The sequence below is a fragment of the Cupressus sempervirens genome, chromosome 5 (assembly GCF_028749045.1).
Source record: "Cupressus sempervirens isolate cs-2001-9-10 chromosome 5, ASM2874904v1, whole genome shotgun sequence".
In the NCBI taxonomy this organism is placed as follows: domain Eukaryota; kingdom Viridiplantae; phylum Streptophyta; class Pinopsida; order Cupressales; family Cupressaceae; genus Cupressus; species Cupressus sempervirens.
The window spans coordinates 632571100-632643188 of NC_143122.1; positions in this window are offsets into that span (position 1 = coordinate 632571100).

Sequence of the window (72089 nt, forward strand, 5' to 3'; positions counted from 1 at the left end):
GGAAGACCTAGGGCTCCTAGGATATTTTGGCTTGTATTGGTGCTAGCCACACCACTAGGAGAATAATAGGGCTAACTTAGTTCTAAGGTGAGATAGGTTAAGTGTGGAAAGCCTTATGTGGCCTTAGTTGCTCATAGTTGCATGCCTAGGTCAAATATAGCATTTTTGTGTTTTAGAGGATAGAATGGGAAAATAAATTTTTTAAGGTTTTTTTAAAATGTATTAAGTCAATTTAAAACTTTTGGTGAATTTTGGTAACCTTTGGAGTAAGTTTGATGCCCAAACTCTAAAAGATGCAAAAGTTGCTCAAACATTGTCAATGTTGTCATTGACAACATTGACAACTTTTTGTTGCATTCAAGAAACTTTGTAGTTGAGGCTTGGTAACTATCTGGAACATTTAGGATGGGATTGCGGATGTGTATTTTAGGCCACCCTCAACCTTTTGAAATGGTTGGAAGATTTTGGTTTTTTGTTTTTGGTGTGTACAGACTAAACAACAAGGAATTAGTTATAGTTTTATGTTTTCTAATTATTTTGACACTTTCATGGATTGAACTTGGGTTTCTAGTGCTTAGAAGTATTAGAGGAGTTCATTTTAAGATTATTTATTATTTTCCTTCATGTGTGTCTATTTTTCTAAATCAGGCAATTGAAAAAAAATGGAGTCATAGCTCCTCTTCCCATCGTGAAACTTGCACGGGTCTTTGGGATTAGAAAGATGAATCCTTTTACATATTCTACAATGAAGGAGGGACCCTAGGAAGAAAGGGAATTTTTTTTGTGGTGATTCCCTAGGTGAGCTAGAGATGCATGGCTAGGGATTATAGTTGAAAGCAATGGTGTTAGGAGGGATTGAATGCTTGGAATACTTCAATAAAAGCTTGGAATGTGATAGAGGGATGTGTTTTGAATCCCCAAATGTAAGGGGAGGCATTGGTGAAGTCTCTATGGAGGGTAACACTCAATTCTTGTCAGATTGGTTTAAATCCTATGCAAACCCTAATTTTTAGGCACTATTATAGATTGTACTATATGGATGTTTTGGGAGACTGAGACCTCATGAATCCTTGAGTTATCTAAAAAGGGTGTCTAAATAAGTGATTAGGTTACCCCTTTGTTAAATAATTTTCCAAGTTATTCCATTTTTTCATCATTAAGAGGGCTAATTGCTTGTAGTCCTATTTAGCAATTTTGGGAGCAAATGTTGTGTTTTTGTGAACTTGATTAGGTTTCCAATCTCAAAAGTGGTTTTGGATCTTGGAAGGGATCCAAAAGACCTCCAAAAAGACCTATGCATGTTTGTGGAGTTGTTTTTAATCACAAGAAGGTATTATTTTGGAGTTGTTGTCAAGAAAGCAAGAAGGCCTAACAAGCCTAGGAAGTAGTGGAAGAACTATTGTTCTACTGAATTGATGTCCACTAGTTGAATAGACTAGGACCTCATAGATAGGATTATAAGGAGAGTAGAGTAACTATCAACCCTATTAAGTCAAGATAAATACCTAATTAGAGCCTAGAAGGAGTTAGGGTAGGAGAAAAACTAGTTCTTACATCAAGAACACTTTTTGCATCTACTCATATGTAGTGAAAGAAAAAACTATAACATATCTACCCACATGCACATTTCTTTTAAGTAAAGAATATCCGCACATATGCAAAATGGAAGTAAGATTAGTCACACACATATGCTACATGTCAAAAATAGTATACTTAAATGCAATATAAAAATGGCTTGGCCAAGTACTAAATTCATCAAGAATATGGAGATGGAGACAAAAGGTAATAAGTCCTTTTCTCCAAATTTTGATAGGGTAAGAGAAGAAAACACATACTGCATCCATCCCTACCCTCCCTTATGCCATATTACACCCTTCTATAGGAGACAAAAATAACACCCACACTCATAAGGAATATATAGTCAAATTTTTAATTTAAAAACACCATATTAACCTCTATACAAATTTGGTTTCAATTTGGTCTCAAGTTTTTAGGTGTCTAGTCAGGAATTACACAATTTTTTTACTATTGTTACAGCATCATTAAGTCATCTTTCTTAAAAACTATAGAATGACTACATGTAAAAACACTTATTGGATAGGATTAACAAGGTTCTAAATCAATCATATAATGGTGAAGCACTAGTTCGGTTGTCAACATCCACGTAGTTTCAGCATATGTTAAGATTCAGTGTTTATGATACATTATTAAACTCAAAGTAAGATGTTTCATTATATCTTATGGGTTAGTGGAAGATTATTCATGAACAAGGATCTGGGATTCAATGATTTCACTAATATAGAAGACTACTAAGCATAAAATCTCATTCTATGATTATCTACCTATGAATATCGTGAGAACTATTATTCAACTATTAATTTATTTAATACCAAGTTTGTACCAACAACATCACTAATCTAGCAGTATGAAAAATCAAAGATTACATCTTCAGTATTATTTAATGCAAAGGTTACATGGAGAACTCAAATGATTACTGTATTTACTTTTTCAAGAAGCCAATAGAATCTTTATGACTTCTTATAGCTCAAGGTGATTTAAATCAATGCCTAATGCCTCTAGTTTAAACATGTTGCTCAAAATTTGTAAAAATCTTTTGATAATGTAAGAGTTTAATTAACTTAATTGGAGCTCAACACAAACCTATTATAACTAATCCAAAGATTATTTTTTGCATTTGGATTTTAGAGTAAGATTTGAATAGGTTTAGAAGGCTTGAGAAATCTTACCTAAATGATTGACAATAGAGAAGATGCACTTATGTTTTGGGTTTCTTCTTAAAATATATATTTGTTTTTCATCCCTTATTGAAAAGTTCTCCTAACTTTAATGTGGAGAAACATCTAGTTTTAGGCCAGTCTATGCTATTAGTCTCCTACTTCACTGAGTGTGAGTTTCAATTGCTAAAGGTCTAGGTATGTTTTAGGATCTCTATAGATAGTGTTAAGAGAAAGTTGAATAGGTGAGTTGTTGTTGAAGTTTGTGGTTCCAATTGACCTAGTTCATACCTTTAGTACATAGAAGAAGACATACAAAAAACACAAACCCCAAGTTGGGGATGTCACACCCATCTCCTAAAGATTGCTGGCTAATTCAAAGATTTTTATCTACCACTATTTTGTACATTTGGATGTTTTTGGTTACCATTTAGGGAGGGAATCAAGAACACATTTTACAAACCAAGTAAACAATAATAATTATGCATTTCTTAACCAATTTTTCACTGCATGAGTTATCCTACACATCATAAATGAGACTTAATAACAAAAGATGAATGAAAACCTGATAATTAGAAGGTTGTAGAATAAATTTTCCAAATATGTCTCTCCTCTTTCCACGCACACCACTCTCCACTCCTTCCATCTACCATTACTACTATCTTTTAACTAATTCTTTCTTTTTTTTAATAAGGCAAGGTGTAGTAATTAACACCATCATTTGTTTACCTAGCCTAGGTAAGCATAGTTGTTGCTAATTGTTCTATAAGAATTATGTATTTTAAAAGCAATCAAATGTAAATTCTTTTACTTCAATTGTTTTTGCACTACTATCATTTTAAGTTTGTGATTATTGTACTAACAAATTAACTTTTCATGAGACAATGTTTTCTCATTACATTATCTCAACTCGTTTGTACTTACAAGAATGAGTTTAAAATAAAACTCAACATCTATTAAGCATCTTAGTAAGTTTTAGGCTAAAAGAAACCTAAATTAAACATCTAAATCCTAATATATGTGCTTATTAATGTTTTAATTATAGGATTAGAATAGAAATAAAAGAATAAGGTGTGCATATTATAATTCAATATATTATATTTCTAGGTGGTTTGTATGTGTGGCTAGACAATGTGATCTGTCCATCCCCTTCCAAAAGGATAATCATCTCTACCTTAGCCACACCCTCATCTTTGTCAACTCTTGCATTACTTAGACACGCATACCAAGAAAGGAGTCAATAATCATCCAATTAATAATTGAATCGACATCATGAACATTCTATCATCAATGAAATAACACATGCATCGATATCCAAAAACACATTAGCATCATGTAACATAACTCATTACATCATTGTCTTAAAATGAAATCCATTTTATCATCATTAAATATCTTATAAACATAGTCATGTTTAACAATAAAAAATATAATCAAGACTTTTTAAAGTATTAATTATCCATTTAATCACACTAATTAACACATCATAATGTAGTAGTTATTTTAGCCATTAATTAATTCATGTTCAAATCAAGGGTTGATCAAATCAAAATCAATAAGGTTGCCACATAACCTAAGAAAAAGAAAGTCACAAGATAGGATGTGACATCCCTCCCCTCTTGGAAGAGACATTGTATCGATGTCAAATCACAACAAAATAAGCATACACACATTCAAAACTAATATCTAACTAAAATAAAACAACTATACAAAAAGATGGGAAAAGGATTTCTATAAATCCTTTACATCCTTGCAAGTGGCACTATCCACACCAAATTGGTTCCATTGGACCTTATACTAAGGACATCCATGCCTCATAGCCTAATGGTATGATACTCAATGAATTGTGTGGGCTCAACTGGCATCACCCCTGGATTATATACCCACAACACATGAAAGTTAAGTAGATGAGATATCTTAGGATGATATGGCTTAAGCATGGAAACATGGACAAATTTATGAATGTGGGATAATGCAAGCTATAGAAAAAGTTGATAAGCAACTAGATTGATAACTTCTAAGACCTCAAAAGAGCCAACAAAGCTTAGGGAAATCTTTGATCTCTTTCCAAATGAGATTGAACTCTTTTGTTGTCTAACCCTTAGAAACACATTATCCTCAATCTGAAACTATGGGAAAGTATGTTTCTTTTTAGCGTAACTCTTCTAGTGATCAACTACCTCTTTCAACTAACTACAGATTAAGATCACCTGATCCTCCATCTCTTTTAACATCTCAAGACCCACAATAATGTTGTCCTCAACCCTATCCCAACTAATAAGAGTTTGACACTTCAATTTGTAAAGAACCTCAAATAGAGCCATACCCAAGGAATAATGATAGGAGTTGTTATAGGAAAACTCCACCAATGCAGGATACTTGATGAGGATTCATGGGGTATTCATAGAATATATTATATTCTTAGTATTATTTTTATTAGTTTTATCCCTCTTATGTAAAAATTCCAAAGTCAAAAGTAAATGTGAGTTTCCTAGTTGTTAGGAGGTTAGAATAAATTAGTATATGATTTTATTGTTATTCTTTTCCATCTCACGTTGAGTTTTGGAAAAGCTTATAATAGTTTTTATTTTTCATCTCACATGGAGATTTGGAAAATATTTCCAAATCCTTTATTTTAGGCATAGTAGTGCTTATATATATTTGTAGCCTTCCCTTTATGGAGGTAGATTGGGAATAATAAAATCATGAGCTTATTTGTAGAGAATTTTATCTTCTCCTAGAATTTATTCTCTAACTATAGAGGTTTTTGTCTTATTGATAGAATTAAATCTCTATTTTGGTTGCTCATTCTTTTCTCTTGTTTATTCCATAGTTGGTATTAGAGAAATTCTATGATCCTTGTGATTGGTGTGCATATTAAAATTCAATTATCAAATATAATTCTAGTTCTTGAGCTCTCAAAAAAAGGAGAAAATCTTTGAGATGAGTATATTTATTTTTGGAGAATTCTTCATTAAAAACCAATTGGAGGTGATTTCTTGCAAAAGTGATTATCTTCTTCAATTTTTGTATGATTTCATTGGAAACCCATGTTTTTTTCTAAACCTCTCTCTCTCTCTCTCTCTCTCTCTCTCTCTCTCTCTCTCTCTCTCTCTCTCTCTCTCTCTCTCTCTATATATATATATATATATATATATATATATATATATATATATATATATATATATATATATATATATATATATATATATATATATATATATATATATATATATATATATATATATATATATATATATATATATATATATATATATATATATATATATATAAAATGGTTTATAGGGAAAGAAGCATCTTTAGAGATCTTTCTATAACATTTTATAGTTCTAAATTTCAAGATGTTTTGAGAAAGTTACAATCATTTCAAAATTATTGTTGTAGATGCTAATTTTCAACACCCAGTGAGATTTCTAAGTGGTTTTAGACCCAAAAAACATGGCATTTGGGTTTAAAATGTGGTTTCTCTAATAAAATAAAAAATAAATATTCTTTATATACAAGAATATGTTTATAATTCTTGAGAATGTTTAGAAACAAAAAAAAAATGTAATTATGTTCATTGGGAGAGCATTGTTTCCATGTAATCAATTTTTTCTAAGAATTGTAGAGTGTTAGTCCATCTTGTTGGCTCATTTTTATTGTTGGGAGGTGTAAAATATTTCACTGGCTTTAACAAGCACTAATATGGTTGTCAGTTTAGGTAAGTGAGTTGTGGAACTTGCAGGTGTGATAAACACATTGACTAATAAAGTTAATGATATAGCCATTCAACAACTACCTGGTCCTAAAAGCCACTACCCTTCAACCAAATGTGAAGTAAAGATTTATGATGGATCTTGTGATCCTAATGTATTCTATACATAAATTCTTGACATGGATACATGGCTTTCATACAGTGAGATCACCAATGATCATAAGGTTACTTTTGCAAAATTAAAGCTCTCTGGTGTTGCTAAGGTTTTGATCACGAAATTGGAATATGCTCAAGATCCCATCACCACATGAAATTATCTTGTCATATCTTTAAAGGATACATTCTATCCTTCCAACTATGAGCAAGATTTTCACATAAAGTGGCTTCGATTATGACAAGGATGACATATGTCAGTGTAAGATTATATATATATCAATTCAATTGCTCGAGAATACTTCTCAAAGTGCAAGAACCAACTATTTCTTTAATCCTCAAGTTCAAGAGTGGCCTACAAGAACATTTATTTTAGGAGTTGAAATATACAACCATGGAGACACTTGATCCTACATTAATCAATCCCAACTAGTAGAAGAAAAGATTGTCTCTCAATCTCGTGCTCCTCAACATTCATTTTCTATAGGTATCCCCAAAGCTTCAAGTTCTCAACCACAAAAAAATATTTCCAAAGATAAAAATTCTTCTCCTTCCTCTTCTTTTCAATCTCCTTCTTCTAATACTAAGAAATCCAAATTTTGTACTTATTGTAAAAATAAGGGACATGAAAAATCAAAGTGTGAAAATAAAAATCTTCCCATTGAGACTTCTAGGGGTGATAAGAGTTATGATGAGTTGAATTGTAGGCTTAATAAGGTCAGCGTAATGAATCAAAATTTTAGCTCAGGGGGGTGTGAAAATTTTTTTGTCACTCAAGCTCATTTGATACATGATTTTTCTATTGATTGTATCATCGATAATGGCTCATAAAAAAATTTAATTGTGAATTCCATTATTGACAAACTTCATTTTCCAATGGATCCACATCCTCATCTATATTCACTTGGATGGAAGGATAATGGTTCATCTTCACAAATCATACACATTTGCACTATGTCTTTTTCATTTGGTCCCAAATTTATTGATAAGGTCACATGTGATGTGACTACCATGGATTTTTTTGGTTTGTTACTTGGAAAACCCTATCAATATGTTAAGAAATCTCACTTTGATTCTTTTAATAACACATATACACTGCAACAAGATAGTAAGACATATCTCATAAAATGGTCTAAGAGCACTACCAATCTAGTACTTAGTTGAAAAAAAGCAAGAAAAGTTATTAATTAGGAAAAAGACCTTGCCTTAATCTTTATAAGGCTACAATTTGATAATTCTAAGGAAAATTCTTTGATGTCCAAGCCACATGCTTCATTGGAAAAGTTATTGCATGAATATTCACATGTATTTCAAGAGCCTCAATCACTTCCCCCAAAATGAGCAATTAATCACTCCATTGATATTATTCCTATTGCACCTCTACCTAATGCTCCATTATATCAGCAATCAATTCTTCAAAGTGATGAGATAAAAAGAAAAATTCAAGATTTATTATCTAAAGGTTCCATAAGATCAAGTACATCTCTGTGTGTATCACCAATATTACTTGTGCTAAAGAAATATGGAACCTAGCATCTTTGTATTGATTTTAGAGCATTAAATAAGATCACCATAAAAAATAGATATCCACTTCCACTCATTGATAATCTCTTACATTAGCTTCAAGGTGCCAAAATATTTTCTAATATTGATCTAAAAAGTGGATATCATAAAGTTAGAGTTCAGGTAGAGGATAGATGGAAAATTGCTTTCAAGTTGAAGACAGGTCTTTTTGAGTGGCTTGTCATGCCATTTGGTCTCACTAATGCTCCTGCCACATTTATGTAGTTAATGAATGAGGTGTTTCATGATTGTTCAAATAAATTTTTAATCATTTATTTTGATGATATTCTCATATTTTCTAACAGATGGAAAGTTCATATTCAACATTTGGAGCATGTACTTCATACCCTTGAGCAAAACAATTTGTATGCCAACCTTTCTAAGTGTTCCTTTGGTCAAACATCGATCTCCTATTTGGGATATATCATTCATGCATGTGGTGTTCAAGTAGATCCTGCCAAATTGGATGTTCTTCACAACTAGCCTCCTCCTTTAAATATTACTAAATTAAGGAGTTTTCTTCATCTTTCCAACTTCTACTACAAGTTCATTCTACACTTCTGAGACATTGCTTCACCTTTGCATCAATTAACAAAGACCACTATTACATTCAAGTGGACAAGCATTCATTTTCATGCTTTCAATACACTTAAGGAGAAGTTTTTTCAACATCTATTCTTATTCTATAGATCTCTCACAACCTTTTTAGATTGAGATAGATGCTTCAAAGTATGCACTTGGAGCTATTCTAAAGAAAAATGGCCACCCTGTGGCTTATCATTTAGAAACCTTCTCTATCGCGAAGAGGAATTACTCCATGTATGATAAGGAATTATATGCCTTAGTTCAATCCATCAAATATTGGATACATTATATTTTTGGAAAAGAAATAGTGGTTCACACTTATCACTTGCCTCTCCAATTTCTTCAATCTCAAAATAAAATTGAAGAGGCAAGACATTTGAAGTGGGCTACATACTTATAAAAATTACACTTGGTCATCAAGTATAAGAAGGGGATCACCAATAATGTTGTAGATTATTTGAGTCATCCTCTTACACCTCATTCTTTAACAATTATGTCCACTTCTCATTTTGGATTTTAGAAATGGTTGTCTCAGTATGCTCAGGATCTTGATTTTGGTGTCACATACACAAGTCTTCAAAATCCTTCAAATTCCAATTTGAGACCTTATCAATATTTCCATCTCAAGGAATGGTTACTCTATAAGTTGGATAAAACTTGTGTCCCTCAAGATCATCGAGTTTCACTTCTCAAAGAGGCATATTCTACTCTTTATGGTGGTCATTTTGGTAAATAGAAAACACTTCACCATTTGCAGAGATTCTTTTATTGGCCACATATGCAACATGATGTTATTCATTTCCTCAAAAAATTTGTAGTTTTTTTTTTCATTCTAAACCAACCAACAAAAAAGTGGGCTTGAGTGTTCCTTTCCCTATTCCTTCTCGTCCATGGGAAAGCATCTCTATGGATTTAGTTAGTGGTTTTCCTTTGACTATTTGCCACCATGATTGTGTTTTTGTGGTTGTTGATTGTAGCAAGATGACTAAGTTCCTTCCATGCCACAAGACAAGTTCTAAACATGACTTAGCCCAACTCTTCTTTGACATCATGTGGAGATCCTTTGGTTTATTGACCAGCATTGTTTTTTATTATGACTCATGTTTTGTGAGACATTTTTGGTTATCTTTGTGGAAGATTTTGGGAGTCTCCCTTAACCTTTCCATTACTTTCCATCCTTAGTCAAATGGTCAAACTAAAGTTGTGAACCACACTCTTATACAAAGTTTGAGGATTTATCACCATAATTCTCCTACCAAGTGGGATTTGAGCCTAAACCATATAGAGCATACTTGAAACCAAGTAGTTCACTCATCTATAGGTCACTCACCTTTTGAGGTATGCCTTTGATTTCATCCTTTGGCTCCATATGAATTTACCTTATCTTTTCCATCTCTAGCCACTCTACATATTCAGAAAGAGCAAGATAAGGCCCAAGGCTTCATTCAACATTTGTAGAATCTTTAGTCTAGAGTTGTTGAAATTCTTCAAAAGACTCAAGAAAAGTAGAAACAACTTATGGATAATCATCATGTCCCTCGTATTTTTCAAGTTGGGGATAAAGTTTGGTTATACTTGGACAAACATCATTTTCATGAGAAAGCAGATAGTAAGGTCAAGCCACTTCCCTATGGGCCTTACACTATTCTTCACCAAGTCTCTACTAATGCTTTTTCCTTGATCTTCTAGCTTATTTGGGAATCCATGATGTTGTTAATGTTGATCTTCTCAAACACTACCATGATTCAACACTAGAATTTGAGACTTTTGTTAGCATCTTGTCAATGTTGTTCCTAATTGTCAACTTCCTCTTGATTCTAACAAAGTTTTTGATACAAAGACTTTTCAAATACAACATGGTTCCACCACTTCCTACCTCATTGCAAAGCAAGGTCAGTTTCCTCATCAGGCTTGTTGGATCTCTCACCATCAATTATCTTAGGATTTTCCTTCCCTCTTCTGTGCATTGGAGTCCAATGCTAATATTGTTGGGAGGAATAATGAGGATTCACAGGGTATTCATAGGATATATTATATTCTTAGTATTTTTTAAATTATTTTTATCCTTCTTATGTAAAAAGTTAAAAGTCAAAAGTAAATGTCAGTTTCCTAGTTGTTAGGAGGTTATAATAAATTAGTATATAATTTTATTGTTATTCTTTTCCATCTCATGTTGAGTTTTGGAAAAGCTTATAATAGTTTTTACTTTCCATCTCACATGGAGATTTGGAAAATATTTTCCATATCCTTTATTTTAGGCATATTAGTGCCTATATATTTGTAGCCTTCCCTTTATAGAGGTAGATTGGGAATAATAAAATTGTGAACTTATTTGTAGAGAATTTTATCTTCTCTCAAAATTTATTCTCTGACTATAGAGGTTTTTTTCTTATTTATAGAATTAAATCTCTATTTTGGTTTCTCATTCTTTTTTCTTATTTATTCCACATCAATACTCCTCCCATTTTTACTATTGATCCATGTAGTACATGCACAACAAATATTTGAGCACCTGGTTCACCCTCTTAGTCTTCCTGTCAGTCTTAGGGTGGTAAGTTGTGTTGAAGTTCAAGCATGTATCCTTTTCAAAGATGATGGTTTTTAGAATACCATTCAGTCAAAATATCTCTTGGAAAAACTTTCTTACCAAAACTAGAGATCTATCCTTCAGATTGCCAAGAATGAATTGGCCAACTTTTATTAACTTGTCAACTATGACCAAGATGACATCATGCTTGCATCTTGTTATGGGTAAGCCCTATATAAAGTCCATGCTAATAACCTTCCATTTATAATGCATAATCTCATGTGGGTACAAAAATCCTTCTAAATGGACATGCTTGCCTTACCACGCTAACATTCCAAACACTAGGCAACATATTCTATCATATCTCGATTGAGCCCCAACCAAAAGTATAAAGGTCTCAAATTAGTCATCATCTTGTTTACCCTAGGGTTCCTTGAAAATTGAGTGCAATGCATCTCCTTAACAACCACTTTCTATAACCATTCATGGTCAGAACATCTATCCTATTGTGGTATTTAAGCACACCATCATAATTGAAAGAGTAATCATCGAATCATGAATTAGAGGTATCAGTGTCTAAAACTAACTTCACCCATTCACAATGGGCATCTCCAAGAATATACTAAACAATATACTCTCTCATATGATTTCAAGATGTAAAGATAGTGGTGATATGCCTTATGTGACTAAGTGCATCCGTTACCTTGTTCTCCTTGCCTTTAGGGTTTGTTTGGTTTGTGGAATTTAAAAAATGCAGATTTCTACAAACCTTGGTTTAGCCAAATCAAGGCTTTGCATATCTTCATTCCAATTTTTGGGATTTTACTGAAACTGTTTGTTTCACTTGGAAGATGCGTGTGAAGTGCATAAGCTTGGAGTTGAAAGAAAATTTCAAAAAGTAGTCCACTTTATTATTTTTACACTCCTTAAAAAACAAATCCAAGTTTTGATTTTTAATTCTTACTTGCTAGTAGGATGTTGGAAAATCTAGTTTTGAGGCAAAATTGGAAGTCCTGTATGCTAATTCCATTTTTCAATTTTTGAAACAAATGCACAAATTTTCAAATCTGAGTTTTGAAAAAGCCAATTCTTGTCATCTTCCAAGAACCAAACGGACCCTTAATGTACTCAATTCCAAATTCATATTCACTAATGAATTCAAGCCACCACCTTTGCCTAGCATTCATATTAGGTTAACTGAAAAAATATCTCAAGTCCATATGGTTAGTTTTAAGTTCAAATGGATTTCCCAATAAGTAATGCCACTACATCTACAAAGTGCAACCAATTCTAAATCAGGTCAAGCATAATTTACTTCATGCAATTTGAGCTTCCTAGACTTATAGACAACAACCTTTCCATCATGCATTAATACAGCCCCAAGCCCATCTCTTCAAGCATCCGTTGTGACAACAAAGTGTCCATTAGGATCTGGTATAACTAAAATAGGAGTGGTAGTAATCCTTTTCTTAAGAAATTGAAAAGCCTTCTCACATGCTTATGTCCACTCAAATCTTTTACCCTTTTGCTAAAGAGGTGTGATTGGTGTTACTATGTTGGAAAATCCCTCCATGAATTTCTTGTAATACCTAGCAACATGCATAAAACTCCTAAGTTCACTCACATTCTATGGATTTAGCCATTCAAAGATGGCTTTTATCTTTGTGGGATCCATGACTACCCCATCAGCTGATAAAATATGCCCCAAGTAGTAGATGTCTTTATGATAAAATGAACACTTGGAGAGTTTTCCATACAATTGTCTCTCTCTTAGGCATTGCAAGACTATGCCTAAGTGCTCTTCATGCTCTTCTAAATTCTTGCAATATATTAATATATCATCTATAAATATCTCCACAAGTTTGTCAAGGTAGTCTCTAAAGATGTTGTTCATCAATTTCATGAAACTAGTAGGTGTGTTTGTAAGTCTAAAAGGTAAGACCACAAACTCATAATGCCCATACCTTGTTCTAAATGTTGTCTTAGATATGACTTCATCCTAAATTTGATGTTGGTGATATTTGGATCTCAAATCAATTTTAGAGGATATGGTTGCTCCTATCATTTGATCAAACAATTCATCAATTTTCATGATGGGATACTAATTCTGAATGGTCACCTTATTCAGCATAAAGTAGACAATGCACAACCTTAAGGTACCATCCTTCTTCTTGATGAAGATTCTAGGAGCCCCCCACTATGATACACTAGATTGAATGAAACCTTTATCCAAGAATCCTTGTAGTTGAGTGTTCAACTCATACATCTCTATGGAAGTCATGTGATAGGGAACCTTTGATTGAGATTATGCTCTTAGCACAAGATCAATGGAGAAATCTAACTCATTCTTGTGGGGCAGTTTGGGAAAATCATCTGGAAACACATCTCTAAATTTGAAAGAATTTTTCTTACGAAAAAATCACCCAAGACCAAGAAGCTCAAAAACTAGCACAAAATAGGCCAATAGAGTATGATCAGAATAACAATATGAAATTTAATTGATGTAATTGACTGATGTAAAAGTACAGTAGAAGTGCCTATATATAAAGGCCTCTAGAATGACTAGGAGTTAGCAATATGATAAGCCTCACAACTAAGTCTACCAGGAGTGGATTATCCTCCATTAAGCATAGGAGTTAGTGTGATGAGGAGAAGATAAGCCTATAATGGCGTGTCATGTAAAATTATGTTGTAGACACCATGTGCTTAATTAAGATTGTGAACAACTATGTTGTCAACATCACAACTTAGTTGATTATGCAAACTCCAGTGTTGTAGACACCATGTGCTAAAATAGAGTTGCTTACTCCTGTGTTGTCAACAAGACAACTAATATGAGTATGCAAACTTCTAGGTGTCTAACCTAATAAATAATAAAATAATGCATTTATCCTAAGTAAACTTCAGTAAATTGTAAATAATAATTATTTACACTAACACCCCCTTAAGTGTAACTTAGGAGAATGCACTTATGCTCACAAAAGCTATGATGAAATGCATAATGGGTCTTGGTTACTAGGCCATGTTAGGTACCCAAGTAAAAATGCAATGATGAAATGTAATGAAATCTCTCTACAAATGAAGAAAGAGGGAAAACCTCATGGGAAAAGCCTTCCCCCAAAAACAGAGAATGTAATAGAGAATCCCTCGATGAAATCCCCCCTTAGTGAAGGATCTCATGATGATGAGTGCTTGAAGAAAAAAGTAAATCCAATGTTTACAAACAACATTTCTCCCTTTAGGAAGAAGATACACCAAGTATAGGTGCAAGTATGCTTCCCACTATGGATAGTAAGATGGAAGAGGGATCCATATGTAGTATGGTGTGGATGTTGCCTCTAAAGTCTTCTCATATGTCAACAAGTCCTTGATGAGTGTAGATGCCATGAACCAATCTAGTGGATGCCCAAAATAAGGTGGCAAACAAGGTAACATGTACATGGGTGAAACTGAATCAACCTCCAAAGACAATGAAGCATCCTAATAGGAAGATGTAGTAAGAGAAGCAATGTAGCCACCCCTCAATGATGTAGGCACACCCATATAGAAACTTTTTGATGACTAAAGAAGCTACACCACAAAAGCTGAATGATGGTCCTCCTTGAAGGAAGAAATGGTGCCATAGGTGTAGTAGAGAATGCTCCCCAACTAGTAGGAAGAATCCTCAGAAAATATGATGTTTGAGGAAACTGGAATACAATATCCAAAGACTAAAATGTCTCCTTTGAAGTAAAAGAATCCTTCTCCATCTATTGTAAAGAAATGTCTACAATCAAATCCTTCTCGAAAGAAAGCTCAAGTGGTTGAGGGTTAAAGTGTTCCCTTGCAATGAGTGAAGAAGTCTCCTCAACAAAGAGAAGATTGATGTCATCAATGCTGTCTCCCAACATATGTAATGTGAGACTCCAAAAATAGGCCTACAATGTCTGGAAGGAAGTCATCCCACAAAGGTGAAGTAGGAAGACATGGTAATTCCTACTGTATTGAATCATGAGCATCTATGGCTAGAACTAGATCAATAGAATCAATAGGAGTATCAGGATTTGTGATCTCATCTGGAGTTGAAGGTACTATAATAGGAGCGAATGAAGATAGAATGCCTTCTACAAATGGAGGAACTATAGGATCTCCATATGCTTTCCAAAGACCTGTCCAAAAGTCATAAGGATGATTGAACTTGTCAATGATTTTAGAGCAATATCTATTGACACTAAAATAAATGATATCCAAAATTATTTTAATAGGTGGCAGATCAAAGGAAGAGGGTAGTTCTTTGGAACATAGATAAGGAAATACTTCCTTATGCTCTCTTCTTAAATGATTAGTTATCAAGGCACTCCATTTTTTATAGTTCCTCTTTTTCAAACTTGGTCTAACACCAAACTGACATGTGAGAGAAAACTCCATGAGATCAATGAATGTATGCACCCCCCCAAAATGTAGAAAATAATCAATGAACCCCTCAAATTCATGATTTGGCACTTTATACGTAATGTGATTACAATAGCCACTTGCCAATTTTGGCCTTAGTGGTCTTCTAATTTTGAAGTTTACAACCTCCTCTTATAATTCAAATCTAGAACTTTACAATGTAGCTCAGAAATACAATAATTTTGAAGCAAAGAGAGGACCTATTTTTGAAAGTAGTATTTCTATCCACATAAGCCTAGATTATGATTGTAGATTTGGAAAGTAGACAAAAAATTAAGCACTTTCAAAAAAATGGAACCTGATTATGTGTCTAGATGGGCTAGTACTAAGCATTTGAAGTTGTAAAATTTTGTAGAAATAATCAGGAACATAGATGTCAAACATCTTCCACCAATGTGTACATCACAAAATTCTACCACAAAATAAACAAACAAAATTTCTCAAAAAAAGGAGTCTATATGAGGGAGATATCGTTGTTTGAAAATCACCTCTGTAATTATTTTTCCTAAATCGCCATCGTTGCACCTCCAGAAATCAAATGACTCTTGATTTCACCTTAGATGTCTAATTTTGGTGAAACAAAAGTCAATATAGGGGTTCTTTGACCTTCTAAATGTTATGTCAATATTTGATTAGCACCAGCAAGCTCCAATCTTATCCTACAAAAAATCTCTCCTCTATAGGCCTAAAGGCCAAAAAAAATTCAAACAAAATACATAGATCTAAGAAATAATGAAGAGAAATTGAAGAGACTGAAATAATAAAATATGCAGATCTAAAAATTAAATTCAAAGATCTATAATGATCATACCAAATTTGCAAATCAGGCCTTCATGTGCCAATTTGTAAAAAAAAAAATTCTTCAATTTTCACTATTGCCCAATATATGCAAATTTATAGTCAAAATTCATCGAATTGATGCTTTGAATGCAATGGTGAGGTCCACTTTGGTTCTAGACACTCCCAATAGCTACGAATACTCTGGATCTACATTGAGGTGTCCTTAGAGAGGTGAAGCAAGAATGCTCTCCACTGGCTATGAAATGACACCTCTATGGCTCTGATACCATGTAAGAATTTTCCTTAGGGAAAAATCACCCAAGACCAAGAAGCTCAACAACTAGCACAAAATAGACCAATAGAGTATGATTAGAATAACAATATGAAATTCAATTGATGTAATTGATTGATGTACAAGTAAAATAGAAGTTCCTATATATAAAGGCCTCTAGAATGTTTTTAGAATGACTAGGAATTAGTAATATGATAAGCCTCACAACTAAGCACATGTCCACCAGGTGTGGATTATCCTCCATTAAGCATAGGAGTTAGCATGATGATGAGAGGATAAACCTAAAAAGGTGTGTCACATAAAATTATGTTGTAGACACCATGTTCTTAATTAAGAGTTTGAACAACTATATTGTCAACATGACAACTTAGTTGATTATTCAAACTCTAGTGTTGTAGACACCATGTGCTAAAATAGAGTTTCTTACTCATGTGTTGTCAACAAGATAACTCATATGAGAACACAAAATCCTAGGTGTCTAACCTAATAAATAATAAAATAATGTATTTATCCTAAGTAAACTTAAGTAAAGTGTAAATAATAATTATAGACACTAACAAAATTCCTACAAAATAGGGTGATCCTCTAATTGAGATGGATTCTCTTCCAGATTCTTGACATGGGCAACATATAACTAGTAGCCCTTTCTCTTGGCTTTCTTCAATTGCATAGCTAGAATTTGTCTCAATTCAAAGGGTTTTTTGACACCATTCAGTATCATTTAGTGGGCTATATCATCAAGGCATTCAATCACCTTATCCTGATAGTTTACTAGGGCTTTATGTTCATTTAACCAATTGATGCCTAGGATGACATCGTATGAGCCCGAAGGTGCTACGTATAGGTTGACCTATATTTGAAAGCTAGGGAGTTCCAACTCACTATAGAATAATAATTACTCTACCCTATGCTCATCCCTATTACCATATTCTATAGTCCAAGGTTCAACCATAAAACCAACCCTAACATGTATCTTAGCTTCTATCTTAGGGTCTACAAAAAATTCAATAGCACTAGTATCTATAAGAATAGAAAAAGAAAATCCAAAAATGTATTGGTTGCCTATATAGGGGTTGCCTAATAATCTTCCTATCTATGAACAACTATAGCATGAATATGGTTCTATGGTGGAAAGTCCCTCTTGCCATATCATTGTAGACACTTAGAAGAAAAATGGTTATCACCAAATACAAAATATCTTGTCCTAGGGCCTCTCCTGTCATCATTCTTATTCTACTCACCCTTGTTATTTCCATTCCTTCCATTTTCATTTTTATTGTTTCTATTGTTCCGGTTCTTGTTGTTGTTCTAGTTTTACTTATTCATGTTCATGTTAGAATTTCCCTATCCTTTATCCTTCATGTTTCTAATTTGTTGTTTCTTTCCATTTCCATTTTGCATGTCATCCTACTAACCCTTGTTATCCTTATAAGACTTGATATCCTGGAACTTCCTTTAATAATTCTAGATGGAAGATTTAGATGAAGAAACATCCTACAGTCTCTGTTCTTGTTTAAAGGCCTTATAGGGTGCACAATCCATGGTCTCGGGCTCCTACATTTTGACCTCATTGTAAATCTCTAAATTCAAAGAAATAATGAATGGGGTTAATGAGATAGAATTCAATATGAATATGATATGAGGTGGAATATATGATCTATCCTTAACCCAAATTCCTAAAAGGAATGATCCAATTTGATTAACCATAAGGAAGTGATCAATGCACAGATGAATCAAACAATGGAGAATATGAAGAATAGAGAAAATTCTATAATCTACTATAGAAAGTATGTACTTGAAATATTGAATGAAATAGAAGACAAATACTAACTTCAAAGTAGTATGAATCTGGAAAATGTTGATTTTTGAAGTATGTGTACAGTTTTGGGAAATTCTACAACTTTCTTTGGATATGAAATGTTGAGATGGAGAAAACCCAAAAAACTTATGTCCTTCCGAGGGTAGGTCGACCTCGACCCAGATAGTGGGGCACAATATTACCCTAGGGCATAATTGTACCCCAAAAAGTTGACCTTGACTTGTACTACTCTAAAAAAAAATTTGTTCGTGGATCCTAGAAGTTCAATGAAAAGTGTATCCAAATCTAAACTCCAATTCATTGTCCTATACTTGTACCTACAAGAAAAATGGTTATTTTGTTTTGATGGGGGTTTTGTCTTGGTCAAACCCTAGTTTGGAATCAACCTTGCAATATAATTGAAATTGTAATATATCTAAACAAAAAACAAACTAAATGGAACTATTCACATTGCTTATATTGAAATCACTATGGAGGATTTGAACCCTTTAATCTACAAGTACGAATGCTCCAAATGAATGTAGAATTATGTAGGACATCTCAAATAAATGGCATTATATCTTCAACACCAATCTTATATGGATCTTTGCATAGGAAAAGCCTTGAATTAATGTGGATGGAAAAATCTTCAAGAAGAGGACTCCATAGAGATTGAATCCTTCAATGGCTAACAATGGATCTCCTTGATGGATTGGATCTTGAATACTTGAATGTTTGAATGCTTGATAATGGATCATCTAATATATCTTTTCTTATTTCCTTAGATAGTAGATCTTCACTTCATAGAATAATAGATGCATGAGATAATGGTTCATAAAAAGTTTATGTCAAAACGAGGGAAGAATGCTTCCTTATATAGAGATCTAGGGTACAAACTTCTAGAGAAGGCTAACATTGGAGAATTAAATACCAATTGACCTTAACCCCTAGAAATGGACATAGATTAAATACAATTTAATATCTTACCATTCTAAAACCTAAAATAGTTAACCTAGAAGTGGAAAATGAAACTTTTCAAAGCTCAATATCCCAAAACTCTCAAAACTTAAAAATTGGACTTGGGGTCAGGAGCCAAGTCAACCCTGCCCTAGGTTAGGGTCAAGGTCATCCTTGAACTAGTTCAATTTTGAGGTTGACCTTGAACCTTAAGGTTTTCCTTAACCCATAAATTCAAAGTCCTCAGTTTTAGAGATAATTTTTTTAGAAAGAGGCTTGAAATAGAGAGAGAGAGAAAGAAGCAAAAGAGGGGGAAAATAGCCAGATCCATGCGAAGACTTATTCAAGGCACTTGACATGACCCCAAACCATGTAAGGAGACTTTTAGAAAGGAATATAACCATTTCCACATAACCCATAATAGATATGAAATAAACATGCAATTGAAATCCACATGTAAGAGAATAGAAAACATAACCACAATTGTAACACAAGATATACCTTGGGAAACTATCATTGAGGGAAAAAACTAGCCTCTAAAAGCATACATCACCATGTATTATTCAACAAAAAACACCTTTACAATACAACCATGAGATCCTTCAAAGTAATAGTGATAACCAAGCAATCTATGTGAACAAGTATGAATCCACACATCCCATGTCATGCTTCCAAACATCACAAATTCTCCCTTGGCTAACCTATCAAGCCTTGTTCCTCTCGACTCTTTCCCTTTTTGCCTTCTTTTTTGTCACTACAACTACCCTTGTTGCAACTTATATAGTAGAAAGTCCCACAAAACCACCAAGTGGTATTACATAAACCATGTGCTCTAGTCATGTGTTACCTAACCCATTGACACCACATTTAATATTGGAAATTTAATTATTTTCCCCAATATTAAATAATTACATGAAATATTATCACAATGTTACGATACAACTCATTATGTATATCACATGGGAATCTTTACATTTTGTGTGTCCATCTAGGTGCAACATTAAATAATACAATTTAAAAATATTATGCAATGTGTCTAACAACCATTATTTGAAAAATCTCCCACTTGTTGTATACATTACATAGGGTCAATTTCAAGCTACATAAATGAACAAGTGAACAATCCCTCCTAGCACGTCCACCCTCATGGATCAAACCACATCATGTGCTTCATCCTAATACCTATTACAAAATTAAAGTATCTAGCCTTTCAAACATGAATAAACTCACCTCCTATTATGCTAGTACTACTAAACATACATAGTAGCCATCCAAAGAGAAAGCCACCCAACTTGTTGCATTAGAAGATCATAAAATCCTCTACCAACTAAAATTCCAAGCACAAAAACTTGATCCAAAAGTAATCATATGTATTTGTAGTTGTCAAATATTCATAGCTGAAACAACACCCATAGCAAGTGCCAAACTATCCAACTATCCATACGTCCAAAGCTATACCAAGTGAATCTCACAACATCAACATATCCAATTTATAACCTGCAATCACAAGCCTCAAGAACAATACCTACCACATATATACCAAGAAGCTCCTATTACAAAAGATAATGTCAAATCTATAACCAATCCACTCACAACATCTCAAAGAAGTGAATCCATGTAGTCTCAAGGACATCCACAACACATAAACCAATAACTTGCAAGAACAACTCTAATAAATAATTTCCAACAGTCTCCCAAGATCTCCAAAACCAACATAGGAAAGAGATAAAGGAATAAGACATCTCTCACATGACATACATGAACACAAACTAGTAATCATAATCTCTAACCAATCTCAAATCCAATGTAAGAAAAACTAAACATCCAGGAAGATAACCAAGACCAAAGAGAAACCATGCAAATCATAACCTATATCATGTCCTTCCACACACACCTCTAGATGTAAACTTTGCAAGTATGATCTCCTCCATAAAAAACCAACCAAGATGCCTCAACAACACCAAAACCATACCATATAACTAATCATGAATGTAAGCCTCTCACAAGAAGATTGAATTCATAAACCATCCCTAACTCAAGGAATAACAATTCCTAAACCAAGGAATATACCTGAATATAAAACCATCTCCCAAACTTAACCAATGTAACAACATATGCAAATGGAGATAACCAATGCTAAACCATCTATCAAATGAACCCTCCAAAAGTAAGTCATGTATCATAGCTCAAGATCCATATCCATGAAAGAAAAGCATAAACATAATGCACCTAAGAGAAACAATGGTGTTACCACAATCATATTTTTCTTGTGTCATAAGGAATTTTAGTTGTGAGTCATTTCTTAATCATGAAGTTGAACTTGAAGTTTCAATTAACTACAAGTTCAAGTTCATGCTCCCAATTTTCTTTCATGTGTCAAAGCCCACATTCACTACCCGAGTCAGTCTTGATGAAGTTGAAGTTGAAGTTGAAGTTGAAGCCCAATCTTCTCAAACTTCAACTTCAACTTCAATATCACTTTTGTATACTACCATTATGTTTTCATGCAGGCATTCAATCTTTGAAATAAAAAGGTGAACTAGGCCCCAATGAAGACATTTTTGAAGGCATGTGAGATAATAAATGAGAATGTTGAGGTGGCACGTGTCTTGATACGACAAGATTTGGAAAAAAGGTAAAGTTGTCATTTCATGATGACATGGGGCATTAATAGGCATGCAAATTTGATGGGCATTAATAAAAAATCACTCAGAGGGTCTTTTCTGATGTGCAACACATGAATAGTAATTATTATATTTACTTCCCATATATGTACTATGATTTCCTTCATAAGTTATCCCTTAAATGCATTTACTTAGCCATTTCACTGCTCATTATTCCATTTGTAAAAATAAATTTTGGCAACATCTGGTAGGGAGAACAAGTCGCAGGTTATAGCTCTGTGAAACTATAAGTGCACTGCCATTACTCTCTGCAATTTTTGTTGTGCTTGCTTTTGTTTTGAAATATTTCCATTTGTGTCTTTTAGACCTTGTCATCCCATAGTAAGCCATGACATTATTTCACCCCAAGATGCCCAAATTTGAAAAGCCATGTCTCCTTAGCACTTTACCTAAAATTTGTGACACATTTTTGGTTAATAGAAATTAGATTGATGTCATTGAAAGAGCCAAAAATATCGAGTCAAGTTCTATATACCAAAGACTAGTTAATAATGGGTTGCTTGAAGCTGCCTCATTTCTTGTAGTGATTACATGCCTAGAGCTTGTCATTGAATGCACAAACCATTATGACCCTAGCACAAGGTGTGTCAAGAAAATTTTAGGGGAAGTGATAGTTAAGATCAATAGAACCAGTAGTTGTTTAGCCTTTAGGATCCCTCACAAAGAACCCTATGAACTATGGACATTTGAGGACATAGAACACCTATATGCTGAAATGAAAAGCAATTATGACAATAAAGTAGCCCAGTCTTGGCTCCTAAAACTAGAAGAGGGTGGTTCAAGGTTTCCCAAGACATCAACCATTGAACATTTCATCAAGGAAATTGTAGACATTGTGCTTCTATTGAACATAATCAAGGGAAATGAGCATGCATTTCATTGGGAGACATGTATGTATATATTCATCTAAAAGATTGTTGAAGGGGATAAGTTCATTGACTAGGCTGACCTAATTGGCAAGAATTTACACAAGGGTTTTGTGGTCATCAACAATTTTGGTCCACTTTTCCTATCTTCCTTTTTTCTTTATGTCTTAGCAGTGTCTAAAGAATGGGAAATCCTTCCACATTCACCATGGATAGATAAGACACCCATTTACCAATATTACAGTGATCTTCAAGAAGTTGCTTTGTGTAAAGAGTTCAGAAGAGTGAATGATGTCTTTCTAGGAAGGCTAGGCTTTGAAATTCAACTTCATGAAAATAATAGACTACCTTAGGAAGTAATGCAAGCTATACAAGTCTATGGCTGCTTTTACATTTAGTTCCCTACGTTCACATATCTCAAGATGGGTGGTTTTTTAGGTGAACCATTGAAGTTGCCTCATTACTGCTTAGACTCTATTGTTTTATCTGAAATATGTAGACAATTTGTCTCTATGATACAGTCTTTTGATATTTTTAAGAGGCCTTCTTCTATTTTCTTTCCTATTGAGATCATCCACTATAGATGTCCTAGTCTAAAGTAGGCCATGTTAACAAAAGAATCATTGACCTATTTGTGCTTTAAGCCTTTCTCTTCTTGGGAATATTTTGATTACACTAGATTCATCAGGAACAATGTTAAAAATGTAGGCTCTCTTGTTCAGTTTCCATAGTTAGAAGACTACTAGGCAAATTGTCTTGATGAGTTTGAAGTAAGGAAAATGTTGTGGTTGAGGTTAATAGTTAAGAAAATCAATATGTTTAATGTTGATCTTGACACATGTAGGCTACAAGAAGAAGATTCAAAAGAAGTTCTTGACCCATTTTACATCGACCAAATTGAATGCATGCCTATTCTTGAAATTGATTGGGGAAGAAGAGAAGAGGATGATGTATTCTCTCGCACTAAGGATGTGTTGGCTAGGACGAAAATTGGATAAAATCAAAATAAGTTGAAGCTAAAGCATTTCCACAACCACTTCAACTTCAAGTTCAAGTAGGGACCCCTAAAGCTAAAAGGGTGACCTGTTCAAGCACAAAGAAGACATCAACAACCAAAGGCAAGAGTACAATAATAGTTGATCTTGAGGTTGCAGAAGAAACACCTATGGTAGATAGTGTACCTATAACCCCAAAAGTCACCAGTGAATACTAAGAGCAAGGAGAGTAATCTTTCCTTGGCTAAGTTCTCCCCTACCACAAATAAGGAACTAGTCACACCGAAGTGGTTGGAGACTTCTGTTGAAAGGAAGTGAAGCATGGTGCCCCTTTCAATGCCAATTGATGATTTAGTTATTAGATGCTTGGGAAAACCACCTAAGGTGAAGTAAGCCAAGATAGAATCAAGGATCATATTTGATAAAAACTCAAGGCATTAGTAAGCTAAAATAGCCATGTCACAAAATGGAGGCTCATGTGAATCCCTGGCCCCTCAGGACTACAAAATAACAAAGGTTGATTTCGGAAAAGGAAATCATGAAGTGGATATGGAATTCTTTAAAGCCTCTAATAAGAAAATTTCACACAAGGTATGGAAGGATGGATATGATAAACAAGAGATGAAGGATACAATAAAGAATATGGCATAGTATATCAGTGCCATCCTTCATCCTAAAGCAAAACCTATCAACGAGATGTTAGAAATTGTTGATGTGTCCTCTGCAACCAACCAACAATCCCTTGATAACCTACAAAAGTGCAAAGCAGTCGCAAAGATAGTAGGGGAATGGGTGCAAGGCATCATAGATGATATTGTGAAACACATAGGTCTCCTAGATAAGGCTTCCATAGAAATCTCCACCATCACTAAAAAGGTAGAACTGAGCAATGAAGGATATGAGAAAGAAAGAAACAATTGCGCAAAGGTATTGATATGGCTAGAAGATATACAAGAGTTTGGACTTTAGAAATTTCAAGCTGAATGTCCTATGGCAAGTTTAGATGAAAAAGCCTTGTATTTAATTAAAGATTGTATTGAATGGAGGAATGAAGCATTAATACAAGGCATAACTAAAATCAGAGAAACCCTACAAGAAATTAAGGTCATGCACCAAATAATTCAGGGAGACTTCAAATGGTTTGTCAAGCATTTCACAAGTAAAGAAGAAGACTCCATTGCCCAAGCTGAGGAAGTGATTAAAGAGGTTTAGAAGAAATTCTAGGAACTCCAAGACAAGAAGACACCAACTAAGTAAGAATTTTTGAACATAGCCCAAATTGAAGCCATGCTGATAATCAACCTAAAACACTTGGAAATGCATGAAGAAAAGATAGTGGAATTGAAAAAAGAAAAAGAAATCTGGAAGTAGCAGCTCGCCTACATTGGTCTGCCTCTTCAATCCATTATTTCATAATTTTCAACTACCTATGAAGTGTGGAAAGTGGTGAGAAATTCAGCCGGCGTGGATGGTGCTACCTGATCAAAATATATAGTTATAGATAGTCGCTTAGCTGATCTTTTTGTTGTTTTACTTTTCTTGCATTTCAGTTAACACAATTGTGTTAACTAAAAGACTATTTTACTCCTGGCAGGGTAGTTTTGGAAACTGTCTAGCTCCATGCCTTATAAATATGTAATAATTAGTATGGCATAGGGTTAATCTCCAATCGACCAATACACAAAACTATTTTTATTTTAGGTTTAATCTTAAGTTTTTAGAAGATAGCATTTCATATTTTTAACAAACATAAAGAGAACTCTGTAGTTTTATTTTGTTAAAAGCTTTGAAGGTAGATATTACTATCTACTTCTTTGAATTAGTGTTTCTGAAGATACTATTTATATAAAGCTTTTGCTATGTTTTTCGTTCATTTTGAGATTGCCTATTCAAAAATTTTGAAGCTATGAGAAGTGATTTTTATTGGATCTATCTGCTTGTTTACTTAACTTTCAATTATGTGGATAATATTGATAGTTAAGATCAAGTGGTTCTTTAGAATTAAAATCTATTTTATATTGATGAAGTAGAATAAGTTGATTCAACATTATCGGTGGACTATATTTTGAAAAGATCTTTCTATTGAGTTAAAGATCAAAAATCATTATTTGCAATAAAGGTAGCTGCGCCTATTTTATTGAAGAAACTTTAAGTAGAGAATTCCTTAGCACTTTATAGGAATTCATTTGTTGGTATACATTTTTCTCTATTTTGAATACAAAACCATTTGAGAAAAATTGTTTACTAACAGTTTTTGGTGACTCTGCTTGGGAAAAGACTAGAAATGGTTTTACCTCATGATGAAATTTTCCCAGTACTTCAACCAAGCTTAGGGTTTGAAAATACTCAAGAGGACATTATTTTAGATCTAAGTGGACCATCTTGGAAACTCAAAATAAGCCTAGAACAATTTACACAAGTTAATCAAGTATTTGAGAGAGAAGAACAAAGTGCTAAACTCATTAGAGGTGTACTGATTGCTAATGAAGAAGCAGCAATTGATAGTCTAGTTCCAAGACCATTTTGACTATTGAATGTTTGTTCTATTATGATAAACTGGCTAGTAAGAAGTATACTCAAAGTGAAGAAAGGAAGGCATTTATTGATCAGTCTTACAAATTTGTAAAGAGTCTTAATTTTTCTCCTGATGTCTCTAAAAAAAACAAAAAATTTGTTAAAAGCTAAAGTAGACCAACATCTCCTCAAAAACCTACCCCTATAACTCTAAGCCTCCAAGCCCTAATCTTACCAAGGACACTAGTACCTTCTCATTTTAATGCTCAACCTTTGAGTTTCATCCCACCACGAATGGCTACTAACCATGGTGTGTACAAGTATGTCCCCTTGCCCTTGGAGCTAACCTAAATCCTCTCCCTAAAGGTGCTAGAGAAGTATTACCTAAATTTAATGGAGATGGGAAGAGATCTACTAATGAACATCTCAATGCCTTCAACACTATGTGTGCAGTTCTTGTTCTCACTCATGAAGATGTAGCTGTAAGGCTATTTGTACAAACCTTGATTAATGATGTTGCCAATTGGTTTCATCATCTCCCACAATGGTCCATCACCACCTAGGGTGAGATGTGAAATGCTTTTGAAAATAGGTTTAAATCTATTAATGATGAACATACCTGACTGCTCCAATTGACCCAATTAAAGAAAGAAGTACATAAGTCCATGAGAGATTTTGTAACAAAATTTAATAAAATACTTCATAAAATCCCTGCTACTAAGAGACCTAATGCAGAAAACTAGAAAGGTTTCTTTGTTAATGCAATGCCTCCAGATATTAGTTTTTATTTAAGGAGAGATAGGGTAGCAAATGTTGATGTTGCTCAAAGGCTAGTTGTTGAATTAGAAGATGATCTTTTAGTTGCAGGGAAGTGGAAATAGGAAATGTAGACTTCAAAGTCACAACCATCTACCTCCAAAAAATCAGACCCATTAGTTTAGAAACTCATGAATGATGTGATGACTATTAAGAAGCAAATTCCTAAGATGAATACTCATTACCAAGATATTCCAAGAAAATATCTAGGTCAGAGCAGTTTTCAAGGAAAACAAGTTACTTTACCCCCAAACCAACAAATATTTTAGATTGAAGCTTCACCTAATAAAAATAACTTGTGTGTTTTTCATCTTACAAATGATCATGAAGGAATTTCTTGTCCTGAGAATATAAGATATCAGCAACTTGAAGTAGAGAAAGTGGCCTCAGCTAATGTAAAAATAGAGGAAGAACCTTCTGAAGAACTTGGTGACTCTGTAAGCTATTATCTTGAATATGAATCTAATTCTAATAGAATTGATGATATCCTTTTAACATTAGAAGAAGCTACATGTTCAATCTTAACCCATGGATAGAGGGTCACTAAAGCTATAAATTCTAAAAATAATGCAACCCCTACTCAGGAAAAGGAATTAACGACAAAGGGGGAAAATGAAAATAAGTCATCACCAATATAGTCAAAGACACCCCAAATCTTGAAAAGGTCTGATCTTGATTTTTCATTTGACATTGTTGAGTTCTATAAAGCATCTAAAATACAAATTTCCCTTGCTAAATATTTAAGGATGAACCCTAGAGAGCTCAATAAACTGATTGAATATGTCCATCAATCTTCCCCTAATTTAAAAACTAAACAAATAAATGAAATCAAGGTCTCAGAGAAAAATGAGATGTCTGCTAAGCAAATTACAAGTGAAATTCCTCAGGCAAAGAAACTTGTGACCCAAGCATCTGATAACTAGGAAGGGATACTTCAACTAGAAAAATTTAGTTGTAAAGCTCCTTTTTCTCAAAAACCTAATCCATTTTATGTATCCCTCTTCCTTCATGGCTTCAAGCTAAATAATTGTATCATAAATACTTTTTCTTGTGACAACATAATGCCAGCTGCAATAGCAAAGGCTCTTGATCTTCCTTTAACTAAAACCTTTGGTAAGTGTTATTCCATGGATTCCAAGTAGGTCCCTTTAATAGGTTAGATTAAAGATGCCCAAGTTTATTTAGCAGCTTATCCTCAGAAAAGAATTAAGATTACTACTTTAGTGGCAGACATTCCTACTAGTTATGGTATGCTTCTTAGTCAAACTTTCTACTAAGACCTAGGAGGGGAAGTTAAGATGGATTGGTCTCGAGCTATTATACCTATCAAGAAAGAAAAAGTAACCTTGTTACCTAAAGCCAAATCCAAATACACAATCTTTCCATCCGATGATCCCACATCTCAAATTATTTATCATGAGACTAATTTTGCTAATTATTTGATTTTGTCTAAAAATGAGAAAATAGGTGAAAAATCAGAAGTTGAAGACTCACTATGGACTTTAGAGTTTGATGGGAGTTACTGCTCTAATGGATCTGGGGCTAGCATAGTGTTGATATCTCTTGATGGTTAGAATTTTCCTTCCTCTTACAAGCTTGCTTTTGAAAACACCAATAATATAGCAGAATATGAAGCCTTACTTCTAGGTATAGAAGAAGCTAAGAGAAGAAATATTAAGTTGCTAAAGGCAAGAGGAGATCCTGAATTAATAGTAAAGCAAGTTAAAAGCATGTTCTCAGTAAAGAACCCAAGACTAAAACATTATAGGAATCATGTATGGGATGAGATCAAATATTTTGAAGCCTTTGCAATTGAAGCGATTCCTAGAGAACTAAATGATAAAGCAGACTCTCTGTAGACACCTAAAAATCCTTTAAAAAATAAATTATTTTTATTTTCTAAAAAGTCCCTAATGACATCATCATTAATTAATTAATTAATTATTTTATTTATTTATTTATTTTTATGCCATTAAATCCCTTTATCTTAATTTAAAATATTTAATTAAGGAATCCCTCCCAAAAATATTTAAATCTTATTTAAACATTATTTTCCTTATTTATTAATTATCTAATTAATAAATTGACCAAAAATCCCAAAATAAATATTTATTTCATATTTTGCCTAAAACTTGGCCAATTTTTTAAAGATCACTAACCTCTTCCAAATCTTCTAATCCTTCTTTAATTTTGATTAAAGGCTAATCCTATCATTTTCTACCCTTAATCCCAACTCAAAATATTTAATTAAGGTTAAATATTAATCCTCGTGTTTATTAAAAATATTTTAATGAATATCTCCTCAACCCAAACCCATGAAATAAATAAAACTTTATTTATTTCCTAAAAAAACCTTTTATCCTCATCCTAGGAAATTCTAGACTCTTCTAGAAGGTCTTCATCCTCACCCTAAGCCTATCTCTAAACCTCCATTTTAGCCTAATCCACCCCATCCACCCATACTAACCAAGCTTAGCTACTAACTCACCCACCCTCATTGAATGCCATGCACTTGCATATCTCTAACATCCCTAATCTAAATCCTAAATCACCTCTAATCCCCCCCTAATCTTGTCACATTCCCTGAGTAAGCTTAAGACTTTCCTAAGCCAAGAAAAGTCAACAATCTCAAATCTCTCCAAAATATCCCAACCACCAAACAATGAATGCTCTTACAAGGCCATCAAGGCTCTTACAAACCCATTCATTGCTCTTACAAGCCATTTATGATGGTCTTTAAGGCCTTGAGCCTCCTTTGTTGAATCATCCTTGCCTTTTCCTCCATCCACTCACCCTGTGACATGTGTCACTCCCTGATTGGCTATAAGAAAGCACAATCCATGTGCTCTTCTCTCATGTAATCTGAGCCCTCCATGAGCTTTTCCCCACCCTTGCATCTTAGCCCTCAAACCCTCAAGCCCTTAGCCTATAAATTGAATCCCCACACCATTTCAACACAATCCTTGAGCTAAAGTTATAATGCCCTTTTGAGAAGCCTAAATTCATACTTTTCCATACACCCACACCCAAATACCAAGAATCCATTGAAGCTAGTTTGAGAACCTTGAGCACACATCCTAAATCCATATCCAAATTAGACTCATCCCCAAATCAAGAAAAAAACTCATTGAGAGAGCCCTTTAATGGCTCACATTCTCATTTGAGTGGCTTCTCTTTGTCTATCTTATATGTTATGTTGATTTAGTTAATGTTAATACTTTTTTTTTCATTAAATTAGTGTTTCTAGCATACTAAAGTAGCATATACACTCTCTAGCAGTAATAGCCTCTTTGTTGATTCATCATCCTGACTTCATAAACACCAAATATTCAGTTGAGATCATTCATAGGCCAAGTGTTCTAGACAATAAAAATTTATGGAAAGTATTTAAGGATGATGCTCACATTAATGCTTTTTAACAAAGTATTGAAATATTCTCTACTAATTATTTTGAAGGTTTAGGTTTTGAATGTAAAGAGTGTTGTCATGATCTCATTGATGAAAAATCTAGTGATGCATTACAATTAAAAGGAAATGTGATACCTAAAGGCCTAGTTTAATGGCGAGATGCTTTCCTGGCCCAAAATTTATCACCTAAAGAAAATCAAAATGTTGATTATGAAAAGGTCAATTTGGGAGATAAACATGATCCCAAAATTATCAACTTGGGAACCTATTGCGGAGAAGATGAAAAAGAAAGATTCATTTAACTTCTTATAGAATATACTGATGTGTTTTCTTGGTCTTATGAAGATTTAAAAACTTTTCATAGTGGATAGTTCAAACATCATATCACTCTAAAACCAAGCACTACCCCTTTTAGGAAAAAGTTGAGAACATATAATCCAAAAGTTTCTAATGCAATATTCAAAGAAATAGACAAAATGCTCAAAGCTTGCATCATCTTTCCAATTCATCATTCCATGTGGGTGGCAAATATAGTGCTAGTCAGAAAGAAAAATGGAGATAAGGATCTATGTTGACTCTAGAAACCTTAATCAAGCAAGCTTGAAAGATAATTTTACTTTACCAATAATGGACCAAATTCTTCAAACGGTTGTTGGTTCAGAGATGATGTCCTTTTTAGATGGTTTCTTAGGTTATAATTAGATAGCAGTTGTAGAAGAAGATCAACATAAAACAACATTGATGCATGTGGTGTTCAAGTAGATCCTGCCAAATTGGATGTTCTTTGTAACTAGCCTCCTCCTTTAAATATTACTAAATTAAGGAGTTTTCTTCATCTTGCCAACTTCTACTGCAAGTTTACTCTAAACTATTTAGACATTGCTTCACCTTTGAACCAATTAACAAAGACCGCTATTACATTCAAGTGAACAAACATTCATTTTCATGCTTTCAATACACTTAAGGAGAAGTTGTGTTCAACACCTATTCTTATTCTACAGATCTCTTGCAACCTTATTAGATTCAGATAGATGCTTCAAAGTATGCACTTGGAGCTATTCTAAAGAAAAATGGCCACCCTGTGGCTTATCATTTAGAAAACTTCTCCACCACCAAGAGGAATTACTCCATGAATGATAAGGAATTATGTGCCTTAGTTCAAGCCATCAAATATTGGAGACATTATATTTTTGGAAAAGAAATAGTGGTTCACACTAATCACTTGCCTCTCCAATTTCTTCAATCTCAAAATAAAATTGAAAAGGCAAGACATTTGAAGTGGGCTATATACTTACAAAAATTTCACTTGGTCATCAAGTATAAGAAGGGGATCACCAATAATGTTATAGATTGTTTGAGTCATCATCCTACACCTCATGCTTTAATGATTATGTCCACTTCTCATTTGGGATTTTAGACATGGTTGTCTCAGTATGCTCAGGATCTTGATTTTGGTGTCACATACACAAGTCTTCAAAATCCTTCAACTTCCAATTTGAGACCTTATCAAGATTTCCATCTCAAGGAATGGTTACTCTATAAGTTGGATAAAATTTGTGTCCCTCGAGATCATTGAGTTTCACTTCTCAAAGAGGCATATTCTACTCTTTATGGTGGTCATTTTGGTAAATAGAAAACACTTCACCATCTGCAGAGATTCTTTTATTTGCCACATATGCAACATGATGTTCTTTGTTTCCTCAAAAAATGTGTAGTTTTTTGTCATTCTAAACCAACCAACAAAAAAGAGGGCTTGAGTGTTCCTTTGCCTATTCCTTCCTATCCATGGGAAAGCATCTCTATGGATTTAGTTAGTGGTTTTCCTATGACTATTCACCACCATGATTTTATTTTTGTGGTTGTTGATTGGTTTAGCAAGATGGCTAAGTTCATTCCATGCCACAAGACAAGTTCTAAACATGACTTAGCCCAAATCTTCTTTGACATCATGTGGAGATCCTTTGGTTTATCTACCAAAATTGTTATTTATTATGACTCACATTTTGTGAGACATTTTTGGTTATCTTTGTGGAAGATTTTGGGAGTCTCCCTTAACCTTTCCACTACTTTCCATCCTCAGTCAAATGGTCAAACTAAAGTTGTGAACCACACTCTTATACAAAGTTTGAGGATTTATTACCATAATTCTCCTACCAAGTGGGATTTGAGCCTAAACCATATAGAGCATACTTTCAAACAAGTAGTTCACTCATCTATAGGTCACTCACCTTTTGAGGTATGCCTTTGATTTCAGCCTTTGGCTCCATATGAATTTCCCTTATCTTTGCCATCTCTAGCTACTCTACATGTTCAAAAAGAGCAAGATAAGGCCCACATCTTCATTCAATATTTGTAGAATCTTTAGTCCAGAGTTGTTCAAATTCTTCAAAAGACTCAAGAAAAGTAGAAACAACTTATGGATAATCATCATGTCCCTCATAGTTTTCAAGTTGGGGGTAAAGTTTGGTTATACTTGGACAAACATCATTTTCATGAGAAAGCAGACAGTAAGGTCAAGCCACTTCGCTATGGGCATACACACTCAAGTGTAGGACATACACATATCCTCACTGCCACTGATTACTTTACTAAATGTGTCAAAGCCATTCCTATTAAAGCCACACATCACAGGTAGTGTGTAAATTCTTAATGGAATTTTTTTGACCTATTTTGGTACACTGAACAAAATAGTGATTGACAATTCACAAAATTTTTCTTCTTAGGAAATTCAATTGTATTGCTATGATCATGGTATCCAATTGTTTCATGCTTTAGATTATTTTCCTCAAGGCAATGGACTGGTAGAGTCCACAAATAAAAATCTAGTGAATGTTATGAAAAATTTAGTAGGTGAAAAGGGAAAAGATTGGCATAAGAAGTTATATGAAGCACTTTCGGCTAATAGAACTTCTCCCAAAAGAGTCATTGGCATGACTCCTTTTGAGCTAGTATATGGAGTTAAAGCACAATTGTCCTTACCTTTAGAACTGGCTAACTTAAAATTACAAAAAGCAATTGAAGATGAAATGTTTCATTCTTCCATTGACAAGAGAATGTTGTATCTCCAAAAAATAGAAGAAGAAAGAAGGGAGTGGGCAGATCATATCACCAACCATCAAGCAAGGCTCAAAAGAATTTTTGATCAAAAAGAAAGGTCACAAAGATTCATGAAAGGAGATCAAGTACTATTGTGGGACAAGAGGAAGGAACCTAAAGTGGCTCACACCAATTTGAGAGCTTATGGAAAGGCCATTTTTAATATCTAAGGAATTGTGTTCAAACGCCTTCAAACTACAATATCTTAATGGAGATGATTTTCCCCTATCCTATAACTGGTAGGATGTCAAGCTCTACCAATTTTAAGTCTAGTCTTTGTCTCATTATAAATACTATCCTTTGCATTTTGTTCTTTCCTTGTTCTATTTTTTTGTTTTTGTCTTTTTGAGTTGGTCTACAAAGAAAAAGATCTCAAGTTCATCTATGATCCTTCTAGTCTCATTCCCCAGCTAGAGCCAATTGTTACCACACTCATATTTTTCTCATGTCCTAAGGCATTTTAGTTGTCAGTCATTTCTTAATTGTGAATTTAAACTTGAAGTTTCAATTAACTTCAAGTTCAAGTTCATGCTCCCTACTATCTTTCATGTGTAAAAGCCCACATTCACTACCCAAGTCAGTCTTGATGAAGTCAAAACTAAAATTAAAGCTCGATCTTCCCAAACTTCAACTTCAACTTTGATATCACTTTTGTATACTAATGTTATGTTTTCGTGTAGGTATTCAATCTTTGAAATAAAAAAGGCAAATTGGGCCCCAATGAAGATATTTTCCAAGGCATGCAAGATAATAAATGACAATATTGAGGTGGCACATGTCTTGATATAGGAAGATTTGGTAAAAAGGAAAATTTGTCATATCATGATGACATGGAGCATTAATAGGTGTGCAAATTTGATGGGCATTAATAACAAGTCACTCAAAGGGTCTTTTCTAATGTCTGGCACACGAATAGTAATTATTATATTTACTTTCCATATCTATACTACAATTTCCTTCATAAGTTATCCCTTAAATGCATTTAATTAGCCATTTCATTGCTCATTCTACCATTTGCAAAAAGAAATTTCAGCATCATCCGGTAGGGAGAATGAGTCGCAAAATATAGCTTTGTCAAAGTGTAAGTGCACCATCATTACACTCTGCAATTTTTATTGTGCTTGCTTTTGTTTTGAAATATTTTCATTTGTGTCTTTTAGACCTTGTCATCCCATAGTAAGCCATGACATTATTTCACCCCAAAATGCAAAAATTTGAAAAGCCATGTCTCCTTAGCTCTTTACCTAAAATTCATAACACAATTTTGGTTGATAAAAATGACTGATGTCATTGAAAGAGCCAGAAATACCCAGTCATGTACTATATACCAGAGACTGGTTAATAGTGGGTTGCTTGAAGTCATCGCATTTCTTGCAGTGATTACATGCCTAGAGATTTTCATTGAATGTGCAAACCATTATGACCCTAGCACAAGGTGTGTCAAGAAAATTTTAGGGGAAGTGATAGTTAAGATCAATAGAACCAGTGTTTGTTCAACCTTTAGGATCCCTCACAAAGAACCCTATGAACTGTGGACATTTGAGGAGGTGGAAAGCCTATATCCTGAAAGGAAAAGCAATTATGACAATAAAGTAGCCCAATCTTGGCTCCTAAAACTAGTAGAGGGTGGTTCAAGCCTAGCCAAGCCATTAACCATTGAACATTTCATCAAGGAAATTGCAAACATTGTACTTCTGTTGACCAAAATCAAGGGAAATAAACATGCATTTTATTGGGAGACGTTGATTTATTTCTTCATCCAAAAGATTGTAGAAGGGGATAAGTTCATTGACTGGGCTAACCTAATTGGCAAGAATTTACACAAGGGTTTAGTGGTCGTCAACAATTTTGGTCCATTTTTCCTATCTTCCTTTTTTATTTATGTCTTAGCAGCGTCTAAAGAATAGGAAAGCCTTAAAATTCATCATGAATATATGAGATGCCCATTTACCAATATTATAGTGATCTTTAAGAAGTTTCTTTGTGTAAAGAGTTCAGAAGCGTGAATGATGTCTTTCTGGGAAGGCTAGTCTTTGAAATTCAAGGTCATGAAAATAATAGACTGTCTGAGGAAGCAATAAAAGCTATACAAGTCTATGGCTACTTTTACATTCAATTTCCTCTATTTACATATCTCAAGATGGGTGGTTTTTCAAGTGAACCATTGAAGTTGCCTCATTACTGCTTAGACTCTATTGTTTTATCTAAAATGTGTAGACAATTCATCTCTGTGATAGATTCTTTTGAGATTTCTAAGAGGTCTTCTTCTATTTTATTTCCTATTGAGATCAGCCACTATAGATGTCCTAGTCTAATGCAGGCCATGTTAACAAAAGCATCATTGACCCATCTATGCAGTTTAAGTCCATCTCCTCTCTAGAAGATTTTGATTACATAGGATTCATTAGGAACAATGTTAAAAATGCAATCTCTCTTGTTCACATTCCATAGTTAGAAGACTACTAGGAAAATTGTCCTGATGAGTTTGAAGTAAGGAAAAGGTTGTAGTCAAGGTTAGCAGTTAAGCAAATCAATATGTTTAATGTTGATCTTGAAACAAGTGGACTAAAAGAAGAAGATTCAGAAGAAGTGCTTGACCCATTTTACATTGACCAAATTGAATGCATGCCTATTCTCAAAATTGATTGGGGAAGAAGAGAAGAGGATGATTTTTTCTCTTGCACTAAGGATGTGCTAGCTAAGATTGAAAATTAGATAAAATGTGAAGAAAGCCAAGAAAAAATTGAGGATCAAATTTGATAAAATCTTAGGGCATTGGTTAGCTGAAATAGCCATGCCACTAGATGGAAGCTCATGCAAATCCCTAGCCCCTTAGGACTACCAGATAAAAAAGGTTGATTTAGGAAAAGGAAACTGTGAAGTGGATATGGAATTCTTTAAAGCCTCTAATAAGAAAATTACACATAGGGTGTGGAAGGATGGACAAGATAAACAAGAGATGAAGGAGACAATAAAGAGTATGGCATAGGATATCAATGCCATCCTTCATCTTGAAGTAAAACTTATCAATGATATGTCAGTGATTGTTGATGTGTCCTCTACAACCAACAAACAATCCCTTGATAACCTGTAAAAGTGCAAAGTAGTCGCAAAGATAGCAGGGGAATGGGCACAAGGCATCATAGATGACACTGTGAAACACATAGGTCTTCTAGAAAAGGCTTTGAAAGAAATCTCCACCATCACTGAAAAGGTAGAACTAAGCAATGAAGGATATAAGAAAGAAAGAAGCAATTGGGCAAAGGTACTGATGTGGCTAGAAGATATCCAAGAGTTTGGACTTCAAAAATTTCAAGCTGAATGTCCTATGCCAAGTTTAGATGAGAAAGTCTTCTATGTAATTAAGGATTCTATTGAATGGAGGAATGAAGCATTAATACAAGGCATAACTAAAATTAGAGAAACCCAGCAAGAACTTAAGGTCACGCACTAGATAATTTAGGGAGACCTTAAATGCTTTGTCAAGCATTTCATAGGTAAAGAAGAAGACTCCATTGCCCATTCTAAGGAAGTGATTAAAGAGGTTCAGAAGAAATTCTAGGAACTCCATGACAAGAAGACACCAACTAAGCAAGACTTTTTGAACGTAGCCCACACTGAAGCCATGCTGATAATCAACCTAAAACACTTGGAAATGCATGAACAAAAGATAGAGGAATTGAAAAAGGAAAAAGAAATATGGAAGCAGTAGCTCACCTACAGTGGTCCACCTCATCCATCCATTATTTTAGCATTTTCAATTTCCTATGAAGCATGGAAAGTGGTGATAAATGCAGCTAGCGTGGATGGTGCTACCTGATAGGAATATATAGTTATACATAGTCGTTTAGTGTATCTTTTTATTATTTTACTTTTCTTTCATTTTAGTTAACACAGTTGTGTTAACTAAAAGACTATTTTACTCCTAGCAAGGTAATTTTGGAAACTATGTAGCCCCATACCTTATAAATATGTAATAATTAGTATGGCATAGGGTTAAACTACAGTAGACTGATACACAAAACTATTTTTGTTTTAGGTTTAATCTTAAGTTTTTAGAAGATAGCATTTCAAATTTTCAACAAACATAAAGAGACCTCTATAGTTTGATTTTGTTAAAAGCTTTGAAGGTAGATATTATTAATTGCTTCTTTGAATCAATGTTTCTAAAGATACTATTTATATAAAGCTTTTGTTGTGTTTTTTGTTTATTCTAAGATTGCCTATTCAAAATTTGAGAAGCTATGAGAAGTGAGTTTTATTGGATATGCCTACTTGTTTACTTAACTTTCAATTATGTGGATAATATTGATAGTTAAGATCAAGTGGTTCTTTAGCATTAAAATCTATTTTATATTGATGAAGTAGAATAAGTTGATTCAACATTGTCAGCGGACTGTATTTTGAAAAGATCTTTCTGTTGAGTTAAAGATCAAAAATCATTATTTGCAATAAAGGTAGTTGCGCTTGTTTTATTGAAGAAATTTTAAGTAGAGAATTCATTAGCACTTTATAGGAATTCATTTGTTTGTATACATTTTTCTCTATTTTAAATACAAAACCATTTGAGAAAAATTGTTTACCAACAAATGGGATATACCTCTCAAGTAGCAAACCACCGAGTAGACAAAGAGTGGGAAATGAGAGTGCTTATCAAGATATCCAAGTCTCCAACCAAGACTCATCTAAGAACAATCTTCTCTCAAGTCCATATCAGGTGAATGCTCGTCACACTTTGTGCTGAAACCATCAATTATCCTAACAAACATATCTCTAATCCAAGAAAAATCAACATCACCACCATCTATAAGTATGCATGAGCACCTATAGCCAATCAATCCATGCCAACTCCAAATGCAACATAGCAATAACATGAAGTATCCAGCTTATGGTCAATGTACTTGTTGGTCATTTTTGCATTCCTACCAAATTTTTCATATTTAAATTCAAACCCAGTTAACATTTATATATTTCAAAATTTAAATATTAGGGCATGCAGAAATACTTTGGTTATATGAGCTATATCCTAAGTCCCAAGGTTAGTTCATGTTTAATAATTATGTGGGGCCACAACTTTTCCAACCATTAGATCTTCCTAGATCTACAACTATCACCTTATTGCCTTATGGAGTTACAAAGGTTTTATAAAAAGTGATAAAGTGACAAGTGGACACGTAGTAGGGTGGACCCTCTTCCTCAATTCTAATAGGGTGCATCGTACATCTTCCTAGCCATTGATCTTCTCAAGATCAATGGTCCTCGCTATGTCCTTATAAAAATTTGTGAGTATTTTAATTCATGCAACATTGTGACATTGTGACACATGTATCTAGTGACATCACTACCTTAGCAAGTTGCAAAAGTAAAAATGTTGTCAGATAGGTTGGCATACAAATGGGTTCTAATTGGTTCAAATCTTAGCATGTTCAGTGATTGGTTGCATGTTCTTGGGTTGTCAAATGAAAGTAGATCTATGGTTGTTGTTATGTCACTATGTAGAGATGCAAGGGAGTTATTCTATTTGACATGGCAAGGTCATGACACATATCCTCAGTGGGCTCATTTCCTTTACATCGTAGAGGTGAAAGGTCAGGGTTATGAATATACGACTAGGTTCCCATGTTACAATCTTATGATCCATTGTAAAATCATGAAGCTAATACTTGAAGTTGCTAATGTTACAATATTTTGTTATTGTAAAACCATAACCATGTATGGTGGCAAGAAATATTAAAGAGGGTTGTGATCTTTTGGTATATGGTTATTGTTAGATCATAGGTGTAGCTATAGAGGTCTTCTGAGGGCATGAAGGCTAGATTTATCATATCACCATGGTGATCATAAGATTGTAAAGAAGCTTTAAAAGGAGACCAATGTCACAATAAATTGATGATCATAAGATTGTAGAGATTATTAAGATTGCTTCCAACCATAAGATACATTAAATCGTGGGATCGTAAGACTTGGGTTAACCTAATAAAGATGTTTCACTTGTTCGAGCTAGAAAAGAAAAGGGTTTTTGACCAATAAAATTGCAAGAAAGGTATAGGGTGAGCATTGAATATAATTGACTTGTTGATACATTTGACTTGGTGTGCTAGTAGTAAAGATGAAACAACTCTTTAATGGTAGATCAAATTTTGTATCATTTGTAGATTGCTTTCAGCATTCCCATGCTTAGTAAATGCAAAAAGAATGTGTACTCATCACCTGTTTATCCATCTACCCAACTATGCATTGATTGGTGTCATTTCTATCACTTTAGGATTTACTTTGGTCATGGTTTTTTATGCCTTGACAAGTGTACCAAATCAAATATATTGTTGGGGTCATCTTAACTATTCTTTGAGCACTTAATGGTAGTGGTTTTAGAGTAACTTTAGTTAGAAATATCTCAGTTATGCTTGAACTATAAAAGAAAAGTTGTAATTATTTCTTAAGTTTCACTCTTCTCTATTTTCTTTGATCTTGCTCTACAAGTACACTATAAATTCCATTTATCTTTGTACCTAATGACATTATTCATTATCTCCTTTAGCCATTGATGTATTGTGTAGGACCTATTTTCCTATCATTAGTGTATTATGGATATCTAAAATTTTGCATGAGTGTATCTCTTTGACTTATGAATGATATGTAAGTGAATCTCATCTTCCTTGTGTCATTTATTTAGGTTCTCCAATCTAGATGTGATTTTTAGGTTAAAACAAGTCTGAATGTGTATATCTTTTGGTGTCATGATGGTTCAAAAGTGCATGTATGGGTAGAGATTTGTTTGAACACTCTATTTTGGTGGATCGCCTCTTAGATTACAATAGATAGATTTACTTTCTTGCATCTCCTTATCCCTTTTCCTCTCCAAGTGTAGTTAGGTGCACCTTGATAGTAAAGGATGTTGACCTTCTCTAGAGACTCAACCTCATAGTTCAAGTCCCATAACTTGGAGGTTGTTTCTATGTTTCACAAGGTTGTCCTTACATAAAAAATTCAGACAAGGGTGCAAAATTTTGTGGCAATAGTACTCAATACCAAGAAACTAAACCAAAATCATTGTCAAAGTTCCATTTGTGGCCTAAGGAACATAAACATGACAACATGATCTAACAATCTCAACCAAAGAGACAACATGCTCCATATGAACATACTATAACATGTCAAAACTCTAAATGTGTACCAAGAGTATACCATGAAATAAAAATGAAACCATCCTAACACCAAGGATAACATGTCAAATGAAAGCATAAACCACATTTTCACTAAGAACCTCATGAGTCCTCAAGATGCAACCATTTTAACACACCATGAATAAAATCATCTTCGCATACCATGAAGAACCATCTCTACACACCATGAAGATAACCAAAAACCCCATGAGTCCTCAAGATCTAATCATCTTCACATGCCATGAAGATAAAAAAGTGCACCATGAAAATGTTAAAGATGCTTCTACAAAAATAGGATCTAAGTCAGATCTCCAACATCTTCAAACACTTAATAAATATATCAATGCCAAAAAAACTCCAACCCAATCGTGGTACCAAGTCACCTATGACATCATAAAATCCATCTCCTACATGAAGATCCTCTAGGTCTATACACACAACCAAAGTGTCAATACCAAGTGAAAACAAGATCTCCAAACCAAGAAGATATAAACCAAACAAGGAACTAATGATGCAAATAGGGTTGTAAGCTTTGGATTTCACCATAGAGGAAACTCTATAGTTAAGTGTGCTCAGGTTGGACTAGTACTAGGATGGGTGACCTCCCAAGAAGTCTCTATGCTTTACCCTTGTGAGCATCACCTAGATCCAATGAGTGCTACGTCTTCCATTTATTTTCATGAGAGATGGATTCATGTTTAATCACTACTCATGAAACATGGGTCAATAAGTTTGACTCAAAAATCATAGTTAAATCCTGATAGCAATATCACAATAATCATGCATTGCCACCTCATCACTATCACAACCTCCCACTAAACCATGTATCCAAGCTATCCATGACACATGATGAAAAAACCATCCTCTAACTATGAGAATCAACCAAGACATCAAACTATCAAAGAACTCAAAATGCACATCATGAGCTCCTCAAAGCAAACCAAATAACCATGATCCTTGACCAAAAAGATATACCACCATAACCAAATCAAGAATCCAAACTAATGAATATCAAGTATGTACCTATATATCCAATCATGTCATGCCAAAATTCATGGCACCATGATCACATCCATGAATTGAGAATCTGGCTCTCACTATGTCCAACCTATCTACATAAAATAGTCACCATAATCCTCCACCATAACTATACCTGGTAACAACATCTCATCCCTTCTACATGAATAAAATAACCATCAAATCATGTGATTTAGGATATAGAAAACTCAAATCCAAGCCAACAATCTGAATATGCATCAAGAATAAAAGATCAATAGGCAAAGACAACCCATAACCAAGCTATAAATGCAACCTATAAGTATAGCCCACTTACAACATTGCACAACTTGTAGACCTAAAAAGTCATCATACATATCCAAACCAAACACTGATAACCATATAATCATGAGACCAATCTGAAATATGAACTGAGTATATAATGACATCAAATCTAAATCTCAAAAATATACAATGTCATAAACTCATAATGTTATATAGTCAATATATCATAAACTATTCAGATTAATATATCACCAAATAAACCATGCCCAACTTGTACAAAATATAAACCAATGTTTAGAGCTCTCCAAAATATTTTTGTTGACTACTCAAAGTCCAAAATCTAACTCTGTATGCCCAAGTTATGCCCTAATTTGTGCTCAAAGTTAACATCTAACTTTTAAGAGCTTTAAACTTTACAAAATCTCAAAATCATAGAACCAAACCTACACAAATTTGTAGTGGTCTGAATTATCTTTCTAATGCTTATAAGAAGTCTGAAATATAATATCCTAAAAGAAAGTTATGGTCGTTTTACTAAGATGGTCTTTTTACCATTTTCACTATGATTTTTTTTGTTGAATAAAATGTTGATAAGATTAAAATTTAACGGCCATCACAAGGTGAAACTAAAAAAATATTTTATTTTCTTTGAACATGGCCAAACTAGGGCATATTATATATCAAAATTTATGAAAAAATCAATCTAGATCCAATGGTGAGGTTTGTTTTTACCCAAGGGGTCATTTCTACAAGCTCCCCTTAGAATCCTCATTTAAATAAAACATCTAAACAACTCTTTTGTCCAAAAATTTCACATGCCCAAAATCTACCAATATCTCATCATAACTACAAACTCAAAACCCATAGATCTACAATAAAAAACTTACAAAATCCATATATTTCCCTTTCTTTCAACCTCACATGCATTCTTATGGATTCAATCTAGGGTTACAAGAATAAAACCATAGCTCTACTACTATTTGTAAGGAAACTGATGGGAACACAACCCAAGCACAGAATGGACACAACAAAAAAGGGAAATTATATTAACTGAGAAAATAAGCTAGTACAAATAGTACAGAGAAAATAAACTTCAAAACATTCCCTAAGGGCTTACAATAGCATAAATCTGGAGATAATTTCTCTTTTCAGTACCTCCTCTCAAACTCCACTCCGACCTGCCTTTTACAATGCCAGAAATCTCCTTAAATAGACCATGGAGGGTTAAGGACTAGGAGTACATTCTAAAAAGTGCTAGTAGGCATCAACCGACCAAATAGAAGGTTCCAGAAGCTGTGTTAGAAGTCGATGCAAATCTAGAAGAATCCAAAAATGGTAACCGAACTTTCAAGAGGCATAACTTTTGAACCGTAGCTTCGATTGACGAACTGTTCACATTTTTAGAAAGCTCTCGAAGCACTCTATAGCACTATGGACCAGCTTTGCTCATCCCCATTTTTTGGCCATTTTTTAGGTCATTTAATGCCCCTAACTTGACTTTGAAGCATTCTTAAGAGGTCTCCAAAACACTAAAACCTGTAATAACTTTCAAACCGTGGGGCCTTTTGACCTGATTCTTTTTCTGGAATACTCTAAATTACAATTACATCCATCTAGCCAATTTACACTCATAGTTCCCCAAAATGATGGCTCAATTACATACTCCTATTTTTTTGAGATTTACACGAACACAAATAGTGGAATTGTGAGAGTTGGAACCTTTATTTGACCCAAATGGGTATCTAGAAATCAAAACACATGAAATAGAAACTAATTCTAAGTACATTTTTTTTGGGTGACACAGGATTGCCATTATACCTCTGGATGCTCCTGCATCAGACACCCAGGGTAGATTGAAAAGTGACCCTATCACTTTAGGAATGGTAGAGGAAATCCCAAATGGGAAACCTCAACTGCTGAAATCCAAGTTGAGTCCTTGATCGGCCATCCTTTCCACTTCACCAAATACTCTTCATACTGCCTATTTCTAGTACTCCTACCCACACAATGATCTAGAATGTCTTCTATCTCCTCCTTCTTAGAAGCAGGAATTGGACATGGCTCTAACACTAGCTCGTCATCTGCACCATCATTATGATACTCTATTAAGTCTGCAATATTGAAAATAGGAGAAATGTGAATACCATCTGGCAGCTCCACCTCATATGCATTTCCTGAGTCATGTTTCTTCAAAATTTTGCAAGGGCCAAATTTCTTCATTTTCAGCTTGTTGTAAGTACCGGATGGAAATCTTTCTTTTCGTAAGTGCACCATGACTAAATCTTCTACTTCGAATTTCTTATGTCTTCTCCTTTGATCAGCCCTAGCTTTATACTCTTGATTCATCTTGGTAATGTGTGATTGAACCTTCTCATGTAGACGCTTGATATGTTCAGCAAATTCCTCAGCTTCAGCACTTGTCCTCTCCCCTTGTTCTATCTTCCTTAGCTCTGGTACAGTCCTTGGACTACTCCGATATACAATTTAGAATTGTGATTTTCCAGTACTCCTATTTACAGAGTTATTATAAGCAAACTCTTCCAGTGGTAGAATCAAATCCCATCCCTTGGGCTTATCCCCAACTAAACATCTCAGCAAATTGCCCAGACTTCTGTTTACCACTCCTCTTTCACTGTCAGTCTACAGGTGATGCGTGGAACTGAATTTTAGGTCTGTTCTCAACTTCTTCCACAATGTCCTCCAGAAATACCCCACAAATTTAGTATCTCTATCAAAAACTATACTCCTTGGGAGACCATGTAGTCTCACCACCTCTCTGAAGAACAAGTCTGCAATATGGATAGCATCATGAGTTTTGTGGCATGGAATGAAATGTGCCATTTTGGAGAACCTATCAACCACCACAAATACTGAGTCATTACCCCTTTGTGTCCTCAGCAATTCAAGAAAAAATTTCATACTTATGTCCTCCCATGGCTTTGATGGAACAGGCAATGGCTGATATAGTCTAGTATTGTGGCTCAATCCCTTAGCAACTTGACAAACTTGACAACTTTGTACAAACCTTTTCACATCCTGTCACATTTGAGGTCAAAAATAATGTTCTCTCAGAATGGCAATGGTCTTGTCTTGACCAAAATGTCTTGCCATCCCTCTACTGTGTTTCTCCTTAATCAAATTTTCCGTCATGGAACTCCTTGGAGTGCACAATTGACTACCCTTAAACAACATGCCATCCTGAATCAAATAGTCTAACCACTTGGTTCTATCTACAACAACAGGCTCTTTACAAGCTTTCCATGATTCAGCAAAATCTAGATCCTAAGGGTACAAATTCTTGAGTTCATCAAACCCAACTACTTTAACCTGCATTACTGTAAGCAAAAACTATCTCCTACTTAGTGCATTTGTAACCCTATTAGATTTTTGATTTCTATGCTTCAACACAAATGTATAGCTCTGCAAGAACTCTACCCACTTCATATGCCTCTAATTCAATTTACCTTGGCCATTTAGCTGCTGTAATGCCTGATGATCAGTATACAAAACAAATTCCTTCGGCAATAAATAATGCCTCCATTTCTTTAAGGCTTGAACTATTGCATAGAACTCTTGATCATAAACAAAATACTTCTTCTTTGCATCATTCAATTTTTCACTAAAATATGCAATAGGCTTACCTTCTTGGCTTAATACAACCCCAATAGCGCTGCCACTAGCATCACAATCCACCTGAAACACTTTTCTAAAATCTAGAGATGCCAACACAGGCTATTTTGTCACCTTCTTCTTAAGCAATTCAAAACTTATCGTAGTTGTTGCAGTCCATTTGAACTCTTTTATATCCCCTCTTATTGTATCAGTTAGGGGTGCACATATGCCATTGAAATTCTTAATAAACTTCCTGTAAAAACTAACCAGACCATGAAATGATCTTACCTCAGTAGCAGACCTTGGAGTAGGCCATTCTAAGATGGCTTTTACCTTCTCTGGATCCATCCTGAACCTGTCTGTTTAGCTCCTCTATTTCAGTAGGAGTCATCTTGTGAGCAGCCTTGTTAGGAAAACTAGCTCCTGGAATTAATCTATCTGATGACTGATTTGCCTTACTGGTGGCAATCCATCTGGAACATTATCAGAGATAATATCTCCAAACTCACCTAGTAAATTTGAAACTTCAAGTGGTATTTCACTACTACCTTCTTTATCTTTTCCAGGATTCAAAGCATAGCACATACGTTGATGTTTCATGCCATCTAAAAACTTACTTCCATCAACAAGACAAATCCTAACAATGCTACATACCTTTTTGCCTTCCTTTTTCATGGGCTTCAATTTGTGGCAAACTCCATCCTTTGTTAGAGAGTATGTTTTTGCATGACCATCATGTATTGTATGCCTATCAAACTGCCATGGTCTACCCAACAATATATTGCAAAGATCCATTGAAATAACATCACAGAGAACTTCATCATGGTAACTCCCAATTTTGAACTTTACTAAACATTGTTCACTTACCAGGACCTTATGATCATCTTTTATCCAAGCAATCCAATAGGGCTGGGGATGTTTCTCCCTCTTGAGCATCAACTTAGAGACCATCTCTTCTGATACCATGTTATCAGTGCTACCACCATCAATGATCATGCCACAACATTTATCCTCACACTTGCATATGGTACGGAACAAACTCCTCTGTTGTCTTGTTTCAATCTTGCCACTTAGTAGGACTCTTTCATTTACCAAGGTCTCTCCTCTTTTTGCATCCTCTGAATGTGATGATAGTGAATCCTCATCCACATGAGCAACCCTAGCTTGGCCCTCAGCCCTCCTATCTTTCCTTAATTTTCATTGAGGGCATTCAAAGGCACGATGACCTTCTTCATTGCAATGGAAATAGGTACTACGGAAGCCTCCTCTTCCTTGTCCATGTCCTCTACCACTTCCTCTCTAATTTCCAAAGTCTTGGTCATGGGAGCGATTGAAACCCTCATTCCTCTGGTTCCTACTAGTACCCTCATCTTCATTTTTCTTTTGGGTTTCATTACGGCCTCCAGATGACCTACCGCTTCCCCTTCCTTCAAAGCTTTTATTTAGCTTCTCTTCAACTCGTAGGGAAAACTGGTATGCCTCTTCAATGCTGGTCATTCTTACCAGACTTAATTCCAACTGGATGCTAGGTTGCAACCCACTCATATAACAAGCAACCTTCTCCTTATTTGTTTCTGCATGCCTTGCTCTAATCAAGAGTCAGTAAAACTCTACTATATATTCTTGGACTGATCTTCTTGCTTGCTTTAACCCATGCATCTTCTTAAACAAATCAAGCTCGTAGTCCACAGGAATGAACAACTTCTTCAATTTGTCCACCATGCGATCCCACCTTGTGATCTTCTCCTTTTCTCTTCTATTTCTTTCCAATTGGACCTCTTGCCACTAGATTTTGGCATGGCCTTTCAGTTTGGCCTTTGCAAACTTAACCCTATCTAGCTCCCTGATATCCTCGTACTGAAAGTATTCTTCTAGTTCATTGATCCAATCAATCAACTCATCTGGTTTCAGATTTCCTGAAAATACACAAACTTCAATTGTAGGTCTTTTCCCAAACTTAGTAATGGCCCTAAAGAGCCTTTCCTCTGCATGATTCAAAACTTCCCCGTCAAATTCCCCTTCTAGTCCAATTTCATCTTCTTGGTTTTCATCCTCACTTTCATCACCTGCGGCCACAGTTGTTCCTCTACGGAGCTCCTCCTATAATTCTTGTACCTGCCTTTGGAGGGCTCTAACCTCCTCTGGATTAATAGCTCTAGCCCTTTCACCATGCTCTCTTCATGGAGGCATCTTCTTAACTCAAACCCACAACCACATAGTCCTGGTGCAAACTGCCTCACAGTCGGCACTCTGTCTACACACTCAGGAAAACCAGCTTTGATACCACTTGATGAGAACACAACCCAAGCATAGAATGGACACAACAAAAAAGGAAAATTATATTAATTGAGAAAATAAGCTAGTACAAACAGTACAGAGAAAATAAACTTCAAAACATGCCCTAAGGGCTTACAATGGCATAAATCTGGAGATAATTTCTCCTTTCAGTACCTCCTCTCAAACTCCACTCCGAACTGCCTTTTACAATGCCAAAAATCTCCTTAAATAGACCCCGGAGGGTTAAGGACTAGGAGTACATTCTAGAAAGTGCTAGTAGGCATCCACCGACCAAATAGAAGGTTCTAGAAGCTACGTTAGAAGTCGACGCAAATCTAGAATAATCCAAAAATGGTAACCGAACTTCTGGGAGACATAACTTTTGAACCGTAGCTCCGATTGACAAACTCCTTACATTTTCGAAAAGCTCTCGAAGTGCTCTATAGCCCTATGGACCAGCTTCACACATCCTCCATTTTTTGGCCCTTTTGAAAGTCATTTAATGCCCCTAACCTGACTTTGAAGCATTCTTAGGTCTCCAAAACTTGAAAAACTGCAATAACTTTCAAACCGTGGGGCCTTTTGACCTGATTCTTTTTCTAGAATACTCTAAATTAAAATTACATTCATCTAGCCAATTCAAACCTCCTAGTTCTCTAAAATAATGGCTCAATTACATACTCCTATTTTTTTGAAATTTACACAAACACTAATAGTGGAACTGTGAGAGTTAGAACCTTTATTTGACCCAAATGGGTATCCAGAAATGAAAACACATGAAATATAAACTAAGTCTAAGTACATTTTTTTTGGGTGACACAGGATTTCCCTTATACCTCTGGATGCTCTTGCATCAGACACCTAGGGTAGATTGAAAAGTGACCCTGTCACTTTAGGAATGGTAGAGGAAATCCCAAATGGGAAACGGCAGCTGCTGAAATCCAAGTTTAGTCCTTGATCGACCATCCTTTCCACTTCACCAAATACTCTTCATACTACCTATTTTTGGTACTCCTACCCACACAATGATCTAGAATGTCTTCTATCTCCTCCTTCTTAGAAAAGGGAATTAGACATGGCTCTAACACTAGCTCGTCATTTGCACCATCATCATGATACTCTGTCAAGCCTGCAATGTTGAAAATAGGAGAAATGTGAATACCATCTGGCAGCTCCACCTCATATGCATTTCCTGAGTCATGTTTCTTCAAAATTTTGCAGGGGCCAAATTTCTTTATTTTCAGCTTGTTGTAAGTACCGGCTGGAAATCTTTCTTTTTGTAAGTGCACCATGACTAAATCTCCTACTTGGAATTTCTTATGTCTTCTCCTTTGATCAGCCCTAGCTTTATACTCTTGATTCATCTTGGTAATGTGTGCTTGAACCTCCTCATGTAGATGCTTGATATTATCAACAAATTCCTCAGCTTCAGCACTTGTCCTCTCCCCTTGTTCTATCTTTCTCAGCTCTGGTGCAGTCCTTGGGCTACTCACATATACAATTTGGAATGGTGATTTTCCAGTACTCCTATTTATAGAGTTATTATAAGAAAACTCTACCTGTGGTAGAATCAAATCCCATCCCTTCTGCTTATCCCCAACCAGACATCTCCAAAAATTGCCCAGACTTCTGTTTGGCCGTCAATCTGCGGGTGATGCGTGGAACTAAATTTTAGGTCTGTTATCAACTTCTTCCACAGTGTCCTCCAGAAATACCACACAAATTTAGTATCTCTGTCAAAAACTATACTCCTTGGGAGACCATGTAGTCTCACCACCTCTCTGAAGAACAAGTCTGTAATATGGACAGCATCATGACTTTTGTGGCATGGAATGAAATGTGTCATTTTGGAGAACCTATCAACCACCACAAATATTGAGTCATTACCCCTTTGTTTCCTTGGCAATCCAAGAACAAAATCCATACTTATGTCCTCCCATGGCTTTGATGGAACAAGCAATGGCTGATATAGTCCAGTATTGTGGCTAAATCCCTTAGCAACTTGACAAACTTGACAACTCTGTACAAAAATTTTCACATCCTATGACATTTGAGGTCAAAAGTAATGTTCTCTTAGAATGGCAATGGTCTTGTATTGACCAAAATGTCTTGCCATCCCTCCACTGTGTTTCTCCTTAATCAAATTTTCCCTCATGGAACTCTTTGGAATGCACAATTGACTACCATTGAACAACATGCCATCCTGAATGAAATAGTCTAACTACTTGGTTCTATCTACAGCAACAGGCTCTTTACAAGCTTTCCATGCTTCAGCAAAATCAAGATCCTTAGGGTACAAATTCTTGAGTTCATAAAACCCAACTACTTCAACTTGCATTATTGTAAGCAACAACTGTCTCCTACTTAGTGCATCTGCAACCCTGTTAGATTTTCCACTTCTATGCTTCAACACAAATGTATAGCTCTGCAAGAACTCTACCCACTTCATATGCCTCTAATTCAATTTACTTTTGCTATTTGGGTACTGTAATGCCTGATGATCAGTATACAAAACAAATTCCTTTGGCAATAAATAATGCCTCCATTTCTTTAAGGCCTTAACTATTGCATAGAACTCTTGATCATAAAAAGAATACTTCTTCTTTGCGTCATTCAATTTTTCACTAAAATATGCAATAGGCTTACCTTCTTGGCTTAATACAGCCCCAATAGCGCTGCCACTAGCATCACAATCCACCTGGAACACTTTTCTAAAATTTGGAGGTGCCAACACAAGCTGTTTTGTCACCTTATTCTTTAGCAATTCAAAACTTCTCACAGCTTCTACAGTCCATTTGAACTCTTTTCTATCCCCTCTTATTGTATCAGTTAGGGGTGCACATATGCCACTGAAATTCTTAATAAACTTCTTGTAAAAACTAACCAGAGCATGAAATGATCTAACCTCAATAGCAGACCTTGGAGTAGGCCATTCCAATATGGCTTTTACCTTCTCTGGATCCATTTTGAGACCTTCAAGTGATATAACAAACCCCAAATAGACTAACTCCCTTTTTGCAAAGATACACTTCTTCAGATTAATTAATAGTTTCTCTTCCCTTAGCCTTTCAAGGACACTACGAATATGCAATAAATGTTCTTCCAAAGTCTTGCTGAAAATTAAAATATCATCCAAATAAACATTAACAAATTTTCCCAAGAACTTCCTAAGTACCTCATTCATGAGCCACATGAAGGTGCTTGGGGCATTTGTCAATCCTAAAGGGCATGACTAACCACTTATAAAGACCCTCATTGGTCTTGAAAGCTTTTTTCCACTCATCTCCTTCTCAAATCCGTATCTGGTGATAACCACTCTTCAGATCTATCTTTGTGAAGTACTGAGCTCCACTCAAGCAATCCATAAGATCATCCATCCTTGGCAAAAGAAACTGGTACTTGATGGTTATCCTATTTATAGCTCAAGAATCTATACACATCCTCCACTCTCCATCCTTCTTTGGTGTGAGTACTACAGGTACTGTACATGGACTTAGGCTATCCTGAATCAAGCCCTTCCTCAACAGTTCCTAAATCTGTCTGTTTAGCTCCTCTGTTTCAGTAGGAGTCATCCTGTGAGCAGCCTTGTTAGGAAAACTAGCTCCTAGAATTACATCTATTTGATGACTGATTTTCCTTACTGGTGGCAATCCATCTGGAACATTATCAGAGATAATATCTCCAAACTCACCTAGTAAATATGAAACTTCAAGTGGTATTTCACTACTACCTTCTTTATCTTTCCTAGGAATCAAAGCATAGCACATATGTTGATGTTTCATGCCATCTAAAAACTTCTTTCCATCAACAAGACAAATCCTAACACTGCTACATACCTTTTCACCTTCCTTTTTCATGGGCTTCAATTTGTGGTGAAGTCCATCCTTTGTTAGAGAGTATGTGTTTCCATGACCATCATGTATTGCGTGCCTATCAAACTGCCATGGTCTACCCAAAAATATATGGCAAACATCCATCAAAATAACATCACAAAGAACTTCATCATGGTAACTCCCAATTTTGAATTTTTCTAAACATTGTTCACTTACATGGACCTTATGATCATCTTTTACCCAAGCAATCCGATAGGGCTGGGGATGTTTCTCCCTCTTGAGCTTCAGCTTAGAGACCATCTCTTCTGATACCAAGTTATCAGTGCTACCACCATAAATGACCATGCCACAACATTTATGCTCACACTTGCATCTAGTTCGGAACAAACTCCTCCATTGTCCTGGTTCAATCTCACCACTAAGTAGGACTCTTTCATTTACCAAGGTCTCTCCTCTTTCTGCATCCTCTGAATGTGATGATTATGCATCCTCATCCACATGAGCAACCCTAGCTTGGCCCTCAGCTCTCCTATCTGTCCTTCCTTGTCATTGAGGGCATTCAAAGGCATGATGACCTTCTTCATTGCAATGGAAATAGGTACCACATAAGCCTCCTCTTCCTTGTCCATGTCCTCTACCTCTTCCTCTCTAATTTCCAAAGTCTTGGTCACAGGAGCGGTTGGAACCCTCATTCCTCTAGTTCCTGCTAGTACCCTCATCTTTATTTTTCTTTTGGTTTTCATTGCGACCTCCAGATGACCTACCACTTCCCCTTCCTCCTTGACCGTTACCTCTTTGTCTTCCTTCAAACCTTTTATTCAGCTTCTCTTCAACTTGTAGGACAAATTGGTATGCCTCTTCAACGTTGGTCATTCTTACAAGACTTAATTCCTCCTGGATACTAGGTCGCAACCCACTGATATAACAAGCAACCTTCTCCTTATTTGCTTCTGCATGCCTTGCTCTAATCAAGATTTGGTAAAACTCCTCTGTATATTCTTGGACTGATCTTCTTACTTGCTTTAACCCATGCATCTTCTTAAACAAATCAAGCTTGTAGTCCACAAGAATGAACTGCTTCTTCAATTTGTCCACCATGCGATCCCATCTTGTGATCTTCTCCTTTCCTCTTTTGTTTCTTTCCAATTGGACCTCTTGCCACCAGATTTTGGCATGGCCTTTTAGTTTGGCCTTTGCAAACTTAACCCTATCTAGGTCCTTGATATCCTCATACTCAAAGTATTCTTCCAGTTCATTGATCCAATCGATCAACTCATCTGGTTTTAGATTTCCTGAAAATACACCCACTTCAATTGTAGGTCTTTTCCCAAACTTAGTAATGGCCCTAAAAAGCCTTTTGTCTACATGATTTAGAACTTCCCCATCAAATTGCCCTTCTGGTCCAATTTCTTCTTCTTTGTTGTCATCCTCACTTTCATCACCTACGGCCACAGTTGTTCCTCTACAGAACTCCTCCTGTAATTCTTGTACCTACCTTTGGAGGACTCTAACTTCCTCAGGATTAAAAGCTCTAGCCCTTTCACCATGCTCTCTTCATGGAGGCATCTTCTTAACTCAAACCCACAACCACAAAGTCCTGGTGCAAACTGCCTCATAGTCGGCACTCTGTCTACACACTCAGGAAAACCAGCTTTGATACCACTTGATGAGAACACAACCCAAGCACAAAATGCACACAACAGAAAAGGAAAATTATATTAACTGAGAAAATAAAAACATGTGAAAACACATGACACAGAAACTAAGTTGAGTCCTCGATTAGCCGTCCTTTCCACTTCACCAAATACTCTTCATACTACCTATTTCTGGTACTCCTACCCACACAATGATCTAGAATGTCTTCTATCTCCTCCTTCTTAGAAAAGGGAATTAGACATGGCTCTAACACTGGCTCGTCATCTGCACCATCATCATGATACTCTGTTAAGTGTTCAATGTTGAAAATAGGAGAAATGTGAATACCATCTGGCAGCTCCACCTCATATGCATTTCCTGAGTCATGTTTCTTCAAAATTTCACAGGGGCCAAATTTCTTCATTTTCAGCTTGTTGTAAGTATAGGCTGAAAATATTTCTTTTTGTAAGTGCACCATGACTAAATCTCCTACATGGAATTTCTTATGTCTTCTCCTTTGATCAGCCATAGCTTTATACTCTTGATTCATCTTTGTAATGTGTGCTTGAACCTCCTCATGTAGATGCTTGATATGTTCAGCAAATTCCTCACCTTCAGCACTTGTCCTCTCCCCTTGTTCTATCTTCCTCAAAACTGGTACAGTCCTTGGGCTACTCCCATATACAATTTGGAATGGTGATTTTCCAGTACTCCTATTTACAGATTTATTATAAGAAAACTCTGCCTGTGGTAGAATCAAATCCCATCCCTTGTGCTTATCCCCAACTAAACATCTCAGCAAATTGCCCAGACTTCTATTTACCACATGTGTTTGGCCGTCAGTCTGCGGGTGATGCGTGGAACTAAATTTTAGGTCTGTTCTCAACTTCTTCCACAATGCCCTCTAGAAATAACCCAAAAATTTAGTATCTCTATCAGAAACTATACTCCTTGGGAGACCATGTAGTCTCACCACCTCTCTGAAGAACAAGTCTGCAATATGGACAGCATCATGAGTTTTGTGGCATGGAATGAGATGTGCCATTTTGGAGAACCTATCAACCACCACAAATACTGAGTCATTACCCCTTTGTGTCCTCAGCAATCCAAGAACAAAATCCATACTTATGTCCTCCCATGGCTTTGATGGAACAAGCAATGGCTGATATAGTCTAGTATTGTGGCTAAATCCCTTAGCAACTTGACAAACTTGACAACTCTGTACAAACCTTTTCACATCCTGTCACATTTGAAGGAAAAAATAATGTTCTCTCAGAATGGCAATGGGCTTGTCTCGACCAAAATGTCCTACCATCCCTCCACTGTGTTTCTCCTTAATCAAATTTTCCCTCATGGAACTCCTTGGAATGCACAATTGACTACCCTTGAACAACATGCCATCCTGAATCAAATAGTCTAACCACTTGGTTCTATCTACAGCAACAGGCTCTTTACAAGCTTTCCATGCTTCAGCAAAATCAAGATCTTTAGGGTACAAATTCTTGAGTTCATCAAACCCAACTACTTCAACCTACATTACTATAACCAACAATTGTCTCCTACTTAGTGCATCTGCAACCCTGATAGATTTTCCACTTCTATGCTTCAACACAAATGTATAGCTCTGCAAGAACTCTACCCACTTTATATGCCTTTGATTCAATTTACCTTGGCTATTTAGGTACTGTAATGCCTGATGATCAGTATACAAAACAAATTCCTTTGGCAATAAATAATGCCTCCATTTCTTTAAGGCCTGAACTATTGCCTAGAACTCTTGATCATAAACAGAATACTTCTTCTTTGCATCATTCAATTTTTCACTAAAATATGCAATAGGCTTACCTTCTTGGGTTAATACAGCCCCAATAGCACTGCCACTAGCATCACAATCCACCTGGAACACTTTTCTAAAATCTGGAAGTGCCAACTAAGGCTGTTCTATCACCTTCTTCTTCAGCAATTCAAAACTTCTCGTAGCTGCTGCAGTCCATTTGAACTCTTTTCTATCCCCTCTTATTGTATCAGTTAGGGGTGCACATATGCCACTGAAATTCTTTAAAAACTTCCTATAAAAACTAACCAGACCATGAAATGATCTTACCTCAGTAGCAGACCTTGGAGTAGGCCATTCGAAGATGGCTTTTACCTTCTCTGGATAACAATATATGGCAAACATCCATCGGAATAACATCAGAGAGAACTTCATCATGGTAACTCCCAATTTTGAATTTTTCTAAACATTGTTCACTTACCATGACCTTATGATCATCTTTTATCCAAGCAATCCAATAGGGTTGGGGATGTTTCTCCCTCATGAGCTTCAGCTTAGAGACCATCTCTTCTGATACCATGTTATCAGTTCTACCACCATCAATGATCACGTCACAAAATTTATCCTCACACTTGCATTTGGTACAAAAAAAACTCCTCCGTTGTCCTGGTTCAATCTCGCCACTTAGTAGGACTCTTTCATTTACCAAGGTCTCTCCTCTTTTTGCATCCTCTGAATGTGATGATTATGCATCCTCATCCACATGAGCAACCCTAGCTTGGCCCTCAGCTCTCCTATCTTTCCTTCCTTGTCATTGAGGGCATTCAAAGGCATGATGACCTTCTTCATTTCAATGGAAATAGGTACCACAGAAGCCTCCTCTTCCTTGTCCACGTCCTCTACCTTATGCTCTCTTATTTCCAAAGTCTTGGTCACGAGAGCGGTTGAAACCCTCATTCCTCTGGTTCCTGCTAGTACCCTCATCTTTATTTTTCTTTTGGGTTTCATTGCAGCCTCCAGATGACCTAGCACTTCCCCTTCCTCCTTGACCATGCCCTCTTTGTCTTCCTTCAAACTTTTTATTCAGCTTCTCTTCAACTCATAGGGAAAATTGGGATGCCTCTTCAATGCTGGTCATTCTTACCAGACTTAATTCCTCCTGGACGCTAGGTCGCAACCCACTGATATAACAAGCAACCTTCTCCTTATTTGCTTTTGCATGCCCTACTCTAATCAAGAGTCAGTAAGACTCCTTTGTATATTCTTGGATTGATCTTCCTGCTTGCTTTAACCCATGCATCTTCTTAAAAAAATAAGTCTCGTAGTCCACAAGAATGAACTGCTTCTTCAATTTGTCCACCATGCGATCCCACCTTGTGATCTTCTCCTTTCCTCTTCTGTTTCTTTCCAATTGGACCTCTTGCCACAAGATTTTGGCATGGCCTTTCAGTTTGGTCTTTGCAAACTTAACCCTATCTGTATCCCTGATATCCTCATACTCAAAATATTCTTCCTATTCATTGATCCAATTGATCAACTCATCTAGTTTCAGATTTCCTGAAAATACACCCACTTCAATTGTAGGTCTTTTCCCAAACTTAGTAATGGCCCTAAAAAGCCTTTCCTCTACATGATTCAAAAATTACTTGTCAAATTCCCCTTCTAGTCCAATTTCATCTTCTTCATTGTCATCCTCACTTTCATCACCTGCGGCCACAGTTGTTCCTCTACGGAGCTCCTCCTGTAATGCTTGTACCTGCCTTTGGAGGGCTCTAACCTCCTTAGGATTAATAGCTCTAGCCCTTCCACCACGCTCTCTTCATGGAGGCATCTTCTTAACTCAAACCCACAACCACACAGTCCTGGTGCAAACTGCCTCACAGTCGGTGCTCTATCTACACACTCAGGAAAACCAGCTCTGATACCACTTGATGGGAACACAATCCAAGCATAGAATGGACACAATAGAAAAGGGAAATTATATTAACTGAGAAAATAAGCTAGTACAAACAATACAGAGAAAATAAACTTCAAAACATGCCCTAAGGGCTTACAATAGCATAAATCTGGAAATAATTTCTCCTTTCAGTACCTCCTCTCAAACTCCACTCCGAACTGCCTTTTACAATGCTAGAAATCTCCTTAAATAGACCCCAAAGGGTTAAGGACTAGGAGTACATTCTAGAAAGTGCTAGTAGGCATCCACCAACCAAATAGAAGGTTCCAAAAGTTTCTTTAGAATTCGACGCAAATCTAGAAGAATCCAGAAACGGTAATCGAACTTCTAGGAGGCATAACTTTTGAACCATAGCTCCGATTGATGAACTGTTTACATTTTTAGAAAGCTCTCAAAGTGATCTATAGCCCTATGGACCAGCTTTTCTTGTCTCCCATTTTTTGGCCCTTTTTGAGGTCATTTAATGCCCCTAACCTAATTTTTAAGCATTCTTAGGAGGTCTCCAGAACCTAAAAAATTGCAATAACTTTCAAACCGTTGGGCCTTTTGACTTGATTCTTTTTCTTGAATGCTCTAAATTAGAATTGCATTCATCTAGCCAATTTACACCTCCTAGTTCCCCAAAATGATGGCTCAATTACATACTCCTATTTTTTTGAGATTTACACAAACACTGATAGTGGAACTGTGAGAGTTGGAACCTTTATTTGACCCAAATGTGTATCCAGAAATGAAAACACATGAAATAGAAACTAAGTCTAAGCACATTCTTTTTTGGTGACATAGGATTGCCCTTATACCTCTGGATGCTCCTGCATCAGACACCCAGGGTAGATTGAAAAGTGACCCTGTCACTTTACAAATGGTAGAGGAAATCCCAAATGGGAAACCTTAGCTGTTGAAATCCAAGTTGAGTCCTTGATCAGCCATCCTTTCAACTTCACCAAATACTCTTCATACTGCCTATTTTTGGTACTCCTACCCACATGATGATATAGAATGTCTGCTATCTCCTCCTTCTTAGAAGCAGGAATTGGACATGGCTCTAATAGTGGCTCGTCATGTGCACCATCATCATGATACTCATTAAGTCTGCAATGTTGAAAATAGGAGAAATGTGAATACCATCTAGAAACTCCACCTCATATGCATTTCCTGAGTCATATTTTTTTCAAAATTTTGCAGGGGCCAAATTTATTCATTTTCAGCTTGTTGTAAGTACCGGCTGGAAATCTTTCATTTCGTAAGTTCACCATGACTAAATCTCCTACTTGGAATTTCTTATGTCTTCTCCTTTGATCATCCCTAGCTTGATACTCATGATTCATCTTGGTAATGTGTGTTTGAACCTCCTCATGTAGACGCTTGATATGTTCATCAAATTCCTTAGCTTTAGCACTTGTCCTCTCCACTTGTTTTATCTTCCTTAGCTCTGCTGTAGTGCTTGGGCTACTCCCATATACAATTTGGAATGTCGATTTTCTAGTACTCCTATTTACAAAGTTATTATAGGAATACTCTACCTCTGGTAGAATCAAATCCCATCCCTTGGGCTTATCCCCAACTAAACATCTCAGCAAATTGCCTAGACTTTTTTTTACCACTACTGTTCGGCCGTCAGTCTGCGGGTGATGTGTGGAACTGAATTTTAGGTCTGTTCTCAACTTCTTCCACGATGTCCTCCAGAAATACCCCACAAATTTAGTATCTCTATAAGAAACTATACTCCTTGGGAGACCATGTAGTCTCACCACCTCTCTGAAGAACAAGTCTACAATATGGACAACATCATGAGTTTTGTGGCATGGAATGAAATGTGCCATTTTGGAGAACCTATCAACCACCACAAATACTGAGTCATTACCCCTTTGTGTCCTCGGAAATCAAAGAATAAAATCCATACTTATGTCCTCCCATGGCTTTGATGGAATAGGCAATGGCTGATATGGTCCAGTATTGTGGCTAAATCCCTTAGCAACTTGACAAAGTTGACAACTCTGTACAAACCTTTTCACATCCTATCACATTTGAGGCCAAAAATAATGTTCTCTCAGAATGGCAATGGTCTTGTCTCGACCAAAATGTCCTGCCATCCCTCCACTATGTTTCTCCTTAATCAGATTTTTCATCATGGAACTCCTTGGAATGCACAATTGACTACCTTTGAACAACATGCCATCCTAAATCAAATAGTCTAACCACTTGGTTCTATCTACCACAACAGGCTCTTTACAAGCTTTTCATGCTTTAGCAAAATCAAGATCCTCAGGGTACAAATTCTTGAGTTCATCAAACCCAACTACTTCAACCTGCATTACTGTAAGCAACAACTGTATCCTACTTAGTGCATCTACAACCCTGTTAGATTTTCCACTTCTATGCTTCAACACAAATGTATAGCTTTGCAAGAACTCTACCCACTTCATATGCCTCTGATTCAATTTACTTTGGCTATTTAGGTATTGTAATGCCTGATGATCAGTATACAAAACAAATTCTTTTGGCAATAAATAATGTCTCCATTTCTTTAAGGCTTGAACTATTGCATAGAACTCTTGATCATAAACAAAATACTTCTTCTTTGCATCATTCAATTTTTCACTAAAATATGCAATAGGCTTACCTTCTTGGCTTAATATAGCCCCAATAGCACTACCACTAGCATCACAATCCACCTGGAACACTTTTCTAAAATTTGGAAGTGCCAACACAGGTTGTTTTGTCACCTTCTTCAGCAATTCAAAACTTCTCGCAGTTGTTGCAGTCCATTTGAACTCTTTTCTATCCCCTCTTATTGTATCAGTTAGGGGTGCACATATGCCACTGAAATTCTTAATAAACTTCTTGTAAAAACTAACCAGACCATGAAATGATCTTACCTCAGTAGCAAACCTTGGAGTAGGCCATTCCAAGATGGCTTTTACCTTCTCTGGATCCATTTTGAGACCTTCAGGTGGTATAACAGACCCCAAATAGACTAACTCCCTTATTGCAAAGATACACTTCTTTAGATTAATTAATAGTTTCTCTTCCCTTAGCCTCTCAAGGACACTACAAATATGCAATAAATGTTCTTCCAAAGTCTTGCTGAAAATTAAAATATCATCCAAATAAACAATAACAAATTTTCCAAAGAACTTCTTAAGTACCTCATTCATGAGCCACATGAAGGTGCTTGGGGCGTTCGTCAATCCCAAAGGGCATGACTAACCACTCATAAAGACCCTCGTTGGTCTTGAAGGTTGTTTTCCACTCATCTCCTTCTCAAATCCGTATCTAGTGATAACCACTCTTCAGATCTATCTTTGTGAAGTACTGAGCTGCACTCAAGCAGTCCATAAGATCATCCATCCTTGGCAAAGGAAATTTGTACTTGATGGTTATCCTATTTATAGCTCGAGAATCTATACACATCCTCCACTCTCCATCCTTCTTTGGTGTGAGTACTGAAGGTACTACACATGGACTTAGGCTCTCTCGAATCAAGCCCTTCCTCAACAGCTCCTGAACCTGTCTGTTTAGCTCCTCTATTTCAGTAGGAGTCATCCTATGAGCAGCCTTGTTAGGAAAACTAGCTCCTGGGATTAAATATATCTGATGACTGATTTGCCTTACTGGTGGCAATCTATTTGGAACATTATGAGAGATAATATCACCAAACTCACCTAGTAAATCTAATAATATCAAAGCATAGCACATACGTTGATGTTTCATGCCATCTAAAAACTTCTTTCCATCAACAAGACAAATCCTAACACTGCTACATACCTTTTCGCCTTCCTTTTTGATGGGCCTCAATTTGTGGCGAACTCCATCCTTTGTTAGAGAGTATGTGTTTGCATGACTATCATGTATTGCATGCCTATCAAACTATCATGGTCTACCCAACAATATATGGCAAACATCCATTAGAATAACATCAGAGAGAACTTCATCATGGTAACTCCCAATTTTGAATTTTACTAAACATTGTTCTTTTACCAGGACCTTATGATCATCTTTTACCCAAGCAATCCGATAGGGCTGGGGATGTTTCTTCCTCTTGAGCTTCAGCTTAGAGACCATCTCTTCTGATACCAAGTTATCAGTGCTACCACCATCAATGATCACATCACAACATTTATCCTCACACTTGCATCTGGTACGGAACAAACTCCTCCGTTGTCCTGGTTCAATCTCGCCACTTAGTAGGACTCTTTCATTTACCAAGGTCTCTCCTCTTTCTGCATCCTCTGAATGTGATGATTATGCATCCTCATCCACACGAGCAACCCTAGCTTGGCCCTCAGCTCTCCTATCTGTCCTTCCTTGTCGTTGAGGGCATTCAAAGGCATGATGACCTTCTTCATTGCAATGGAAATAGGCACCATAGAAGCCTCCTCTTCCTTGTCCATGTCCTCTACCTCATCCTCTCTGATTTCCAAAGTCTTGGTCATGGGAGCGGTTGAAACCCTCTTTCCTCTAGTTCCTGCTAGTCCCCTCATCTTCATTTTTCTTTTGGGTTTCAATGTGGCCTCCAGATGACCTACTGCTTCAGCTTCCTCCTTGACTGCGCCCTCTTTGTCTTCCTTTAAACTTTTTATTCAGCTTCTCTTCAACTCATAGGGAAAATTGGGATGCCTCTTCAACGCTGGTCATTCTTACCAGACTTAATTCCTCCTGGATGCTAGGTCGCAACCCACTGATATAACAAGCCACTGATATAACAAGCAACCTTCTCCTTATTTGCTTCTGCATGCCCTACTCTAATCAAGAGTCAGTAAAACTCCTTTGTATATTCTTTGACTGATCTTTCTGCTTGCTTTAACCCATGCATCTTCTTAAACAAATAAGTCTCATAGTCCACAAGAATGAACTGCTTCTTGAATTTGTCCACCATGCGATCCCACCTTGTGATCTTCTCCTTTCCTCTTTTGTTTCTTTCCAATTGGACCTCTTGCCACTAGATTTTGGCATGGCTTTCAGTTTGGCCTTTGCAAACTTAACCCGATCTGTATCCCTGATATCGTCATACTCAAAATATTCTTCTTGTTCATTGATCCAATCGACCAACTCATCTGATTTCAGATTTCTTGAAAATACACCCACTTTAATTTTAGGTCTTTTCCCAAACTTAGTAATGGCCTTAAAAAGCCTTTCCTCTACATGATTCAGAGCTTCCCCTTCAAATTCCCCTTCTGGTCCAATTTCATCTTCTTCATTGTCATCCTCACTTTCATCACCTACGGCCATAGTTGTTCCTCTACGAAGCTCCTCCTGCAATGCTTGTACCTGCCTTTGGAGGGCTCTAACCTCCTCAGGATTAATATCTTTGGCCCTTCCACCACGCTCTCTTCATGGAGGCATCTTCTTAACTCAAACCCACAACCACACAGTCCTAGTGCAAACTGCCTCACAGTCAGTGCTCTATCTACACACTCAGGAAAACCAGCTCTGATACCACTTGATGGGAACACAACCCAAGCACAGAATAGACACAACAGAAAATTGAAATTATATTAACTAATAAAATAAGCTAGTACAAATAGTATAGAGAAAATAAACTTCAAAACATTCCCTAAGGGCTTACAATGGCATAAATCTTGAAATAATTTCTCCTTTCAGTACCTCCTCTCAAACTCCACTCTGAGTTGCCTCTTACAATGCCAAAAATCTCTTTAAATAGACTCCAGAGGGTTAAGGACTAGGAGTACATTCTAGAAAGTGCTAGTAGGCATCCACCAACCAAATAGAAGGTTCCAAAAGCTGCATTAGAAGTCGACACAAATCTAGAAGAATCCAGAAATGGTAACCGAACTTCTGGGAGGCATAACTTTTGAACCGTAGCTCCGATTGACGAACTGTTTACATTTTTAGAAAGCTCTCGAAGTGCTCTATAGCCCTATGGACCAAATTTTCTTGTCCCCCATTTTTTGACCCTTTTTGAGGTCATTTAATGGCCCTAACCTAACTTTGAAGCATTCTTAGGAGGTCTCCAAAACTCAAAAAACTGCAATAACTTTCAAACCGTGGGGCCTTTTGACTTGATTCTTTTTTTGGAATGCTCTAAATTAAAATTACATTCATCTAGCCAATTTACACCTCCTAGTTCCCCAAAATGATCATTCAATTACATACTCCTATTTTTTCGAGATTTACACGAACACTGATAGTGAAACTATGAGATTTGGAACCTTTATTTGACCGAAATGAGTATCCAAAAATGAAAACACATGAAATAAGAACTAAGTCTAAGTACATTTTTTTTGGGTGACACAGGATTGCCCTTATACCTCTGGATGCTCCTACATCAGAAACTTCCAACAAAGAATATAACCATTTCCACATAACCCATAACAGATCTAAAATAAACATGTAATTCAAATCCACATGCAAGAAAATAAACAATATACCCATAAAATTGTGACACAAGATATACCCTAGGAGACCCTCATTGAGGGAAAAACCTAGCCTCCAAAAGCATCCATCACCATGTATTATTCAGAAAAAACACCATTGTAATACAACCATGGGATCCTTCAAAGTCATAGCCATAATAAAGCAATCCATGTGAACAAGCATGAATCCACACATCCCATGTCATGCTTCCAACCTTCACAAATACTCCCTTGGCTAACCTATCAAGCCTTGTCCTTCTTGACTCTTTCCATTTTTGCCTTTTGTCTTGCCACTACAACTACCCATATGGCTTCTTATATAGTAGCAAGTCTCACAAAACCACCAAGTGATATTACATAAACCATGTGCTCCCTAACCCATTGACCCCACATTTAATATTGGAAATTTAATTCTTTTCCCCATACACAAAATTTAATTAGTAAATGATGTGAATATCTTAGAGATGCTTCTATACCTCTAATTTCTTACTTTCTAAGTTAATCCAAATAAAAATGAAAGTAACATAGGAAAAAGATAAAAATAGAGCCATTAAATAAGATTACGACATCACAACTACTGATATACAAGCATTCCATCAAAGATGGTTTACTAAAGATACTAATTATTAGAGTTATGTGTATACTATTTCTGATTAGAATGAAGATGGGGGACATTAATGTGGCAAAAGCTATCTGGTGATCAAATAATTTTTGGCATAAAACAAATTCCTGCCATAAGTACTGTCACACAAATGTTCATTTATTGGGCAAAAGTGCACTACATTGTTGTCGGGGATCAAAATGATTACATGAAGTATTATCACAATGTTACAATACAACTCATCAAGTATATCCCATGAGAATCTTTACATGTTGCACATCCATCTAGGTGCAACATTACATAATAAAATAAAATAATACAATATAACAATATTATGCAATGTGTGCAACAACCATTATCTCAACAGACCACTTACTTGGAGGGCTAAATGCTCTTACATGGAAGTGCTTACACTTTAAGATGATACATTTAGCCCCCACTTTAGCAAGAGTGTGGACTCGATATAAACTCTTGGTAAAGTATATCACAATGAAAAGATAATCTTATTAAAATCAAAGGGAAAAGAAGATCCTCAATCCCCAAGAGACTCAAGTCTTCATCAACTCCAAGATAAATATAAGAGAGACATCTCTAGAAGAGGAGAAAGAGAGAAAGGGTGTGACTATCCTTCCCAATGAGAACTTATGTCCCATTGTGAACCACAGAATGAAATAATGGAACAAGAAAGATGGAATTGAACCACCTAGTAAATGTGGCTACTCACTAGTCAACCCATCAAGGATTTACCCTCAAGAATATTCTATTCCATAAGAGTAAAACCAAAAAGAAAAAGAGATCTAGTCTTAAGGACATGTTTGACCTTAAGGGATCAAAAATATTGAAACTAGAGGGATCAAGAGATCCTAAAATATAAATGCATGCTTTAAGGATTGGTCACTAATCCAAAAAGGGAGAAATGGTATCTAGAAAAATTATATATATGTATCAAAAAGTGCATGTGTTTAACAGGTGAGCATAGCATATACCCCCTATTAAATTCATTGCTAAGACTTTAATAGGAGAAATAGATTTAATAGAAACATAAACAACTCCATTGAAAATGTTTCCACTATGAGATGCCCCCAAATGAAGACAAATCAAGAGAAATATGACATAAATGTATAGAGAACACAGAAGGGATCTACTTACTGTGGGGTTAGTATGATCATTAGATAATATATCTATGATATTATTGCAAATGAATTGACATCATTCCCCAAAGAAAGTAGAACTACAGTCACAAAGGAGGAAAGATAACATAAGAGATAAGAAGAAGAATCTTTTTGAACCATGACTTGGAGACCAAAAAGAACCAATGCTACTAAGTTGTGGATCCAAGCATATTACACAAGGAAACAAGTATGAACAATAGCACAAGTACAACATATGGAAGAATAGAGATAAATAGCTAGAGAAATAGTACAATAAGTTCAATTCCTTTATCACCTTACACCAAAAGAGCAACAAAAATCATATAAAAGAATCTAACAACATATATCAAACACATCATTGGAGAAACATAATACAATAGACAAACACACAAAAGGCTACCATGAAGGACTAGCCAATCAAGCATGCCACCTACTCTCTTTGTCTCATTCTATAACATTTAGGGAAGGTGGAAAACTTGCAAGAGGGACTATATCTAATATAGTAGGAATGATAGTCAATTCCAAACAAGGATCCTCTTGAGAATCAAAATGTTCGATAGTAGGTGTAATTATGAATTATGAGGAAAGCATATAAGATAAATCAATATCAATGTCAATAGTTTCATATTCATCATTAACATCATCAATGTTATCAAGAGTATCTTCTTCATCTAGACTAGTCAAAATAGGATCTAAGATCCAAATGGAATCATCAAAATTGACATAGTGTAAGGCAAGAGAATCCCCAAAGCAGATGTCTTAGCCTCTAGAAAATAACCACACATTGGAAACACAACAATAATGAAACCAAATGCAAGATTTGATACCAAATCACAACTCTTTATTTATAAAATAATTGTTTACATACAATATGCTCAATTGTAAGGCCTTTTGTGTTAGGGCCAAATATAATAACAATTACAATAATAGTTCTGCAAGATCCACAAGATCCAAATCACAATACTAATCCTAGCTAGTCTAGATATGCACTTAGGAAGAAAACCTCTAAGGAAGATCTCAATTTGTGCTCGCAAGCCCACCAAGCAATCTCCTTATTTTCCAAGCTGTAGCTACTATCTTTTCTCAAACTTTATCCAAGACCCAAGTGTAAAATGCCTCACATTTGACACTCTATCCACACACTTTGAAAAACTTCACTCACTCAGCTACTCCCAAGCATCGCCAAGCTCCCACAAGAATTTCCAAGAAACCAATACATGTCAAGCACAATACAAAATTCCAAGATCTAAGACCATCTTGAGCTCCCAAAGCATATCAAGCTCCTAGAGCATGTTGAGCACCACTTCTTTGGCCAAGTACTAAGTACTAGTCCAAGCACCCTCAAAAGCAACTATCAAACCTCCTTGCATGAACTCCAAAGTAGTCACTGAGCAAACCCAAGATTATCTTGCATCAACAATCATGCATCTTAATGTCATTATTAGCAATGAATTTTTGTAACACATTATGCGTACATGTATCCAAAGAAGGTAAAAAAAATTGAACATAAGAATTATGAACTTTAGCTTGAGCATGACACTTCTTATGATGTTCATTAGCAGATTGATTACATTTTGTCTTGCTTGAAATGTGTTGAGAACTAGGAGGAGCAATTACTAGATCCTTCACAGGTTCTATAGGAGGATTAATAGGATTATCTAGAGACTAACAAGAAATGAGAGGATCTTGATTAATAGATACAGAAGGTATAGACAAAGGAGGTATGGAAGGTGTAGGAAAAATACCATGATTAAGATCCATAAGAGGTAAACTTAACTCGAGAATCTTACAATTCTTATAATCTTGATATGAAAGGAAAAGATGATTAGGTCGAGAAAGACTTGAATTAGGTCATGAAGGCCAAGAGAAGTCAAGGGTAGCATAATCTTTGGGCCTAGAAGGTTGATATAAACTATGATTAACCATCTTCACTTCTTCATCATTAACAAATTTAAGACATTTATGGATAGGTGAAGCAACAACATGCATGACATTTAACCGTGGAAAACCAAGCTTAATTTGAAACTGATCAGAAGTAGGAACAACAAGAAAGGTAGTCTTCACAATTTTCCACAAAGTTCAACTAGTCAATTAATAGAACCAAATGATGGATAAAGAAAACCATTAAAAGTTTGAATACACACATTAGATTTATCATTAAAATCACATTTCAATATTCTAATAAATTCATTAATAACATTGACTAAGGATGTAGAATCAACTAGACAACCATGAGTAGCTATCTAAGAAACCCTAGCAATCATATAAAGAGGACCATTAGGAGCTTTAATAGTCTCAAAATCATTAGAGATAATCAGAAGTTTCCAATGTATTTTATACTTAGGTTGTTGTCAAGGTTTAGGTTGAGACTTCAATTTAGGGTTAGATTTTAGTTGAGATTGAAATGAAACTTGAGATTGAAGATGAGGTTGAGGCTGATGTGCAGATATAGATTGAACAACATGCTTCACTTAATAAACAATATGATTAAGATCATCCATCTTTGAATCATACATAATATACATAGAAGATGGTTGAACAATGGTATTAGTATCATGTGTAGGTAAATAATTCATATAGATTTGAAGATTTTGATTAGGAGGAGAAAAAAATATTCTCACTACCATCAAAATTATCAACAGATAAAGTATTAGATTCAATTACATCATGAACCTTATGCTTTAAAGAATAAAATTTCTTAGTTTCATTAGAGGAAATAGGAGGAATAGCAACATTAGAAATACTAGGTAAATTATATGAAGCTATAGGAATGGAAGATACAACTAGAGAAACACTAGGAACTACTATTGGTAGAGGATTAGAATAAGTAAAAGGAACATTATGATAAGAATTTTGTGATATAGGAAGGGAAAATTCATAGGAATAGAGGGAACCATCATAGTCACCGAAGGAGTATATGTAAGAACACTAGGGAAAAGAACAAAAGAAGGTTCTACACTAGTTTCAAAAGCAATTAATTCTAAATCTTGAGCTTCTTGAGCTAAAGGTTTAACATTTGAATGCACAAGGTGAGTAATACATGCAAGAGGTTAACACCATGATCACTATCATGAATAATTTATTGGAATACTTTAGAATAACTAAGGGCAGGTGGAATCAATTATCCAAGGTCTAGATGTATAAATAAAACTTTTCACAGCTTAATGAACCCATAAAACATTTATCATTATGCATGCATCCATAAGATTATGCAATCGTTTAAAAATTGTTGGTTACTATTAAATAAACTTGTAGAAATGAAAACATGAAACATAACAGATTCATTAACACACTTGACACAATGATTTTCATGGAAACCCAATTTCAAAAAAACCACCAATAACATGCTACTTTTTTCACTCTTCTGAAGTGATGCCCTGTGAAAGGCCAACCCTATTAAAGGTTATAATACAGATGGTTAAATGTGACCTTGTTAAAGGATTTCAATCAGCCTATTAGGAGTGAGCCTTGTTTGAGGACTTTAGACCATTCACTTGGAATGTCACCCAGTTAAAAGATTTACAAATGACTGTTAGGTCAACCTTAATCCAAAGGATTTACCTTAGACTGATACAATTATTAGAGAGTAACAGTAAGGCTTGATCTAATAATAACTTACAACTCCATTTGCATATTACAAATCTCTATTCTAGTCCTTCATTTTTCTTGGCCTTCACACATTTAAGCTCTAATAACTTGTTCACCCTTCAAGCATTCATACCCTTAAGCCTTCTTGCTTAACATGCCAATGCAAAATCTTCTCTTAGGTCACTTGATGAAGCAAAACGCTTGACTCCTTGTATTCCTAAGGTTCTTACACATGAAAACCCTTGCTTCTAACCAACCATTCCTATAAATAGTAAATTAAGATCTTTTGCTGCTCATTCTCCATTGACTAATTTAGGGTTAAGATGGATTAGGTAGGATACAATGAATCTATCCCATGTTTCATATCTCTTCTAAAAACTTCTCCTTCAATCCTCTTTGAATTTATCTCAAAATAGTTTACTTTGAATTTTATGCCACCTAGTCATCAATCTTATCTTCCACCTAGTTTACACAATCCAAGAAAACAAACTTGTTGGCTCAAATCCATCAAATTCATAATCTTTCAAATAATATATCTACTCAACATTATCTAGCTTCTGATGTTCGACACATACTGTGTTGCTCAACATCCTTTGTAAAATCACTCAGCACGAACTAAAGTTTAATGGTGCTCAGCATCAACTAAACTTTACTTGACATCCATTGTTTTGCTTGGCATACACTAGAATAGACTTTTACTCAGCTCCAATCAATTTTCTACTTGGCTTGCACTGAATTTTCTCAACACCTACTATACACTTGGTCAAGCTTGGCAAACAAACTTTGTCTAACGTGCTCTTCTATACTTACTTAGTATAACCAACCTTTGTAACCTTAAGTAGATTATCAATACATGATCTTATCACTATCTTAACTAATTCTTGTATTCATTTTCATATCATAACTCAACTTTTCTTCTAAGTGTTGTTGTTACATGTTTTGATCAAATCCTCTTCATCAATCAAATAAGTGATAGCACTTAAATCATATAAGTAGTTGTCTAACCAGAAAATAGTAAGTTTGACATCAGTGAAAAAATAATAATTAAAGCATATTGATCATACTTGTATCAATTTTTTCTCCACAATCTCCTTCTTCAACAATATTCTTTAATCTATTCTTAACAATCTCCCTCTTTGGCATTGATGGCAAACCAAAATGATCAACCAAATTGACTAGATTAAAATAGTAAGACCAAAAAAATACTAGAAGATAATTCCTTGTATTAAAATCTCTCCCTCTATTAGCAACTCCCATCTTCTAAATAGGTTACAAAACTCTTCCTTATAACTCCCTTTGAATTACTTCTTTTATCTCCCTCTTCATTAAATCTCCAATCTGTTGTATAACTCCTAATCAATAACTATCTCCCTCTTTCTTGTATTTCCCTTGATTAGTAACTATCTCTCTCTTTGACAAAAATGTTGAAGACTTGCTAGCTTAATTTGTAGATATGAACTTCTTCAATTTCTTCAATTTCTTCCTTTGTCACTTTGCTTGTGACTGATTTGAAGTTTTAGCTTGTTGATTACTTTAGGTAGCTCCTAAAGTAAGATCCACTACATCAATTTGTAACATATGAAAATTAGCTTGTTTTATGCAAGGAACTCATTTTTTTACTTAGATAGCCTTTGATAGGGGTATCACCCCTAGTTTACCTCTTAGATACTCATGAGCATCCTTAGGTAATGATTTGGTGAAGATATTAGCAATTTGTTTTTTTGCGTTAACATATTCCATCTTCACCTCTTTGTCTTGAACTATTTCTCTAAAGTAATGATACTTGATTGCAATGTGCTTAGTCTGTATGTGCATCACAAGATTCTTTGATATATTGATAGCACTTGTATTATCATAATAAAGTGTAACTGGTTTTGTGATTTCTTCCTTCATACCTTTGTGTAGTTGTTTGATTCATACAATGTTTGTATAATTTATAGTAGAAAAAACATATTTAGTTTCTTCAGTAGATTGTGAGGTGTAGTTTTTTTTTTTGCTAGTCCATGTGACTAGCCTCTTACTTAAGAAAAATGCTCCTCCACTAGTGCTCTTTCTGTCATCAATGTTTCTAGCCCAATCAACATTAGTATGAGCTCTTAATTCAAATTTCTCATTTTTCTTATAGTATAGACCATTCTCTTCTATACCTTTTAGATATCTCATTATTCTCTTTATAGCCGTCAAATGATTCTCCCTAGGATTAGCAAAGAATCTTGCAACTATCCCTACAGATAATGCCATGTCATGTTTTCTATGTACTACATATTGTAATTTTCCAATCATAGACCTATATAATGTTTGATTCACCTTAGGTGAATCATCTTTCTTTGACAACTTGTATCCTATCATCATAAGTGTACTTACTAGTTTGGAATCCTCTAGTCCAAAAGTTTTTAGTATTTTCTTGACATATTTTGACTGAGTGATGTATATACCATATTTTAGTTGATATACTTACAAACTCACAAAGAACCTGATCTCTCCAAACATAGACATCTCAAATTCTTGCTTCATTTCATTTTTAAAAGCCTTACATAAAGCATCTTGACCTCCATATATGATATTATCCACAAAAATTTTAGATAAAAAAATACCTTTGCCTTTCTCTATTTTTATGTATAGATTGTTGTTATCGTTGGTCCTTTCAAATCCAATCTTCACAAGATAATTATGAAGTCTCTCATACCATGCTCTTGGTGCTTGTTTCAAACCATATAGAGCTTTGTGTAATTTTTACATAGCATGTTCTTATTGTTGACATCAACAAATCCTTTTAGTTGTTCTATGTAAACTTATTCATCTAATATACCATTCAGAAATGTAAATTTAACATCCATTTGATAAACTTCGAAACCTTTGTATGCAGAATAAGCAAGTAAAGTTCTTACTCCTTCTAATCTAGCAACAAGGGCAAATGTCTCT